This window comes from Ciconia boyciana, chromosome 2 (assembly GCF_034638445.1).
Source record: "Ciconia boyciana chromosome 2, ASM3463844v1, whole genome shotgun sequence".
Taxonomy (NCBI): Eukaryota; Metazoa; Chordata; class Aves; order Ciconiiformes; family Ciconiidae; genus Ciconia; species Ciconia boyciana.
The window spans coordinates 44550403-44622491 of record NC_132935.1 but is presented as its reverse complement, the minus strand read 5'-3'; the positions used below and the strand labels follow the sequence as shown (position 1 = coordinate 44622491).

The window sequence follows — 72089 nt, the reverse complement described above, 5'->3', positions numbered from 1 at the left end:
GCTAGAAACATCAAATTCTGTGTAATTCTGTGAGCTTTACTTACCCACTTAGCCCAAGCAGCCATCGACTATCATTTATTTCCATTTTACCAATTGACCTAGAACACATTGATTCTGTTAGTGCCAACTCTAATCTAGTATAGTGTTGTATTTTGCCAATATCATTATGTGTCAGACATGAATTTTTCACTTAGCAGTTAAGAGTTTTGCCTGGGCACAACTAGTGATTCCTTTTCTGAGTTGTTCACCCAAAAGGATGCATTGAGAGTGCATCTTTACTATAAATGGTGAAACTATCTCCTGTCTTACAGTCTGGCCTCCCAGGTGGGTTCAGCAAGTTCCACGGCCATGGTCCTCTGCTCCTCTTTCCCCCTCCTCACGCTATGCGCTAATCTCATTCCTGTCCCAAACAGTTTCTGCTTGTCCCATCTCCCACCCCTCTGGCAATGCACTCTTTTGACACATTCATCCCATCCTTGCCTGCCTGAAAGCTGCTGTTCCACTCAGGAAAAAACAAACAAACAAAAAAACAAAAACAAAAAAACCCCCATGAATACCGAAATGGAAGATGCCTTACACATACATCCACTGTATCAAATGTCAGGATTAACATAGCCTTCTCTTTACACATGGAAACTATTTGCTCCATTGTTCCATATTTTACATATGATACTGTCCCTTCACTTCCTTCAGTTAGGAGAGAGCTTCCTTCACTTAGGAGGGAGCACTTTCACAGCAACCCACAAAATCCTCTATCCTCCTTCCTCCTCCTTTTTTATCTTCCTCATGATACCAGTAATTTCTCATCTCTTTTTACACATCAACACCAGGATTTATCTATCCAACTTCATCAGTTTGAGAGAATAGTGTTTTCATTGTAAACTCCCTACATATCAATGGAAAGAACAAGGTCCTCCAGTTAGAGTTAGATTGTAGATTTTGGGTTTATGTGGACTCATGGAATGTCTCCACATCTCTCTCTTCTTTTACTATGTAGGGAAATCAGACAAATTTACTCTTAATTTAGATGGGATGCATTCAGCCCTAAACACGTGACCAAATCCCAGGAGTAAACTCAGCTCCAGCAATGCTGCTACTTAGAGAATGTTTATGAGTATCTCAGTGTATAGAATTTGAAGCATTGCTTTTGAAGACAGAAAAATAAACAAAAGAAGTACTACTCAAATTATTTTTCCAGCCTTGCTAATTGATTTTGGGCAAAGCAGCCAATGACAAAAGTAACTAAGTGCTGTCAGAATTGACAGCTTTCTCAAGACAGGCAACAAGTTAGGTGAAAGTTTAACCTGAACCATCTAGGGACTTTGGAAACAGTCATTTTACTGTCTTACAAATCATCATGCATATTCAACAAGTAACACATAAGAGAACAAGAAAAAACACTCAATTACATAAGCTTTTTATTTCTGTAGTGCAGAGCACAGAAAAAATAAGTTGTGATTTCAAAGATTGTCTATAGCTAGAGAACTATCAAACAGATAAAATAAAGGACACAGAGTAGTATAAATACAAGAAACAAATGCTACCACTTCTTTTTCACAAGAATACAAAGAATTTCACAAAGAATTTCACAAGAATACAAAGGATTTTCCTGAAAACCAGTTACAAAATAATTGGCTTCCTTTTGAACACCCACAGCATGGACTACACTGGCAACAATTTCTAGGTACACTGGTAGATTAAAGAAATTTTTGGACCGTGTTCAGGTACCTTTTTGATACTGAACAGTAACTCTCCTACACAGATATAGGTCTCAGCTCTCCTCTACTTAATTAAAGATATCTGGAGACAAAGTGTCAGGGTGTTAAATTCTGTCTACTGTACAAGTTAATTTCCTAAACTTCCTTACCATTTTCAAAGTAGACACTAATCTTTCCATCTCTGCTAAGATATAGCAGGAAAGCACTCTGAGCTGACCAGATAAATCCAGACTACTTTGAAAGACAAATGGTGCCGACGACAGGATTTTATTTGGAAATAGCAGCTAGAACATTTAGCATTGCCTGGTCACACCAGAAGAAGAAAATCCTTCCTATAAAAATAAGGGGAAATAGCTAAGCAAACACAGGACTTCAATTTATGTACTATATATTCTTCCTAGAAGCTCATTAGCATTTTATTGATCTATTCTGAGGAAGTAAACAATTTACATCATAGGAACTGACTGCAGCAAAAGGCCAGTGGTGTTCCTTATATGAGAGTAGCAGTGCGGAGTGTGCTCAAATAGTTCTGGTTGACAACAGCACACAACAAGACACAAGTACAACAGAAAAGCACAGGTTCTGCGCAGCTTACCAGAATAGGTGTATGGAACTACTCATATATTACACACAAGTTTGTTTAATGATATGCTAAAATCCACACTATATTATTGTTTTCAGACTGTCTACCTGTTCTTGCAGTTTTCTGACATGTCAGAATATCCTTCTTAAGGCAATGCAGTCAACCCGGACGATCCAGAGCACTGGAGTAATCTGTGTAACTGGAGAACTGGTTTTCAATTCACATCTGTGATACAGAATAGAGCAATTTCCTAAGTGATGATCTATATAATTATCCTTAAGATCAAAGGGTCAAGATATATGTGTTGCTATTGCAGAACAGGTCTGGCATAGTGAACGTTGTGGACAAGTGCTGCTGAGTGCTAGATGGCATAAATGTAATGCTAATGTGATATTCTTCTGCACATAACCGTAGCTTCACATCCTTTGAAGACACACCCCACTGATGTGAATTAGTGCAAATCTGCCCCCTGCAGTCACAAGATTCTTGCGAACATGACCTTCATGTCTCTCCTCATGTTTTATATCAGCTGATCCTTGTCATGATTCAGATATACAAAGGATATATGGCACAGATCTCTGGCATGCAGGGACTTGGATTTGGCCAAATGGGAAGCAGGCCATGCAGGACACTGAGAGAGGGTTGCTTTCATCACAAGCCAAGGCTGTGGGAACTGTTCTAGACATTAGCAGCCCTTTATGTAGAAGAAGTTCAGCATGGAAGAAGATGCATAACCTATTCCATGACAGCCAAAGTAAACAGTGCTAGCAGGACTCCCTTATTTCTCTATTTTTATACTAGACATCAAAAACATTTGCCCATGTGATGGTGACATATATAAATTCAGTGCATAACATACTACCTTGCTATTCATTGGCAATACTTTAATGTTGCCAGGGATCCTCTCCTGTAGTGACCAGTTAGGACAAAAGCTATTATATGTTTCTTTTTTAGGTATGTCATTTTAGGGGAAGGCAGGCAGAGAAAAAAAAAATAATCAGAAACTTTTTTAAAATACCAGAAGACTTTATTTTTTACATAATTATTAGGTTGGCATTTTTAATCCTAGCCTGGTTTTCATCCTCAGGCAATTTAATGTCACAGTACAGCAAGAATTCCTGGGTGTTTTGTAGTTTGGATCACTCCAGAGAGACATTGCCTTTTCCATTTCTCTCTCCATAGCAATTGTACAGGGCTCACATAGCTTCTCATAGTCAGCCACAAAACACAAACATCAAGTATAGCATTAGAATAATGCTGGGAAAGCATGGAAGTGTTTTAAATATTTTTAAATAAAAAAGAAACATTCACTGTGTTCTGTTGACTTCAGAAAAAGTTAGGTTACACAGAACAGTTGTTTCCTCTATCTGTCACATACACAGCTACTAAGAGGGAAAGCCAAAACTATATGATGTGTCATTACCTATTAGCTCAGTCATATAACAGAGATATTTGGCTTGTTCATGTCTGTTCTGTGCCTAGAACAAAACTGTCAAGAAAGAGCCTTAATTTTAATAGTTTAGGGAATAGGGGAGGAGAAACGTCAATCAAAATAGTTTTTATTCTTCACCCTGGAATAACGAAGTGGTTTCCGATAGAAGTGCCTTTGCATCTGAAATTTCAGATACATCAAGTTTATTTGTATGATATAAGTACAGTATCAATAAAGCTTCATTTTCTTGTGGAAAAGGGAAGGCCTATCATGTTTTACAGGACTACCTAATTATAGAGTATAGCCGTTGCCAGTCTCCTCCTGAAGCCTTATTTAGAAAGAAACAGGCAGAGTGAAAGGCATAGGGTTTAAGGCCAGAAAGGATCATTAGATTATCCAACTTTTTATATGTTGCAGGCCAAGACATCTTAATATGTGTAGCTACTTACTAAGCCTAATAATTTATGAATTAACCTAGTACATTTTTCAGAAAAACCTCAATCTTTAATTCTTTCCTAATGTTTCCAGAGAATCCAACATACCTCGATAGATTAACTTTTTGAACAGTTGATTAGTGAGTTAGGCCGTTCCAAATTTGAATCTGCATAACACCAGCTTCCAGCTTTTGGTCTTTATTGTACCTCTCCATACAAATTTATGAAGTCCCTTTGTGCCTTTCCCTTGGGAAAGTAATTAAACATGGAAATCTATTCATTACTTGGTAGCCTTTAAAAATCAACTAGGCAGACTGAGCCCTTTAATTCTGTCATTCTAATATATACTTTCCAACTCCCAGACATTTGTATTCCTTCCCTGCTCTCTCTCCACTTATGCAACAAATCTACATACTTTGGAGCTGTACAGATAAGACACAGATGTGGAGCTATAAAGATAAGATAAACACTGTGATGCAACTTATTACAAAGGTAGAGCCACTTCTGTCTCTCAGTAAAAAGCTTCTTAGCACACCTAATATGAACGTAGAACTCTTCACAGAGTTTTCAGGATGTAATCCTTTATTCTGTATATATGGTCTATATTCCATATTTCTAGATGTGTAGCTTTAGTTTTGCTAATATTAAGGCAATATTAAAGCAGGCTTGTCTTATAAAACAGTCTGGTCATCAAGTAATCCATATGATTACCACATTTTTGTGGTTACTTAACATGACTGTCACCAGCAATAACTTCATACTTCCAAATCATAAATCAAAAATATTTAATAGGCTTTAAAAGCATTACTTTCTACATAGCCCCTTTTCAACAAGTCTCCCAATTAATAACAAGTTGTCATTGACAATTCCTTTAAGATCAGTCTGTTAGCTATTTGTAATCTGTCTAAATGTGCCTTTGGATTCTACACAGACAAAATACAGAATGTATAGAACATAGAAGACAAAATGTAAGTGATATTATGGAAATGAGAAAGTTTATTAAAATGAGAAAAGAGCACATACTGCCTTCTCCAACAATAGCTGCCTGAATTCACCCAATCTAGCACATACAACTCATATAGATAAATGTGTCTAGAATTTGGCCAAAAAAACCCAGTAAGAGTCCTTGCTTCATGTTGTGCCCCTAATATAGTCATTGTCAGGATCTCATAGCCTGTGAGGCAATGAAGTGAATAGACGTGCTCTCTTCCCACTTCTAATATTCTATTTTTCCAGACTGGCAGCCTATTAAAACAAACTGCACTTCTCTCCTTATTCACATATCTGAGTTTGCACGGGGAGATGGTAAAAAGGTAGAGACCATATATTTTTTAGCAAAGACTACAGCCATAGAAACACAGTGCAGTCTGATACTAGAATGCACTTTCTAAAACATGTGGTGGGATTGGAATATCATGGTTAAAAGCTGTGATGTTACTGATTTTGTTGTGCCTAGGCAAGTCCTATCATTGTGTCCCCATTCTCCAGGTCCTTTCTTCCCTATGATTAGATGCCAGAAGGTAAAATAAATTAATCTAACTTTTATCAGTGAGGGAGAGTGCTAAATCTTGTATAGAGTGAGTCAAGTCTCAAGGTCACCTCCAAGTGTTTTGTTAGCATTGCATTTTCTTTAGTTAACAAGTGACAAGAATTCTGTTTAGGAATAACAGATTTAGCATACAGACAGCTTCTTCTAGTGGAAGTTTTGACTAGATCTCATCTTCCTTGAGATATTTTGCAAATATCATGTTGCAAGCTATTATTAGACCTTATGTTGATTTAAAAAATAAAAATTCCACATGACAAAAATATTATTGTACATGTGCCTCCTCTGGCTCAAAGCTAGCAATCATCACGATAGAGTAGACATAAGTTATGAGATTTCCATGGAGGAAAGAATACTGGACCAGTGAGAGAATGTTATAATCCAGCTGTAGCAATAATTCCATGTAGCTTTCAGGCAGTGAAGTCTTAATAAACTTAAACACTTGTGTAAGCCAGATTTATTGAAGCAGCTTCACACATTGTGGTTCTGGTTTAGGGTTTTCTATTCTGGGCAGAGCACCAACTGGAAAGATGCCTTGAAATATGCACTCCCTAGTCCACCAGAGAGTCTACTGAAAACATCATGTACCTTTTCCTCTGCTCTTCCCTGTCCCCCCACTGCATGTATTACCAACATTAAATAATAATGTGGTTTACTATTTTATGCTGGAAAAGTTAAAATTAAAACAAACCAAAAGGACTGTGTTTGTTTTATTCACTGAAAGAGGATGCATGTTACCAAGCTTACACCTGAGAAAGCAGGTTTCTGACAGCTCCCATGTGAGCTTGCCTTGAACATCTGGAAAAGCTTTTACAGGCCTGTTTATTTCCTTTTTTTTTAATTAGGAAAGAGATAAGTATGCTCTACATTTTGCATCTGCATATTTCATGATACATTTTGTCACTCATTCATGCCATCTTGGACTCCTCTCTTTTTGGTTTAATGCAATTTGCCCTATATTTCTCCCTCCAGAGCTCTAGGATGGCTTCTATTTAGATTTTACATTTTCGTCATCTCCAAGAGCTTTTGTCATTTCCATGATCACTTGTTCTGTCGAGAATTTACATTTCTTTCCTCATCCCTGACTTATTCAGAGAAGTTTTTTCATTGGCATCTTCATTTAATTTCTGTTTTCAAATTTAAAGGCATATAATTAAATTTTAGGAGTTCTAAGCATCGTTCCCTCCTTTCAAACATAAACAGGTCTGGAATTCATCTCTATTCTTTCCAATAATAATTTACACATATGAAAACAAAGCTTACTTCTCTTTCAAAGCACATTAGCCTTCACCATACTGTGAGGTCTCCAGGATCTCTTGAGTCCAGGGAGATTCTAGGTCAGTTCTAGTCTAATAAACTAGAAGCCATGCCTGAAATACACTGCTTCGTCTCATGCTAATAAGACTTCGTGTTCCTTGCTTCTTCTCTAAAAATCAGTATTGTGATGAAAAGATAAAGTGTGACTCAATCAGTGCTTTTTGTTATTATTCAAAGTGGATGATAAATAAAATTGAAAAGAAAATTCTCTCAGATTGTTACTATTAGTGATGCCTTCATGTCTTAATGAAAAATGACTAGAAAAATCTTTCAATCCAAAATGTTCTTTGAGTAAAGCAGTGACAATGACTCTGCCACTCTCCATTAAATTTGCATTGGGCCTGAAGAATTCCTATCCGTCCCGGCCTGAGGATATCAGACAGTGGAGAACAAGCTAGTTCCCTCAGAAGTCTGGCAGTCAGTTTGGTGTCACCCTTCAGCTGTGAGCCTGTGTATGGATTAACTGCAAGAATTCAAGCAATATCATGGTTACACTTATTTTGTTTGGGAAAATACAATGTAACTCCATAAACTAACAAAATCCAGTCTCACCAAGAACACTTCGGCCCCATATAAAATTAAAAACACATTCCTGTTATTCAGGTGACAACTAAATATAAGGCGGTGACTTCTGTGCTGTGTACCTTGGGTCTGTGCGTGATTGGGCATGTTCAAACCTCTAGTGTTCAGAACCAGTGTTTTTATGCTTTGTGCCTGGTTATCACCTGGAAATACACCACGCACCTGCTTCATGTTCCCTGGCAGCTGCACAATTCATGTAAGAGAGGTACAAGTTAATCTCAGGGTGTGAAAAGGCGAAGGAACTCTTCAGGAGCAGGTGAAATTTAAGACCCTTTTCCTCTCATCTTGCAAACCCCAGTCTCTGGTGTCAGTACTTTCATTTATTGCTTTTCTTTGTGGCATAGGAATGGGAGAGACCTCTTGAGACACAGAGTTTAGCTATTATAGGAAGGCATCTGATAATCTTTTCACTCATAAACATAGTGAGTCCCAACATAAAAATGTTAAAAACTGCCATTAGAAGGCTGTTTCAGAATCTGACAGTTAAATTAATTAGGGTCTTAGACTTTCTAAACATCATCCTGAAGTTTGTCCACAGCCGACTCCTACAGAGTACATCCCCATATAGACTTTTCAGACAGTGAATTATGCCAAGGAGTTAGTGATTTACACTGTATGGGAACTGCAATAAAGATGTCGAGATCAGGTGTGATATGATGACAACTGTGAGATATGTTTTAAAAAGTGAAAGTCTAGTCTACTAAACTCATTGCTCTGTCTTTAAAATGTCTTCACCTACTCAGTCCAGAAAACCTCAATAGTTAATATAAGTTCTGGGACTTGCAGGTTCAACTGTACAATGCTATCCATAAGTTAAATAAGCCCTGAAGGACTGTAGAATTAAAGTGCATTTTTGACTGCACATTTTAAAACATGAATGCTAAAATTAAATTCTACTATCTGTAGAAGAAAGGTGCTCAGAGTATGAAGAACTTCTGTGTGGTTGAAAGACAGACTATTATATAGAACCATACCTAAGAAAGAAAAATAACAGTTTTGGAGTATTAAATCTGTTTAAGACAGTGATTACTGAAGAGCTTCCTCATTTTTATAGAACTGGTTTAGCTGCTGTTCTTCATCTTTCTAAGAAAGCAGACAAATTCAGTTCAACGCAATACTTTAAAATTTTCAATGCTATCAAATGACTAGTATGAACACAAGTAAAGTTTAATACATAGCGCAGTCCAAAGCACTCCAGAGAAAGAAGATACATCCTTTTTAGTAAAATGGATTCCATTTCCTTCCCAGTTACACTGAATGGAAAGGGCGGTCTGGTTCTGGTTTTACTAAAAAGATATATAAATGCCAAAACTTCCAATAAATTAGACATGATTGATACAAGTTAGGAAGTTTCCTTTCTGAACGGATTAGTTCATGATGTTCATGACATATTTTCTTATAACTTCCTACAAAATATCCATCAGTCCTGGTGAAAACCTCAGGAAGCAAACTGTGATTTCCTCTAGCTATCTAATATATTTGTCTCCATCTTCTCATCCCCAGAACCTGGTAAAAGAATACTTGGGACATATTTGCATATCCAAGCAAGTTCAAACATTTTGTATTTCACAGGCTAGGGTATAGAAAGCAAGATGACTGGCAATCATGTAAAAGGATTTGAACCTCTTAATTCGGACTGTTTTTACCTGGAAAGAGATCTTTGAATGGGTCACATCTTTCTATGCCAGTCTGGCACATTTAAAAATAAATGGGGTACTTTTGAAAATATATTGTAAGCCACATTTGCAAAACTGAGTAAACTCAGATGTCACTGTATAATTGTGTATGCTTAATTCCAAATGCATTCTTACATGAAATATTTGGGTATAAGAAATACCCATTCTCCCTGCCCTTCAATATGAATTGATTTGTTGGGAAGTAGGACAAATTATCATTCCCATACAAGGTGCTAAATAGCTCAAGTTCACAGAAGTTTAGAGATACAAAAACTTTAAGCAGCATTTTCATATAGCACATTGACTTGCATCATCCACTAACATAAGGAGAGACAAAAAAAAACCTGCTCAGAGTGATTTTATGACAGCACTATAACACAAGTTTATTGTGTCCAATGAAAGATAAGGAGACCATTAAAGACAAACCAATACTGGCTGCTGGTTGGAAAACAGTATCAATAAAACCACAGAATTAACTCACAAAGTAAGAGACAATAATTACATCAGTATAATGATTAAAAAGATAAAGGTAAAAGTTATAGATTGAACAGATCAACAGAATAAGATATAAAGTACACATACATAAGCCAGTAGGTTGTTTGGTAAATGTATATGTTGCGCATGGGAAGAAAGATGAAGACACTTTGATTTGAAAATATTCCTAAGTATACACTACCCTCAAGACTGAGTCAGCTCATATAACCTTATTTGCTCAGTGGGGATTTTACTTTGAAGTGCAGAGAAATTCTCTCCCAGGGAAAGCTCTCCTATGCACTTCTCAGTATTTGGAAACAAGGTATTCAGCTGTACTTAGCAGAGCTATTTGGGAAAAGCAGACAGCTAGCAGATTAAAAAAAACATCTCTGAAATAAGCTGTCTCATTTTTAATTAAAGTGTTATAAAACAGATATTGCCAATTTTGCTGCTAAAGCGCAGTTTCAATGGAAATGACAGCTTTTGTTTTATTATGACTGGAAACATTCTTGACTATGAAGTAATGTTGATGGATACAGACAGAGAGATAGCTGTGTCTGTCTATGTATATCAGACATACAGAAGCTCTGAGAAAGGGTTAACTTCCAGAAAATTTTCGCAGCTTTACTCTTGAGATGATTAGTACAACTGAGAGAGCCACAAAATGGCAGCCAGCCCAGCCTTATGAAGTGCAGTAAAAGTTTTACCCCTACATTTGTTTGCTTCAAATCTTTTGTTTCTTTTGCATCATGAGTGTACAATAAAATGTTTCAATCCTCCAATTAAAAAAAAAAAAAAGTAAATTAAAATTTGCTATTAGGCACTGCCACAGTAGAAAGTTCCACTGGACACATGTATTAGCTTGTTTATGAGTCTCCAGGGCCAGCTCTTGAGAACTTGCAGCTTTAAATATTTAAACCCATAGGAACACAAACTCTTAATTGTGCAAATAGCAGTTGATAATTTAAATGAAGAAAGATGAGATGTGAAAAAAGGATCACAGTAGGAACCCAGTAAAATATAATGATGCACATTCTTCTGCTGGACCTATTATTCTCTTTACAGTATGTGACGCAACGGACAGACATGAGAGCCTACTGCTAGAGTGATATGGCGGAATTACTAATGAGAGGTATTTCTTTTTTATCCTTACAACAGTACGTTATTTAGGTTAGTTCAGGTACTCTTCAATTCATAAGGGCCAAGCTGACCTGTTTAGTGACATAAATTAATGCATCTTTGTATAACAAACAGAGTATGACAGACTGTTTCAAAATCATTCACTTATGGACTCAAATAATTTAAAACAATGGAAATGATATGTTATCCAGAAAAAGTACCTATTCTATACTTTTTCTGAATTCCTGCATTGCAACCTTCAGGATAAAAATCCAGGCATCTCAAAGTGATGATTCTCCATCTTCTTTTTTGAGATTTTTAATGAGAATATGCAACAAAGATTTTTGAAAATCCTCTATCATTACCATCTGCTGAGATTCTCTGCTGAGCCCTTTCCTTTCTAGCCAAAAACCAGCAGAACACCTACGGCTTTATGGGTGTCTTGATCTCCAAAAGGCAAATGTATTAGGAAAAAAAGACTGAAGAGCAGAACTGAATTGCATACTGCTTCCTGCAGGGTATAAAGACTGTCCTCTGGGTAGTGCCCACCATGGTCAAGGAAAGACCACCTGGGGCTCTACTTCTGCCCCTACACTAGTGTTTCTGTATGAGATGCAAATTTCCTGTCTCTTTACAGCTCAGCAGAGTATGACTGCCCAAGCTGGGATGCTGTAGCTCTCAGGAATCCAAATGCTCGGTGCCTGTGTCTCTTTTAGCACCTTGCTTCTCATCCTGTGCTTTATAGCTATCCTCCCTGCACATGCTATACATTAGTGTCATGCCATTTTCAGTAGCAGTTTTGATCTTCCCATAGGAATTTCCCATGCAAGATATTTTCTCCAAACCAGTATTCACATCAAACCTTGCCAGTTCCTGATTTCCATAGGTCATAAAGGATCAGAGAGACAGCATCCATTTCAGTGTGTTGCTACTTTTGTTCTTGCACTGTCTCACTCCAGGTATCAGGAACATTACCAAAGAGCACTGAGTACCATCTCTAAAACATTCCCAGGAAATTAGAACTACAGTAAGAAATACAGAGGTCCAGACCCCCTGACAGAGGGAACGCTGTAGCACTGAGGCAGGTGGCACAAAGGAGCACTATCAGCAGTGTAGACAGAGCTGGGGTATGTCCTGTTGAGTTCCCTATGCAGTCAGCTGCAAGCAGTTGTCACAGCTTATCTTTACACTCCAGTTTTTAGACACTGGTACAGTCCTACCTGTGCACAGAATGAAGGCGAACGGCAAATGTGGCAGCTTGCATGACGGATCTATTAGTTTGGCAAATTCGGGTTGGCAAACATCAGCTTGTCTTATGTAACCAAAAGCATGGCTGGAAGAAATCAATATTTATGTCCCTATCTCTTCATCCGAGCAATCTGCAAAGGAGCTATGGAAGAGGGTAGGCTCACCCATATTTCTACCTAAGCATTCAAGGTGCCATGCAGAAAATGCATGAGTTATATGGCTCTTCATACCTTCTAGTTGGAGCAGGGAAAACACTGTAAGGCGGAGGCATATTTACTGGCAGAAGTAGGCTTCAAAAGGGAGAAGAAAGGAAAGACTGTAGTTTGTTCTTTCTCTTAGCCCTCCCATGACCAAATGCAAAATATACCCCTCTCTTACAAAGCAAGATCAAAAATTGATCAATTTTAAATATTTTTGTTGCTGATAAGAAGTCACTCTGGGTATCAAAGATGAAAGCTGACCTGTAAGAGGTTGCTAACAGACCTTAAGATACTGAGCAACAGGGCAATGTTATGGCTTATTGTTATCCAATGTTATTGGAAAATTAAATTCAGTGTGGATAATCATAAAGCAATGCATATGAGAAAGGTCATATTACTTACTTACGCACACATATAATGACGGGCTTTGAGCCAACATTTTCTACCAAAGAGTGAGATCTGGAAGTGAAATATTTCCATGAAAACGTTCATTGCTTAGCAGTAAGCAAAGTGCATGTTACTAGGAAAGGAATATCAGTTACATAAATTGGAAACATTAAACATTACATAAATTGGAAACATTTAAGTCACAAACAAATAAATGTTAATCTTAAACATTTAACATTGGAAACAAGTATGTACTCTTTAGACAATGTGCTCTAAGAAAGTCAAATGGGATAAATGGAATTCATATTGCAGAGAACAGAAGACTACTGCAAAATGTGCTTTGTAAGTAAGAGTGTATGATCATCAACGAAGGTTTCAAATAAAATATACCAGTTTTGTTTGTAGTAACTGAGGTAGTAATCATTCCTTGAACTTGTTGCTTCATAAAAAAAATGCAAAAATTACCATATTCAGTGTAAAACTGGACAGCAATTTAAATGACAAGAGTATTCTTTGCAGAAATGTCTTTAATAAAAGGGTACAGAAATTTTCTGATACTGCAAGTAAGCAAATGAATCAGATACTAAAGCAAAGGGCAGAATTACAGCACTTCCATAGAATTATGGGAGTGATAAGGACAAATGAGCACCAAGGCTGAATTAATTATACTCATTACATTATGTAATGTAATTACATCAGTAACACCCTACATGGATGGTAAAGTGATGCTGATATGTTTGAAAATAATACACATCCTTGGGTCAAAAAGCAAAATGCATGCTATCAAATGGTATAAACTTGTTTGTCAAAGTATTTAAGTATTATTTTCTTACGGTGAAGCTACATGAAAGCTTCACAAATTTTTTGTACCCTGTTTTTCCTCTGAACTCATTTCTTTTATGCCCGCATAAATCTTGACCTGGTAGATTTTTAATAATGATAGCTTATATCTGATTTTTGAACACCTGTTTGTGAGAAGGTCATAAGGCTTTCATATTCATAGGGACAATGAAGAGATAATGTCCAAAACTGGGTGGTAAGCTCAGCTGTTAAGGCAATTAATGGAGGAGGAAAGAGATGAAATGTAGGCCAGCAGCCAATATTAGCATAGGGAGTTCAATCATACTCCAGTGCAAAAAGTGCTGCTTATCCTTACTGCTTTTATTTGCATGTCTCCTTTATTTTCCCTTAACTTAGCAATCTTTCCCAGCTCAGGTCCAGTGCAGGTAGCACATGGCCATGGGATGGTGAGAGCAGTGGGGCATATGTCAGGCAGATATTTGCCTTCCCAGTATGGCAGCCACTCATCCTAGCCTTCTGCACCAACCTGATGTCACATCTCACAGTCTCTCATGCTAAACCACCCTGTGCTGGGTTGTTCTGGCATGCCTGGGAGCAGTGTCTTTATTTCTGCTGACCAATGCAAGCTTCTGACCCAGGTGAGTTAGGGATCCCATGGCAGGGCAACAGGATCAGGTGGGATACAAAGGGTTGTCTGTGAGGTGCTGGTTTCTTTGGCAGGTGGAAATAACTAGGGTCTCTGCATTAGGGGTCTCCTGTGTCCACTGTATTCATCTAGCTGGTCACCAAGCCTCAACTTTATCCTTCCTCGCCCCCCTCCCCGCCAGCTGATAAACACTATAGCCATTTACGTAAATTTAAGATATGATCTGAGCATATATGCATGTTGTTATTTTACATTTCAGTTATTCCATTGTCGCTTTTACTGGTCTTCACAAAAGGTGACCAGGTGCCTGTGTCCAAGGTGATTCCACAAGTTTTTGCTTTCTGTATTTTTGTTTGTCCTCATTTTCAAGGTCTTTCATGGTTATAATTTTATTTTTAAAACTAATGTCTCATTCCATGTTGAAAGTTCAGTTTCTGACCCTTACAAAGTCTTTATACCATCACTTATTGCCTATGTGGGTTTTGAGTTGTTTTTTTGTTTTTTAGAAAAGCTTCCAAGAATCCCCTCTCTGATCAGAGCCCTCATCATGGGAAGAGTTCCCTATAAAACTCTGCTTGGCTGTCTGTCACGCTGTCAAATCTTTCTTTGAGTGATGCCTTTAGACAGCTCACAATGAAGCCTTTATCCACCTCACCGATCATCACAAGGTCATTGTTTCCATATACACTTTCCTCACACTGTTTTACTCTATGGCTTCAACCTCTTTGAAATGAGAATAGGGTCTTTGTCCTGCATTTGCATAGCACCCAAAACACAGACTAGAACCACTTCTATGGTGTTGTGATATAAAAATAAGATGTTCTCAGCAATAAAGAGTTAAAAATTTAACTTTGCTTTATAGCCTCCATTCACTCAGGTTAAGATACAGGTTAAATTGCTGGTGGCCTTGTGAATCTCTCTGCAATATGCTGGAGGATCAATATTATTCGCCTACAGTGGTTTTCTTTAAAAATGCAGAAGTCTGGAGCAATTAAGTTGTTTGACAAAGGTGATCAGTTAGTTAACTGGAGTGAAAGATCAGGATGAGGCACTACTGTAGCTGCTGGCCCTGTCCCTACCCAATATTCTCCATCAGGATAGAAATTAGAACCTTTTGAACATGCAAGGACAACATGATTATGGGGAAAACTGTAAGCAGACCTTACTTCTGAAGCCAAAATATTACTTAATCATATGGAAAAAATTAAAGGAAAGCTGGAAGAGAAAACAATCATGTGTGAAATCATTTTAACTCGGGAAAAAACACAGCTTACTTAAAATTGTATCATCTCCTCTCAGCTTCTGTGGCACTTGGTTCTTTACTGTGTTTCCAAATAACTACCCTCTAGAATTGATTCCTAAAATGTAGGCCTATTAACAAATATTAGAACAGAAGGAACACACAATATTGTTGACTGGAGATTAGCAAATGTGACACCCACCTATAAGAAGGACCAGAAGGAGGATCCAGGGAACTACAGGCCTGTCAGTCTGCCTTCAGTGCCAGGGAAGGTTATGGAGCAGATCCTCTTGAGTGCCATCACACGGCACATACACGGCAACCAGGTGATCAGGCCTAGTCAGCATGGATTTATGAAAGGCAGGTCCTGCTTGACTAACCTGATCTCCTTCTATGACAAGGTGAACCACTTAGTGGACGAGGGAAAGGCTGTGGATGTTGTCTACCTAGGCTTTAGTAAAGCCTTTGACACTGCTTCCCACAGCATTCTCCTGCTACAGAAACTGTCTGCTCATGGCTTGGGTGGGCGTACTCTTCACTGGGTAAAAAAACTGGCTCCATGGCTAGGCCCAAAGGGTTGTGGTGAATGGAGTTAAATCCAGTTGGTGGCCAGTCACAAGTGGTGTTCCCCAGGGCTCAGTATTGGGGCCAGTTCTGTTAATATCTTTATCAATGATCTGGACAAGGGGATTGAGTGCACCCTCAGTAAGTTTGCAGACAACACCAACTTGGGTGGGAGTGTTGATCTGCTTGAGGGTAGGAAGGCTCTACAGAGGCATCAGGACAGGCTGGATCAATGGGCCAAGGCCAATTGTATGAGGTTCAACAGGGCTAAGTGCTGGGTCCTGCACTTGAGTCACAACAACCGCATGCAACGCTAGAGGCTTGGGGAAGGGGGACTGGAAAGCTGCCTCATGGAAAAGGACCTGGGAGTGTTGGTTGAAGCCGCCTGAATATGAGCCAGCAGTGTGCCCAAGTGGCCAAGAAGGCCAATAACAACCCGGCTTGTATCAGAAATAGTGTGGCCAGCAGGAGTAGGGAAGTGATTGTCCCCCTGTATTCGGCACTGGTGAGGCCGCACCTCGAATACTGTGTTCAGTTTTGGGCCCCTCACTACAAGAAAGACATTGAGGTGCTGGAGCGTGTCCAAAGAAGGGCAATGAAGCTGGTGAAGGGTCTAGAGCAGAAGTCTTATGAGGAGCGGCTGAGGGAACTGGCATTGTTTAGCCTGGAGAAAAGGAGGCTGAGGGGAGACCTTATCGCTCTCTACAACTACCTGAAAGGAGGTTGTAGAGAGGTGGGGGTCAGTCCCTTCTCCCAAGTAACAAGCCATAGGACAAAAGGAAATGGCCTGAAGTTGTGCCAGGGAGGTTTAGATAGGGTATTAGGAAAAATGTCTTCACTGAAAGAGTTGTCAGGCATTGGAACAGGCTGCCCAGTGAAGTGGTTGAGTCACCATCCCTGGAGGTATTTAAAAGACATGTAGATGTGGTGCTTGGGGACATGGTTTAGTGGTGGACTTGGCAGTGCCAAGTTAACGGTTGGACTTGATGATCTTAAAGATCTTTTCCAACCTAAACGATTCTATGATTCTATGATTCTATGTATGTTTCAGGTTAAATAGTAAAGTGACAATGCTATGCTACTTTGTGATTTTTATACTACTAACTTTAGTAGCTTAGTATCTAAAAACTATGATGAAGAATGGTGACAGACGAACTTATAGAGGGAGGGTACAGAAAAGCTGGTTTTAATTCCAGCCATTCAGAGCATACTGAGCTTCAAAAAGTCTCTAGGGCCAAACAGAAAGAAGGAATCCATACCACAGCTGTCTCAAAGAATAACTTGCCTCCTGAAAAAAGTAAGCCATACGACTTCTGGGAAATGAGAAGAACTGGGCTTTCTTAACCTTTTGCTCATTTCACACTTTTTATTTTCTTCACCAACATTTAACTTGCCATACTTATCTCTGCTTAGTATCTTCGTAACATCTATGAATCTTCCCAAAGATGGGGAGTTGACCCCTTATCTACTCAATAGAAAGAGGATGCCTTTATTCTTACAAAGTAAGCTGAAGCTCTTGATTTAGCACATTAGATCTGAGCCTAAAAATTACATTAAATAACCCAAATTAGTTTTTTTCATTGGAATTCACATTTCACAAAAAGTCATTGTCAGAAAAAAACTTTTTTTTTTTTGCTTCTCATTTCATTGTTTTCAGTCCCTTGAAGAAAGGAGGGACTTTTTTTAAAAATTGAGAAGGAAACAAATCAGAGTGGATATACAAAAGCAGGACTAAAGACAGAAGCTTTTCTCAGAGCCTCTGACCTGTATTCTGGGCCACATCCTTTCTCCTCTGGCTGCAGTGCTTCTGTTTTGGCCAATAATCCTCCTATGAATTACGTTGCTCACAAAGAAACAAGGTTATCCATCTTACCATTCAGCCACTAGTATTTCCCATATGCTACTGTATCTTCAGTATGAATACTGCCTCCAACATGGATTAGAATGAGGCTTGAAAACTTTGCTCTTACCAAATGAACATGATGGCAAAAAGTTTGAAAAACAACCGTGTTAAGCATAAATACAAACAGCACAGGACAACCTTCTAGCCAGGACTACAGAGGGAATAACTACTTCAACAGCTGTGACTAAGGAGCTGGTTAGAAACAGCTGCTGTGATAAATTTTTACCCAGACAGAACATGATAGTACCTGCAGAAGTTGTGGGTTGGACTGCCTGCTGCATCATAGAACACTGCACAACTTTGGTGCTGAAACACACTGAACAATGTAGAAAGAAGAAACAGAACTCCTTTGGATAATAAAGCATCTGTTTGCTACTTGACAAGGAATCCCAGGGCAGAGCTTCCCTGCTATTCTGTAGAGGCAAAAGTGCTGGCCAGAGAAGTTAAGGGGCTCATGAAACCCACACTGAGGGAAAGGATAGAGACAACATCTGATCTGAGGGGATTAGTTTGAATGGTCAGTTAATCACAACAACTGTGATTTGGGCACAGTAATCAATGTGTGTTGTCAATTACTGTGGGCTTGACCATAAAAACCTCACTTCATACTAGGTTCTTTGTAAAGCAATTAGATAAGCTTGCAACAAAAGAGCTGAGACAAATGGGTAGCAAATGTTATCATCACAATTTGATTTTAAATAAGAAAGATGCAGCAATTGTGCTTTAGATTCTTCCCAAATAGTTAAGCTTGATGTGTCACCAGCCAAATTCATTCATTATACCCCTTGGTTTTATGATATTACACTTTAAAGTATTCTCTCTTCTACTGGGCTATTTTATCACCCTCTCTTCATCCTCACAGAAGGTTTCTGTCATTCACAGTGGGTGCATGATGCATTTCTGTTTGCACCTCATTCAGCTGAAGAATAAATATCTGAATAAAATTTACCACTTGAAAATGAAATGCTGTAAAAACTCAACCCACAACTTTGAAGTTCTCAGTGGAAAATTATTTCAAGTTCACCAGATAAATTAAATTTATATATTAAATAAGTAACCTCTTAATAAATTTAAATAACCCCTCCTGGAAAATAGTTTATTTTTATGTTCTTTATTCCACCAAAACTGCATTGCAGTTTTCCAGTCTTTATATTTACATTATTTGCAACTCCTTCCGTAAGTGCCAGTACAAATGTAACTGATGAAAATCCAGAATAGTCATACAAATGTTCCTGAAAGCAAGGTGCATTTCTGAGCAAATTTTTTCTGATGCGCAATAATATATATGTATATATTAACAAAGCTTCATAATATAAAATATCTTCCATGGCAAGTAAAACTTCCCCACTTACAGCTTATTCAGATTTCAGTTACACAGACTTCTGCATTTCAAGTTAGTGCAAATAATGAAAGTAAGAGCCTGAGCAGAATGATGTAAATACAATGGAACAAGAGAAACAGCAAAATTTTACCGACTCCCTGCATATGGTTATAACATTTAATCAGTATATCATTAGTATTCTTTATATACAATGTATTTAAATAATTGGCTTGTCTGAACTATAGGCAACAAATTTACAAATTAAAATAAAATAATGTTTCACACAAATATGGAATGTCCAACAAATATAGGAAAATAAAATGTATCTAGTAACAAAACATTGTAAATCAAAAAGGTAAAAGATGTCTTCTCTGTCTTGGAAGATTTCAAGGCACTTTCTTGGCAAATCAGAATTCTCTCCTTAGTAGAAAGTCTGCAAAAGAAAAGGACATGCCTTTTTATAACTAGTTTCAAAGCACAGACGCAGACTGCTTAGTATAATTCTGTTTATAAATCACAGTTTCCTGTGGATTGCATAAACCTCAAGATTAACTCCAGAATACCAGTGGGTCTTGCCCTCCTGTGAACACTAATGCGTTTTGCCGTGGCAAATCCCCAGCCTTGATGCTGAGAGATTTAACACATAGTGGTCCATGCTGCTGCATCTTAACAGGAAGTTTCCCATGCATAGAGTCATTTCTAGATTCTGGGTTTCATCAAATGTTTTACTTTCGTTTGCAAGGATCTGAATTAGGAAAACAAAAACAAAAACAAAACGCTAAAAGCCGTAACGGCGAGTAACCGCTACGAAGTGTGTGCTCTGGTACCCAGCTCCGGAGCCGCGCCGCCGCCCCTGCCAGCATCGCGGCAGCTCCCCGGGGCGCGGCGCCGAGCCCCCTCGGCGGCCCTCTCCATGGTGCTGAAACAGCCCGCGGCCGCTCCGCCTCAGCTCTCGCTACAGCTTGCGCTAGCAGCTCCCGTGGGAAGATTGGCTTTTCCCAGGAAAAACTTCATTTCGAAGAGAAAAAGACCACGTCTCCTTTTAGTAGCCGGGCACTTACAGGAGAGGGAGGAAAATATTCGCATAATAGCACTGCAGTTCTTTTTTATGAGGAAAATGCAGCCTATTTTAGTACACGCGGGAGAAACGCTGAAAAATTGTTGCCAAACCTTCGGTGGGAGAACCTCCTTCTTCAAGGCAACCGAGGATCTCCAAGACTCTCTCAGATGTTAAAGCAAAGGCAAATTCCCTTACAGTAAACACGAACTATGACCCTGTCCTCTCTAAGCTAGTGTGAGATGGTGAGGAAAACTGATCCTCTGTACCAAAAGATGGAGCAGAAGCAACCACAGAATCATGCTAGAAATGCAGTGTTATTGAGGGATGAACAGACATAAGTCCTGTGCTGCCCTGCCTACTTGGAGGGAATAGAGAGCGACTTCTGCCACCCTTCATCCTTCTCAGGAAAATGTTTGCATTCTAAGAAGATATTGGATATGAGTAAACGTGAAGACCTGAGCCTGTCTTATCTCTAGTGGAAACTAACCACTCTATCTACTTGGTGGAGGAAGAGGGTGAGGGAGCACAGAGGCAGCTGGGAAACATGCAGATCATAGCTCTACTTTTTCCTATAATGTTTTCTCTATTTTTAACAAAGTAGAGAGAAAGTCAGCCTAGATACAACTTTAAGTGAACACAGTGCACACGAGCTGCTAACATTGCTTACCATTTAGACCCTCCCTTCCCTAGATGTCATCTCTTTGAGTCTATTTTTGGCAGGCAAATTAGAACACCTGGATTTGCAAATCATAGCAACTTTTGATCCTTTTGTATTTTAAAGATGGAAATAGGATGAGACAGATGCTTCTGTACTGTGGATATGGAGGCAGATCTTTGACTCATCCTCTTGAAAGAAAAGGAAAAAAAAAAGTATTGGAACACCCAGAAATCTTTCTGGAAGCCCTGAGCCATGAACCCAGAGGTGTAAAGGGATACAGATGAGGGAAAAACACAGACTAAATAGGTGAAAGTGCAGAAAATGAGAGTGCCGAGATGTTTTAGAAAGCTGAAATTTGAAAGAAAACACTAACAAACAAACAGGAATTTAGGTACCTGAAAAAAAAAATTATTAAAAAAAAAGGGGGCATTCAGAAAAGGATTCCTGCCCTTAGTCATGAAAAGGAGATCCTGGCAAAGTAATGGGATCCCTAGTCAGTCTCTGGTTCAGTGCCCCTGATGTATTCAAAACCATCTGCAAGACCTGGAAGGCAAGAGGCCAAACAGACTGCAAATAGTTAAGAAAAGAAAAGAAAAAGAGAAAGAAATGTTGCATTTCTTCTCAGCACTGAAATATTGCCATATTCTTCAAAGCATTTTCTCACAGCCACCAAAATAAATCCCACCTCCACTTGGAAATCGAATCAGCTAACACTGACTCACATCCTACTCTTCCTTTCTTATTCTTGATTAGTATGAATTGAAGTCTTGATGCAGGAAGAAGTGACAAACGCAACTCCCCCAAACTCCAAGCTTGCAGTATTTGTCAGGAGGAGGTGGTGAAAGGAAACCATCTTTGAAGAAATTTAAATAAATTAAGTTCACTGATTTTATATATTTTATTGGTCAATAATAACCAGTGCAGTTTTTCAAATTACTGTTGGAAGTGTAACCATCTTACTGATATTCAAACAACTGGAGAAAACAGCTCACTTGAAGATGTTCCTTTTATCAGTGACAATGCTGTTTAACTAACACATTTAACATAATTAACACATTTAACATGCTATTCATAAACAAGAATGGACTGGTTCCTTCCACAGCCTGTTACTTGAAGCCTTTAGCTTTGTTACATCTTTAGGGTCAGTTTACTTCCATCACCTAACTTTAGAGAAATTCTCAGGAGACAATCTGGGAATGAAAAGTGGTCACAAAGATTAATAAAGTGACAGGGTATCTATGCAAATTTCATTGGCAGACCTGAGACCAAGACATTCTGCTTCTTCCATGGATTAACAACAAAGCCCTCTTCTGAAAGGCCTGAAATGAATGTGTTGATGAAGTCCTCATGTTCTTCTTTCACCGGCCAGACTCCTTCTTAAAATTTTGAACAATAAGAGGTCACCCAGTGCATAATTATGGACTATGGTGCCACAAGTGACTTGTAGGAAATTACAGTGGGGCCTATCAGAGCTATCTGTGCTTCTCTGTATTTCCATGAGGAACCAGTCAGTCCTTACAGCAATGACAGAGCTGCATGTTGATGTACTCTGTTAATACTACATTTCTGTATGCACACCTGATAACAAGGTGCAAATGTGAAGTGAATCACTAGACCATTCAACAAATAAGAAAATGAGTGGGAAAAATGATACTTACATAGCAAACATCCTAGGACTGTGTACACAAAGGGCTCATTGCTAATCTCGTTAGCAACCTTGCACACCTTTTATAATCTATAAAACAAAATTACCCATAGCAATAATGAATCTCAGTTGGCAGATACTCTCAAAAAACTGCATAAAATTAAATGTAGAATTTGTACTAGAATTTCAGACACTCTACACAGTCAAACCATTCTCTGATGAAAATTCATGAAATTATGTGTGCAAGATGCAAAATTAGATTGTACCTTATCCTACCCAGGGTTCCAGAGGAAATGTAGTGATGGTAGCAACTAATTTTCTACCAGGTAGTTTCCTCCTGAGATGTAGAAGACCAGGTTCAACTCCCAACTTGACTTGAAGGAATTTAACTCATTAACTGGGAGACTATTCTAACCAGCAGACTATGAGGTAGTTTGAGGTCAGGCTCTTTCAAACTTTTTATTGTTCCACTTAGTATTAACATTGATGGAAATCCATATTTTCCATGTCTAAGTACATCTCCTAATCATCAGACTAGAGATACTAGTGTCCCACTTGCTCTCTTTCTCTCTGGTGTCCTTGGTTCAAATGACCACTTGGTTCAAGTGGCCCCTGCCACCCTTTCTGATTGAAAGACCTAACTATTTGGTAACAAGAAATACGTAGGTGTAATTTTCTTCTCTTGCTTGATAAGTATTTTAATAAAACTTAATAGAAATTGTGCCAAACAGCAAGAGACTGAATCCTAACCTGGGTTCAGTTCTTCAGGGAATGTCTGTACAGAATATAACCATGTCAGCAGGAGAGGAAGTAACTCAACCTCAGACATCCTATGGTAGCTAAGGTGCCCCAGAAAGAAAATATCAAACCCCGCTAAAGAGATAGGAAAAGATCCTGGCTATGATCAGCCTTGATAGCTATTCTAAACCCTGAGTGCTGGATAAGGCGGAGACAGTTCTGAGGATTTAGCTCTCCTTTTTAGATCAACAGAACATTTCAGTTTGAATGAAACCCATTGTCTGCTTTGGGTTTGGTTGACGTAAAGGAGAAAAAAAAACCTGCTTTGGTTTTAATCGCATTTTTTATTTTACATTTTGTTTTGATAGTTGAACTTAAAAAACAGTACTTCACACAGTCCTAACCATAATCTTGTTTTTAAATTTAGAGAAAAGCTGTTTAATTAGAAGAGAAATATTATGACTGTGTTTCTTCATAAAGTGAAGCACTCAGGCAATACAGGGGGGTCCAAATAATATTCATATACTCTGGATCCATGTATCAAGGCATGCAATATGCAACATGCATGGTATGCAGCATGTAATAGATATATGTCTAGCCTACTCATATGTCTACTTACAAAGCTATATGTACATCTTTTGGGGATCAGCCATGGATTTCTATATTCCAACTTCTGATCAGTGTAAGGGTGGATGGAGATGAGGGCTGCTCCAACCCCTTTCGAAAGCCAGATCCTCTGAGGTGCTGAGCTTTGGTGAGAGAGCATCTCAGCTGCTCACAAAAAGTGCTTATCATCTTTCTAAGTGATGCAGACAAGAAGTGTCATTTTTTCATGTCAAATCCTGAAAAATTTCCAAAGCACCCCGGTCCATAGTTTGTGCTTACACATCACTAATGAAATTCACCTTTTCTAATTAAATGGTATTGCTTATTTTCCACTCACTTTATTTGAATTTTCCATTGCACTAGAGAATGCTGAGGTAACTTATTTTTAAGGAATTTCCATTTTGATTGGGATTTTTTGTTTGTTTGTTTTGTTTGTTTTATCCATTTAATAAAATCTTAGGACAGTTTTATTTTTCAATCTCTGACAATTACATTCAGGCTGTGTTAAAGCAAAACTTCTGTGGATCTCATACTGGAATATTTTTTGATAAGAACTGCACGTACCAATAACAGAAATGATGAATTAATTGATTTTATGTTCTTTAACAATGGGCATATAATAGAAAATTATCATCATAAAATGAAATATATTAAAAAACCAAGATATAACCATACTATTGAGTGTTAAGAGAACATAGAGAATGATTCAGGTTTTATCTTATTGCACAAGTGAATAAGCAAAGGTAAAGGGAGCAGTAAGGAGAATATGGCTTCATATCTGCCCTCCGCATAGGCATGCTGACTGGTTTTTCAGAGTGTAGTTTTCATTTATTTTAGTCTCACTTTGAAGGAACTCCATTATACACAGCTGACTGCAAGTGAATTAATAGAAAGTCTTTGTATATATTAGAAGACTTTGGGTATATTTTGTAGTATAGTGCTAAAATAAAGAGCAACAGTTACAAAAGGACCAGCCCATCAAACACTTAGTAGGAAAAGTAGGTTGCTTTTAAACAAGTATCACAGCTAGCATTATAAGGTACTATAATTACTACTTACAGGCTGGCGTTGAGCAGTCCCTTGTGTTGTGATATAGTCGATGAAAGTGCTTGCTACACTCTGATGAAAATGTGACTGGCCCTGTTTGAAAGTAAGCAGGAGTTAACCGCATGCTTTCAATGTCACTGCTTTGCAGCTTCAATGAATAACAGCAACACATAGAATTAAGTTCAATTTTTTTTGGCTAAAATTACATTTAGTCTTTTACTACACTTTAAACAATTTTGATGCAACACAAGTACAACAATGCTACTGAAATAACAGAAAGAATTACTATTGCTACATTATTACGCTCACAATCTGAATAACAGAAAAATGGCTCTTGGAAATGACAGACTGGCTTAGCCTTGAAATTCCAGTAATTCAAAATTAACAGTAAAATTTCTTATATGGTGAAAATAGAATGGTGCAACTGCAACAGAATTTAGTTTGCTCAGTAGTCGTCAGTAGTCTAATGTAGAAGGAATAGTGTAGATGGAATGCGGACATAATATTTCTAAAGATAAATAAAAGCAACATTTTAAGCAATTATGAGTTTCTAAGCCCTGGAAAGATGAAGTAATTTCATGTACTAATGCTTCTAATTTGCACATAGATGGTTTATGAATTTCTTAATATACAATGTGGGTGTTGAGGAAAAAAATGACAGCTGAATAACATCTAGGAACCTGATATCCTGTTAAATTAGTTCTAGCACGAAAGGGTGAAGACATGCAGAGGGCAGCATGTTTTTCAACATCTGGGCGAGGCAAATCGCTCTGTGCCCAGGGTGTGGTGTGCTGTGTCTTTGTTCTTCCAGCCTGTGCTCCCTTCTCTGGATATACAGTGTCATCTGCCTGCATTAATGTTTGATAAGAATATATAGCTACTGGTCTCGAAAACATGGCTCAAAGGTAACAAGTTGCCGAAGAGACCTTCCATAATTGCTGATGGCCCCGAGAAGGTATTAGTGATGGCATCCAAGTTGAAAAGGAGAGCAAAAATGTAATATTTGCATCATGTAACCTGCTTAGCAATATTACCACTGACAGCTGGGGACAAGTTTCCTGTGATTTGGACAGAAAACAGTGACATAAATTGACACTGACTGAACAAGACTAAATTTAACTTGCACCCTCTAAATTCAGTACAAATAGGAACGCTGAATAAGAATAGCTTGTTTCAAGCAATGCTACAAAAGGATCCATATGAAGCATGCTGTGTTGACTAACTTTCCTATCAGAGGAAGATAGCAAGCATTTAAGGGCAAAAATTATTTATTTCACAACCTGAAAGGTAGTTTATCAGCCTGGTAAAACATACCAAGCCAATTCTTTCTAGACAGTGGAGCCAAACTACCAAAAGCTTGAGAGAAGATTTCTCTCTATGACAGTTAACATGCTTGAACATTAGATATATTTTACAGTAATATGTGGATTTCACGAGATTTTTCAGCCACAAATAAGCTTTCCAACAAACCAATAAAGCAGCCTTTGCCACTTGGAACTGGAAGATTGTTGCCATTTCTTATCTGAGTGAGTAATTAGGCTCAAGAGAAAGTAAGTAATTTGAAATTATCCAAGATATATGGCGATAACATCAGTTTTTGTCACTAAATAAATTCCATGTGCCTTCAGTTAATATATGGTTTTCTAGCACTCCTCCTTGCCATCAAAAATAGGCCGTTAATTTTATTTGTGCCTTACAGAGCACTCTGTGTCAGCTGGCTTTTCAAGCTGAATTGATAGATAACTTCATGACTCACAAGATTATTTATGATTTTTCCTGTAGTCGAGGACTGTTACATATGGTTCTTATTTGGCTTTAAAATGTGTCTACTGTTCTTGGCATACTAGAAGTGTACAATAATTTTCTTAACCCTGAAACTGTAAAGATAATGGACTGCAAAGATAATGTTGATTTCTCCTTCTCTTTTTCACAACTTCATTAGTTTAGGATGTTCTAACTCTTAAACTGGTAAGGACTATATCTGAACAGTTTACTTAACTAAGTTGACAGAAAAAGGATTATGATTTGAACAGAATCAAGAAAAAGTTAGGCTATATTTTAAGAAAACACCTACCAATTACAGGACCTAATAAAGCTGTGGAAAAGAAAAAAACAGGCAGAAAAACCCATCACTGAAGATCTTAAGAGCATAATTTAGAAAAAAAAGAAAAAAGATGTAGGCAGAAATTCTGAGCCAACAAAGAAATAAACTTCAACTTGCTTTCCTTATTCATTCCAGCTAATGTTAGTCAAATAAGTTCAGCAATTTTGATGGCAACTACTCATGCAGAAAAGGAATATTAATTTAATGAATGGCTCCAGAAATAGGCCTTCAAGTATTTTTTGCTCTTTTTCTTTTCTATGATTTAGTATTCTAAAAATACCTTCTGTAAAACTCATGGTTGTTCTTCACTCTTGTTTTATTTCCATTTCTCTTTTTCATGCTCCAACTGCCAACTATTTGTCTACTTTTTAGTTTCGCTAATCCCAATAACATTGAAAATCACCAACAGATTTGCAGTGTCATATTCTGAGACTTTCACTTTTCTGAATTACAGAACATTTGGAACTGGACAGTAAAGAATCAGTGCAAGCATCTTGCTGTTGGCAACTCTTTTTGCATATATTCAGAGGGTACAGTATTTTTCCCAGTAGTTACAAAACAGAGTCCCAAAGGTAAGTGCATTATATAACTCCACCTCAGCTTTCAAGTAAGTACTTGACTGTAATCATAATAAACTTTCATATTTGAAATAGCAAATTATTTTTCAGTTTCATTTACACTGATTTAATTCTTCCTTGTTCTATTTGTTTCCCTTGTTAAAATAAGCATCCATATGTATACAACATAAGACAGAAGACAAAAAGTCTTTCCCTGATATAGTGAAAACTTACATGGCCACATAGGTCTGTTTCTGAAAGATATGTGCAGTCCAATGAGAAGTTTTTAAATTAGTGAACTGGAAAATAAATATGGCAAGCAACAACAAGATGATAAAAATTAAACAATAAGTTTTAAATAATGTTTTAACTTACCATGTTTTGAAAGTTATTTTAGGCTAGATTATTAGCCTAACAAAGAGAGACTTAAACCTCAACACAGAGTTCTTTAAAAATTTCTAGTCCTAAAAAAATACAAATTTAATTTCACAAATGTTAAACTTGGTGCAGAACCTCAAAAAAGCTAATGGTGTGACTTTTGTGGCTACTTAGAATATGCATATGTAGGAAAATTAAGAGCAAGCAGCTGCCTTACCTGTAAAATGTTTTATGAACTTGTCTTTTAGACTGGAATCTCTTGGAAAAATTTCTAAGGAGAAAAGAAAAAAAATTTATCTATGTAGTACAGGAATTACAATAAAAGCTCTGAAAGCATAATATGCCAAGATGTCTGCTGTAAAGAGACCAGATAGCTTCCCAAATTAACTATGAAATTAATTTTCATAGTTTTGTGTGTGTGTGTGTGAGTGTATGTGTGTGTGTAAACAACATTGTGAAATGTTTCAGGTAATTCACAGGTGAATACCAATTGGTCATCCTACAACACACGCTATCAGATTTTCTGACAATCATTTCTGCACATCTTAGGTCTGAGTTGGGCTATAATTTTAGAAAGACTATAAATAATATAAATATGTTATCACGTTATGACAAGTATTTGAGTACCTGAACAAATTATGTAAAATACCTAGATAAATACAAACCAAATACCTGTTTGAAATAACAAGGATTTGAAAAAACAAGTACCTGAAGAAAAAAGTCTCCTACAGATCACCTAAGACAGATAAGGGCCATGCATATTTGCATGGGCCATTGCACTATTAGTCAAAAATAGCACTCCTCTCCTGTGAAAACTGCTGTGAATTTTAAAATATTCCCTTTCCATATACGGTATTTTTTCCAAAAAGTACAAGAGAAAGTAGAAGTCTCAGAACAGCCAAAGGAATCAGGCAGAACAGAAATTGGAGCTAACACAAAAACTATACTCGCTATTTTTTTTTGCAGTGGGATACTGCCTCTGGCTTATAGCAGAAACTTTTAATGCAAGTAAATATTCTCAGAACTAGTACCCTTCCCCTCAGTCTCATCAATTTTCCACAGAAAAACTGTATTAAAAAATTCTTAGGTATCTGCAGTTATTACTGCAGACAGTAACTATATAACAGCTGCATGGTATGTTAAATTCAAAAGAAATACCTTTCTTAGCACTAATAGAAGGAACATGATTAATTCTCAGCATTAGGACCTGCAGCTAAGCATGCTTATTCACTAAAAATATTTCCTTACAACTTAGGTCATTTTAAATCTTTGTATTCTCCTACATTTTTTTTCTCAATTCCTAGTCTGAATTAGCATTTCACTCAGAAGAGAGCAAGTTTCCTTTCATACTATAGGAAAATGTTGGTTATCTGCCAAAATAAATTCTTACCACTGGCTTTAGGCAGTTTCTCAGAGGTCACATGAGTGTATTTTTAGGCTGGGATTTTAAGCTAAAATGCCCAAGTCTTACTGCAACTCAGCAATATTAGGGGACCTAATTTACTTAAGATTCCTCAAAAATCTCTGTTTTAACTGATATAAACTTAATTTGTTTCCTTGTTGCAAATGAAATATCACCCCTTCTACATTAAACTTAGAATTTTACTGACATGAAATGTCAGGTAGTTTAAAATTACACAGAATGAAGCACATGAAAAGGCAAAATAGTGAAACACTGTGGGTGACTTTTCAATGGGATGCCTCAAGTGGACCCGTACTGACAAATAACCAAAGCCTGGTGAAAGTTGGGCTAGGAACAGGCCATTCTTGCTCTGACAAAGAACATTTAGACCCAAGTCCTTTTGAAGTCTCTAGTATTTGTTATGGGAACAGTAACTGCCTTTTGCCCCAGAAAATTATTTAGGAAAAGTCTGTAATACAGTATACAGCCAAAACCCCACCCCTAAATGCACAGAAGGTAAAACAGGATAAAGGATTTAATGCTCAGGCAAGGAGCTAGGCATTGCAAGCATAAAATTGCAGCTGTAGCTGTGTCGGTAAGCCTGAGAAGGAACGCTGCAGGGTCTGCTTCCCACGAGTAACGTACATCAGCCCAAGGTTCACACCAGCCCAGCTATGCCTGTCCCAATAGGGAAAACTAGGTCAGTCGTGTGTTGGAAAGTGGCTGAATGATATTGACTGCGTGCCTGCTCCTCCCCTGCTGCGGCTGCCATCCCTCCAGGCAGCAATCAGCTTTTCAACATGTGCCCATGTTTCAGCTTTCTTCGAGTGTTCGTTTTCTTAATAGTACAGTACATTTGCTTGGTAAAACACAATCAGTGAGCCCCTAGCCCTCCACAAAGACATCCTAAGCTCATTTGTATAAAAATCACGGGCAGCACAGGTTACTGGAACACTTCTGTCCGCTGGCTCTAATGGCAGGGGCAACTCTGCCTGAACTATGAATTGCCCAACACACACACAGTCATTTTCTTCCATCTTCCAGCAGCATACCCAAGCCCTCCTATCTGTACACAACTGAGGCTGAGGTCTCAAAGGACTTAGTATTTCAATCAAACTGATGAAAATCTTTTTTGAATAGAATATGTATCACTGACTCCCAACCAGATCACACTGCAGCCAGAAGCAGGATCCCAACTCCATATAGGATGCTTTTATAAGGCAGTGAAAAATCATCATGACAAAACCTTTATGCTAGCTTTTCCTGGCTTCTAACAAGCTCTTAGTTGCTCCAGTCATATTTCACGTGGCATCTATCACCTATTAAGACAGAGCTTGATATCCATTCCCACAATGTACACTCACAATCTCACCATGCAAGTTAAATTCCTTTGACATATTAATTTCACAAAAGAAAAGCAGAAACACGAATATAATAAGATAGATTGGCAAAGCATTACTAAAATCAAAACACTTGAAAGTCACACTGGGCAAAAATAAAAAAGACACAGGAAAATGAATGAATAAAATGCTTTAAGTGTGAAATCCACATGAACAGGAAATATTGAGTGGAGAGAGTTTACTCAATCCATTCTTGCCTCAAGACAATGTTACTCAATCTAGTACAATACAGCCAGTATATATCCCATGGGATATAGTAACTGATTGTTTTTAATCAGATGGGAGAATATTCGGACTGTGGCATTCTTGTGCCCAGGCTTACAAAACCTGCACTCCAGAGATTACCTCTGAGTTATAAGGCACTTGTGCTATTGACCCTGGCTTCATCCCGGGTATACTCGCAGTTTATAATCATAAATAATCTTAATTCAAGGATTTATTTCTTATTTACATTAGGACCTCTATGGGTGTCCTTAGATAATTACTTATCTGGGGCAAAATGCTGCCCATCCTACACCCCTTCCACAGACAGCAATGGCCATGGACAACTATTAAATGGTGCTAGGACAGATCTGCTACTGGATCTGCTGTCTAAAATACTAAGAATATTTATGGCAAAAATCTAGGGACAAGACAAATTTAGAGGGTTTTCCAGCTCTGCTTCACAGGTTAAGTTTGGTTAAGTTTGAATGGTTAAGTTTATACTGCAAATGTGGTTCTAAACCATCCATACTGTTAATTTTCTCAAGTTGTGACACTTCACAGAAGGTCTCATGGCTTCAGGTAAAAGATGACTACATCTGCCTGAGTTTTATCCCATGCTGGGATAAATGGGATGATGGGGGAGAGCTAGCAAGGTCTGAGCTAAGAAGCAGTGAGCAACAAGCTGCTCCAGCTCCCCACTCTTTCATTTTGTTGTAAACTTTCCAAAGTTGATTTAAACCACTGTTGTTAAGCTAATTCCCTAGAAAACTATTCTGTGCAATTTTCAGTTGTTATTCAGCACCTGGTAGCTGACATCACTGTTTAATTTTTCACTAATTGGAACATGATTACAGGGAGGTAGAAAACTAAATAAGCCACAGCCCTGGGCTCAAGCATATGCTTAACCTGCAACATAAGACAGTTTCTTCACCTTGGATCAGGCTTTTCACCTTTCTGTGCCTTCGGTCTCTCTGTGTTTTGTCGGTTCAGACTGCAAAGCTGTGACAGCAGGTGCTGATTTTTACCCTGTGTTTGCACTGTCTCCAGCAGCATGTCACCATAATCATGCCTGGAAAATTCAGGTCCTGCTGTAGTAGAAATAACAAGAAGAGCTGTGCTCACAGCACTGAAATAAGCCAAATCCATGCAACAGTTTGTTGGCTTGGGGCACAAAAACTCCACATCCTCAGGTGGTATCACCTTGGCAGAAAAAATCAAGATCTCAATTTGTTTATGCTCCCCACAGGCAGCCTTTGCTTATTTTTAGCTTATTAAGAGAAGCAGTGTAAATCAGACAGCAAAAATTACTCCAGATCTTGCCCTAGTCCAGGTCTACACCAGGAGGATCTACAGTGTCTCACTGCAGGCTGTACTATAGGCAAGCGCAGAAAATGTGAAGTAGCAAAGCTCAGGCTCTGCTTCATTGGCCAAGTCCTTTAATCTTTCTATGTAAGAAAAAAGGTCTTCATCAAGAATGATAATATTCTCCTATTGTAAGAATATTCATGCATTAAAAAAAAAAAAAAACAAAAGAATAAAATCCAAAGCAATTTTTCCTCAATTACTAAAAAAAAAAGAAAAAAATCAACTCTTAAACCATTTATGAAAAACTTCTCCATGGCAGGTAAATGTTTTAGGAAAACATAAGCATATCCAACAGAACATAAAACCAGAAATTACGTTAGCTATCACTATACCTTTGTCTGCCACCTAAATTATATTTGTCAGATTACATGCAGGTGCTAAAGTGCTCTCCACAACACACTTCAAGTACAGTATTTAAAGCTTGGCATCTTTATCCAGGTTTAATAATTATCTGTTTTCCAGAATATCCATTGTTAATTCAGAATATGCACTGTTATTTTGTACAACATTCCTTGAAATGACATGTCACATGATGGAATAACAGGCTTTTCTCATTTTTGTGTTGTTCTGCATTTCAAGAAGTTACTTAACAGAGTTAGGCAGTTGAAATGGTTATGACCTTACAGAAATTTTTTTCCAACATAATACATAGCCCAAGATATAGTCAATAGCTATGGTAATGCATCTTATTATATCATATAATGGTTTTATGACCCTGATCTGGTTTTTATTCATTCTGGTAAAGCCATTTTGAGTTAATGTAATTGTCTGTTCTTCAGAAAGGGCAATGCTTTAGAATTACCCTTCTTTCTTTGCTTTTTATTTGTTTTTCCTAGTCATATTTTCTTTTACTTTAGAATCCTTTTCAAGCCAAATTTATTTTAATACAAAGCAATACATTTCAGAAGATCTTGCATTACCAACCTTATAATCAATTTTTCCTAGTCTAATATAGATTAATCTAGATTTTGCACAACTATCACAATCATACAATCTTATGAAAAACTTAATTCCCACATATTTTGTTTAAAGTTGTAACTATGGCATTTAGAAAGCAAATATTTTATTTTGTATCTTCTTCTTTCTGTCCGTAAAATGTCAGAAGAAAACTGTCAGCAGTGAGATGCAGCTGACTCTTCTATTATAAACCCAGATGCAGGCTTCTAAAGGTGTTGTTTTTGCATGAAAATAGCATGTGATTATTTATTTATTTTTTTTAAAGATCATTTCGTGTTATGAACCTGCTTACAACACAGTATGTGTTAATAAAGTTTTAATTAAAAGTGACATTTAGAAGGACAAGACTCTCCAAAGCTTCAACTTAAACAAAGGCTGTATTTGTTCATAGTAGAGGAATAAATCTTGCAGTGGTTGAAATATCATGCTTCTACAAATATTGGAACACTGTCAGCAAAACTGTCTCGAGTACTTGTTAAAATAGACAAGTGCAATTTATTTGGAACTCCCCATTTATTAGAAACTCCCCATAGTGCCTAAAGATGGCAACCCTTGTCTACTGTGACAATACTACAAGGTGAAACACCAGTAGTAGTAGGTTTGCATATGTTCAGCAATGTCAAGATGGATTTAGTTCATGGAAAAATAAAATGTATGGTGATAAAAGTGATAGTAAAATCTTTCAAATGTAAATTCATCAAGAAATTGATAAGGTGTCAGAAGAATTTAAACAACAGAGATTAAAAGAGACAGGAAGAGAAAAATACCCAAGTAAAGTGATATACTAGAAACATGAGTGAATGGAATGACATTGCAATGCCAGGATGCAAGTACCCTCAGCATGATTGTCTTAAAAATACATTAAATGTTTACAAAAGCAGTGCTTTAAAAAAAAAACACAAAAAAGATATTCAGAAGCCTTAATGACCCAAACCATCCTTCCTCCATATGCCTTAATTTACATATGTAATGATTTCTACAAATGTTAGGAAGAGACGTACAGCCTCAGTTTTTTTTAACTGAGTTTTTTTTTTTAACTTAAAAAAAACCCATAACAAAACAAAAAAACCCCCAGGTTTTGCTCAAAATCAACAAATAAAATAGAAAACAGTGCAAAGATAAGGCATCCTAGTGGAGAAAAAAATGTTAACACTTGTATTGATAAGAGTACAGTGTGGTGTTGAGTAAAGCATACGTGTTTGACTACAGTGTCATACATGGGAATCACATGGTACCTTGTGAATATATGGATATGTATGGAAATACCTTGTGAATAAATGGAGCTTGAAGCATGCACCTAGAGATCTGACCCAGATATTCCTGCTAGACATAGACAGAAATATGTGGTCACCACTTTGGGCAGCTGTCACAGGGAGTCAATCCCGCTCCCTGGCTAGGGCATTTGCCACATGGCGGTTTCACGGTGCTCGGGAAAATGGCTCCTAACACAGCCCTCAGCAGCAGATAACATTAAGCAGAGTTGAATCAATTAACATCTACTTCTTTCTTCAGTACCCTGACCAATTAAAAGGTTTTAATTTCCTACTTTCATTATTATACTTTGGCTGTGACCAGATTGCGCAAAACTCTTACTTCTGGGCCCATGGCTGGACAAAGTTCTTACCTGCAAAACTGAGGATTTCCAGCAGCTTTGGCTATGCTGGAAATGCTATTTTTTTTCATGCTGCTATTCCATTGCTATCAGAATGGTATTACTTCTTGTTCTGCAAACAATAGCTATATTAATATAGATTGAAATGTTTCTCTGGCTACTCTGTCAGATACAAAAGAGAAACAGAGTATGCAGTTCTATGCTGAAAATGTGTGACATTTGTATTCCCTACTCAGGGACCACCAATTGATTCTGGGGTCTGTCCAAGAGTGCTCGAAATCCTTAGGACAAATTTGTGGTTGTGTTACAACTCAGTTCACAGACTGATATATTTAATGCATTTTCTATTGCAGTTTCCCATAGGGAGGCAAGAAAAAACATTGCTTTGTGCAACAGAGAGCAACTCCTTCCATCATTACCAATCATAAATCATTAAACATTTTCTATTATTTGTGTTAGAAATAACTGCCATATGAGAAAATATCTACTTAAATGATGTAATTTAATTCTCTTAGCCTCCTCATCTGTGGTTTCTACCACACAAACTATATTTCTGCTTTTGTTTTGTTCTTTTTCTTCCAGTTTTCCATAATTAAAAGCTTTATAATAATTTCTAATCATCTTAGTAATTTGTTTGCTTACACACACACACACCCGCTTTCCCCCAACAGATCTGCAATTCATTCCTTTAGACAAGGGAAAATATCTATTTCTGTGCACAGTATTCCGAGACGTCACTGTGTTACTACTTCTGTTAAGTAACACACACAGTTCCCACTTACTGAATACTTTTATTTTGAGACTTTGATGTGTACATACTAAGTTCCACGGGGCATAGATGGAAAATGAGTCAATGCTCCAGACAGATGCATTCCTTTCTTTATGTAATATCACTGTTTGAAACTCAAAACTTACCAGATTCTTCCAAGTGCTGTGTAATGAAGATTACAATAAATTAGCAAAATTTTTTGCATTTTCTATCAATGTCTACTCTAGCAGGTGAAAAATTATCTGGTATCTTATTCTTTTCTGAAAAACAGAGCCTCAAATAAACCCACAAAACAACACTGCTTGGATTCACAGAGTGTCTGCTCAAGAGAAAATCCTGAATCAATCTACAACTGCATACCACTGCCATCTACTGAATGTAGAATATGCCGAATGTACTTATGCACACCTTTCTGCTCTGAGAGCGGAGTTTACTAGGCTTCACATTTACTCCATCTAACAGGAGCCCTTTCAGTCTCACAATACAAAGTGTACTCTAGAACTTAAGAGATACAAATAGAGTGCAATTAAGAATTCATAATGAATAACTTGGTCAATTTATCTTCTGCTTCTCCAAGAGCAGACATAAACAGTATTTTAATCTCTTTAGATTTACTTGCTGTCCATAAAATCTTTGTTTGGTATTTCAACTTTATTTATAGAGAATATTTGGCATGCACATTGTGATATATGATTGTACCTCATTAGTCAAGTCCTAAAATGCTAGTTCTGCTCCCACATCAAATAAATGCTTCCATGCTTATTTACTTGTCCAGGTTTGAAACGGTGCTTCTAAGGATACTTAAACTAGTGACTGAATGTTTACTTTCCCTGATATTCATTCCAGTAATATTTTTCTGATGTGAGCATGGCAAATAATACTCCTTTGAAATGCTGAGTAATTGATATATCCTCAAATTCTCCCAACTTTAGTTATGAATACAGTATCTGGTGTTACATATATAAAATTAAAAGTCTCTACTCTGTAACATTCATCAGGAACTTGAGCAATAAAGTGGGCTGTGACATCAGTCAGTTTAGAAGTACTATGGTATGACCACAAAGAGAAAGCCTAACAGGGTCTGCTTTCGTTACAGCTGATAAAGTTTACCATGTCAGTCACCACTGGCAAGAGCACTACATTTAAAAAATCAGTGTAATTCTTAAATGTGCTAAAGATGAGCACAAAAGGAAGCACCAGCTTGTAAAATCTCAGTCTGGCATTTAGTCACAATTTCTATTTTTTTCCTCTCTTCCCTCTGCCAATCCATCACATGTAGTGCCAACCATTCATTCTTATCCCAGAGTCTCTACTCACCTATGTCATATCTCTCTTACTCACCCTTGTAAGCCTTATCTTCATCAGTTGTTCCCTTAAACCCAGGGAGATTAATATTCACAGGGCATTCACAAGGGACTAACTGCAATCTATTTTGCAATCTATTTTGGTTCCACCAAAATTGCAGTACTGCAAATGCTGAACATTTTAAAAAATACACAAAGTATTGTACAAAGGCATTCCTAAAACTGATGATAAAAACAGATAAGGACACCTTCTACAAACTGTAGTAAAGTGAGAAAATTAACACATTAAAAAACATATAAAGAGCAAAGGCATACTGCTTTCCTAATCCAGAATGCCTTGGTTTTGTCTGTAGAACTATATGTTTATATGTCCTCATAACATGTTTGATGGATTGACATCTGTGCACTACAGTTTGGTGTAGATTTGAAGTATTTCAAATTTCTAGTTTTTCCCCCTTTGTTTGGAATGGAATATTTTTTAAAAAAATTTTAAGATTTCTAAAAGTAGTCTTGAAATAGTTTGAAGTGCTGCCGTTTTAGAGTGACCAGGATCAAATTCCACTCTCGCTGGTGGCTGCATAGTCCCCCTCACTCATCAACACACCATTAATATAATTGCAAGGGAATTATGGAAGGGATTTTGGACTCAAATATTTTTCAGCTGTATTGTTATTACAGAGACCTTCAGGTGGATACCAAGAAAACAGATGACTAACTTTAGACACTTGATTTCAGTTGGATGTATAGCCTTTATTTGAGCAATGGGGCAGTAAGCTTTAGTGACACTGTTATAAACAGTATGGAAGATTCTGTACATACTATAATATAATATAAATAGTAACTCAAAAAAGCAAGGCTAAGTTGACTCAGAACTTTCTTCAAGAAGAAAGGGATATGTATTTATCTCTGCCAACTGATAAACGCGCAAGACAAGTCTTACATTAGCTAGGCACATTCCAGTTCTTCGAAAAGGTTATGAACAAGATTCTAGGACACATTGCCTGAAATAGCAGATGGCTGGATTTAATAAATCCAATAGATTCCAGCCATATGATTCTAAGTGTGAAATACTAGCTTTAATTCAACAAATAACTATCTATCTCATTTATGTTCTAAGTGCTATTATCCCCATTAGGTCATGGGCTATGCGCACCTAAGAGGGAGGAATTTCTCCTGGAATCCCTACTACTCCCACCCCCACAGAGTCCTTTTGATTAAATGCCAAGTCGTACATAAACACTATGCAAGTTTGTAAATATATGACAACGAGCCATGCAAAACATGCTCTTTTACCCCAAGAAGAAATACATTTGTTTACTGTAGTGTTTTATTGCTAACTCCCTCATTCTTTGTTTACTGCAAATCATTAAATGGAGTTAGTTTCTAAATTAATTCAATTTATTTATTACTACAATACAAAGGAGTACATGGGATTTGAAATTAAATGTCTCAAGCTCCTTGCCACATTTCTAGCACAGGGTAAATCCGTAAGTACCACCCTACTGATTCAGCTAGTTTTTATGAAAATGGCCATTATCTAGCTCCTTTTTGGATGTTTCAGATTGTAAAACACTGCTGTTTTCATGAAAAGTAATTAAACTTTGGTGTACATCATTAGACAGATAACTTTAAAAACAGCTCGCTTTTTTTCAAGTTTCTCTTTCCAAAAGGCCAGGAGCACAACTGTGATGCTGCCTCAGAAGGCATTATGTGCTCATTTGTGTGTGAAACTGCACCTTGTACTGCATTCTAAAAAGGAAAATAAAAATTCTAAATTTTCTTCACTGCTGCAGTTTCCTCTCCATTCATCTGTGGTAGAAAGTTAATGAAAGTGAGGTTTGTCCTCTTTTTTAAGAAAGTGAGAACTTTAGTCCCATAGTCCTTGTACCTCCCTACAGGATCTCACAGGACATAATGAAAGCAGAGTGCCCAGGTCAAAGCTCCTGTGCTATTACAGCTAGTATCATGGCACTCTTGCCAACACAGTCCCTCCCAAGCACAATCTGGGGGACACCTGCCTTCTTTCATGCAAATGAAGGGAGGTGAAGTGACACAAAGGCCTCTGAGACAAACTTTTGTCTCTAGGTTTTTTTTATGCTTCAGGTGAAATCAGTCCTTCAACAGAAACTTTCAGAAAATCAAAACAGTAAGAGAAAAAAAAGCAAATACATACAAATTTTACTTAAGTTTGCTCATTTTGATTTTATTATGCTACTACTTGGGAAAGATACAGAAATTCTTTCCTTTGTAACCCAACTTTCAAACTTGAACATGCAAGACCATCTTTGAGACACCACAACTGCTCATGTTGTCTCAGTTTCCCACCCCCTGCGATCCGTATTACCGTACCCTACAAAAGTGAAAGCACCTGTGACAGTACAAGGGAGGAGGCTGGAAAACACATCCAGAAGCAAGAGAACAAAAGTAGGAGAAACAGGCATGGAAGCATTTGGTGTTCATCCTATATCACTTGGAGCACCTCCACAGGATACAAGGAACAGGAGAAGGACACCTAGGTCAATTCTTCAAAAGCTATGGAGGAAAACTATTTTTAACTAAGTCCCTCCAGTAGTCTTAGCAGCAGAAAAGGTTGACTAGCAGTCATGGGAGGGTGATAAAGACCTGTTCACATCCACGGAAAGGACCCAGCCAGCCACTGCCCCCACTCTTCCCTGCCCATGCCCTACTCTTGCCCAGCCATTGCACTTTGCCTTCTCCCCTCCCTGCGCTCCCCTTGGCTGGTCTCTGCCAAGCTGCAAGTGGGAACAGGGAGTGACAGGAATAGTTAGCAGCAATCGTTGCTATGAAGGCAACTAACGGCATGAACAGTAATTCCAGGGAGGCCTTCCTACCTCAGCAGAGCAATGACTATTTACAGCCTGAAAGGGGTTGCCAGCCTCCAGTTCAACATTCTCTTATGGGCAATGGATTACCCCTAGAGCTGGCTTCTCTGAGCCTGGGCACTGAACTGTGGGAAGGACATAACATGAGGCTGGAGAGAGCTAACTCACTCGAGTTACAGAAGAAGCATTTAATCATGTCTGAAATGTCAGGATAGGTAGACAGGGGATGGGGAAGATAGATTTTGCCTGCTGTAAACTATTCTGGGTTTTCAACACTGGTAATATTATGTTCCGCCCCACCCCCCCAACTTTGATTTTTCTTTGCTTAACTCATCATTTCTGAAAGGAAAGTAATTGCTCATTAAGTGCTCAGACACAGTGCTTTCATTTCTCAGAAAAAGAAATCACACCTTGTTGCTGGTTAAAAGACTGCAGTAATGGTATTATTATCATCATGAGCTTGGAGAGGCGGAACCTTGGCTAGCCAGGGGACGCAGGTGCTTGCCACCCTCTGATGCCCTCTGCGGTGTGAATGCAGAAACCAGCACCTAAAAATCATCCTATCTAAATCAGAATATTTCCCACAGTATCTTCAGAGTATGTCCAGAAATATGATACTAAGTAATTTCTCTGTGCTCCATTCATTTATAATGTCATCAGTTACATGCTGTACCAACAGTCATAAATCATCCAGCCAGAACTTGTGGAAATACATGTCAGTCTGCAAATTGGCTGTAGATCTTTCCAAACATTTTTCTTTCTGTCACCTGTCTACTAATATTTCACTCTGTCAGTAGAACTATGTGAAGGTTCTTAGCCAGGTAATGGAAATGTACTTTCAATTGCACATGTGAAGCCTTCTCCCAAAATCTTTCCCTTCTTCCTGAATGTAAGATTGTCAGTCAGCTCCAGGTAATTTAATTTTGGTTATAACTAAACAATCCTTTCAAGTTTTCAGCTGCCACTGTCTTTCTTCTGATAGTTTCCTCACTCCTGCAAAGCTTTCATGATTAAACATGGGGTTTTTTTAATTTAATACAGAATTTTAAAATGCTAAAGGAAACATGCAATAGTGAAAAAATAAGAGAAAAAATGTTTCATTTCCCTTTATTCATAAAGGTAACAAACATCTCTTATATATTCATTAAGGAAGAAAAAAATATTTTTTTGCTATAAAGTTATAGAACTTTATAGCAAAAACATTATAGCAAGAACTTTATAGGCTTTCAGAACTACAGTTTCTCAAGGAGATATTTACAAGCTCATGTCTTTGAGTTGGGGCATAGGTCTAATTCTGAGACTGTCAGATCTGTAATCTGAGACTGCATTAAAAGGAGGAAAATACATGTATATCTCAATGGATCTCTTTGAAATTGTCTGAACCCGGAGTTCCAATTTCCATGGTTAGAGTCGCAGAAGTCATTGTTTGAATGTTAAATTTTGAAATAAAAACCAACAGCAGATAAGGAAATGCATTCTGCTTAAGAGTCTTAGCTTATGCCTACAGTAATAAAACACAAAGCAGTTGTGTACTAGCAGCTCTCTGTATTCCCGACTGGTACAAGAAATGATTCTAGGAGCTGTCGTACTCTCAAGTAACAGAGTTTTGAGGGCTGAAAGACACTGGAAGGAGAGTATGGCCTGATTCTGTTCTCTTTGATGTCAATAGAAGCAAAACCAGGTCCTCAATCTGTGTGTAATTCACATGATCTACTTAGCTAAACAATTAAGTCACAGCTCTGACATCCGATATTTATTTTAAGTTCTTTGAGCCAGATTCTCTTCTGTGAGCCAACCCTTTTTTCTATTCTGGTGGCACAAAGGCTATAACAACCGTGGATTTTCCCAGCTGGAGATTCTCCCAGCATGAATAAGTCTTTACCTGTCTGGCAAAACCAGCTTTCATGTTATTTCCTCCTCCTTTGCACCCTCTGAACCTTCACCATCTTCTTATGTGAAAGAGTAAGAGGCTTGGCTACAGCCCTCATTACCATGTTTCAAATATTCTCAGCCTGCATACTTGCCTCTTCAAATTAAAGCTATCTAGTTAATTTTAAACTATCCAAAGGCTATTATAACCAAAGTGAAAACATAGTCTGCTATGATGCTCCTTCTGCAGTATTTCAGAAGACATACAATTGAGGATCTGTCCAAGGCACCTTACCAATGAGACACCTCAAAAACTCTGAACCCTTAAACTATAGGTCACTCCTATCTGTGCAGGCCATGCTTAAGAATTTAATCATATTGCAAGGTCATCCTTAAAGAAAAGACCTTCAATCCAAGCAAGCCAACTTTATAAACCCCCCTCTCCACCCTAAGAGAGCAGAGGCTGTGTTAAGGTGTATCCCAAAGACAAGTTCAACTGAAAAAACCACACAGTTTGATTAGAGTGTTTGTCGACCATTGCCTGAATGGGGAACCTTGTGGTTAACAGCTGCTCCTTTTACATTATTTTAGGTGATGTACCCAATGAAAAGATTTTTAAATGAGACTAGTTTAATGGAGATGAAAAAATCAGGATGTAGTTTATCACTGCTCTTATTTGAGTTTACTTTAGGCAACGTCCCAGCATGTAACTGATCTGCTGGGAAATGTGAATCCTCACAGAGGGACTGCCCCGTAAGTATGCTGTGCGAAGCAGTGGAACAACGCTAAGCCACTGTGAAGACAGCACCAATTACTCGAACTTCATCCACCTCTTTAAATATGTTTACATTGTCAAGGAATTAGTCAAGGATCTGACTCCAGTCTCAAGATAAGATGCACTCACATCCTAATCCCTTATGCCTCTGGTCGTGTTCATTACCTAAAATCTGGAGCTCCCGGAAGAGAAAGCTCAAGTATATGCTGATACATAGTGTAGGCCCAAGCCCTTACCCACCAGTGTGCAGTGGCCCGAGTGTCACTAACAGATATTTTCACATTACAGTGTAGACTCTGCCTTGGACAGCCAAAGAGTCATTGAGTTCAGAAGCAACTGGAAGTAGGAAGCAAGCAGATCCACCAAATAGAAAAAAAAGTAAGGGAGTAAGTATGGAAAGTGTGTCTAGTCTGAGAAACTAAACTTCTACTTGGGCTTCCACTTCTTTCATTGTATCCCCTTTAGCTACAGTACAGTTGGGCCCCACTGCTGGGCAGAATCCTATTCTAAGGTGTGAGCTTCAATGAACACTTACAACGTTCAGTAACTAGGTAGCTACCTACCACATTTGACTTCCAGACATGCTCAGCAAAGTAGGCTCACAGCTTCGTGTACCAAGATTTTTGGCCAAGGAAATGAGTCAACTTGGGAGGTAAACAATATCAAAGAGAGTAACATTCAGAATGCATCGGCCCCTTCTGATTCAATGCTTTCTAATCAGTCACTTTCCAATAATTCATTAAGACTTGAACAAAGAGGTTGAAACATTGGCTTCTCCTGGGGCTTCAGCCAACTGTAATGAAATTATAACAGGATATATTTACAAGGTTGAATATCTTGAACTCAGCTATAATGATGTTTATTAGTAATTCTTCAATAGCTGCTCAGAAAGCATATTTGTATTAGTTAATCCTTGCCTGTGGAGACCTTTATATTTGTTTGGCAAAAGAACATTAAGAAGCATGGATTTCTTTTTTTTCCTCTCTGTAAATCCCTGTTTCCATCAGAAAATGCTGTGGGATCAAGAAATAAGCCAAACATAGCGTATACGATTACTTTTCTGCTATTACTATTAGTGATCACTCTAGAAAACAATTAGAACTGGAATGGATATAGATCTAGATTAACATATTCTGACAAGTTTTACATTTGAAAAAGAAACATAAAAAAGAATTTAGCAATTATATTTTGCCTTGCAAGCCTCTTGAACAGCACCACACACATACAGATGAGCACTACAGCATAATTCAAAAGCACCCTTTTTCCCTTTTTCTTCTTTTCTCCTCTGTCAGAGATGTGAACCCGGAAAACACTGAAATACATATCTATTTTGAAAAGTAAAAGAAAAAACCTCAAAATTATTACAGACCTGATGTATGAGTTTATGCAAAAGAGCTCTCTTTCTTCCTAAGAGATACTAATAAACAGGTTAGGATATCCCTCGACCAATTCAAATGGGAAAATGTATGGCATTATGAAACCTTCGCGATTTTGAATACTAAGCTGTGAATATGTACTTCACTCTTTCCAAGAGGAAAGATATATTACAATACTAATTGTTCATTAAGCTATAAAAGGATAATTCATTGAAAATAATGAGACATATAGGTAAGACTGGTCAAACTACTCAAGACATTAATTTACTGAAGCTATCTTGTCCTACTCATATTTTTTTTTCTGTAACAGATAACAATTTCCATTCATTCATCTGTGAGCTATTTGAAATCACTAAACTATCAAGGCAGACATTTCAGCTGAATCCAGAGACTCCAAATTATGCCTGGAAAGTTATTGGAGAGCTCTTGACCGAAGGCAGAACCACTCTTAGAATGAGATATAGAGACTACACATTGACAAATATGAACAGGAAATTCACTTCTTGAAATTCTGCAGTACTCCATGCAAGTATTCTGTTTCAGCTATCATGGCTGCTAATAAATGTAGATTCTAGAATATTTGCATAAATTAAACACAAGAACAGCTGCAATACATCAAAAGCAATATATGAACTAGTTGAATCATCTGAATGAAAGCTGATGACATGTGCTTAACTGCATACAAGCCAAACTCAGCACTGACAAACAGGCAAACTCTATCGGAGTGAAAGGAAATAGAACTGAGTTTGCCAAAGCTTAATTAGACCCTGCTCTTTTTGAAATATGAATAGGCTCCAGGTTGATTGCTGTGCAAATGGTAATGTTTAACTGTACTTTATATTTCCTGTGCTTATTTTAGAAATGTTTCTATTTCTTTCTGAATTAGAACAGATTCAGAACTATCATAACAGATTAATAACCACGGTTTCTCCCTTAAAAAGTACTTTATTCTAAACTGCTATCTTAAATGTGTTCCCAGTGAACATATGCCATGTTTATACTCAGGCTAAGGTAATTTCACCCTATCACCGTTACATAAGGACACATCTTACAAATGATAACTGGGATCAAACTATTTATTTGAGTGTTACATATAAATGCATCAAATGTAGTGAGCTATTTAGACATACTGATATTGTAGGTCTTATCTTAAAGGATCATAAGCAGGTGTAAAATACATGCAAACCATACATTTCAGTGGGTCAAAATGTGCTGCGCAGAAAGTGCTGGCCTTAAATAAAAACCAGAAAACACTTTCCGTATCCTGGGACTGAGCAAGTTTAATGTTTCTCTGTTTTTTAATACTGCTCTCACTGTTATAATAATATTCTGGTACTCTGAGATGGAGAGTGTAACTGCAGAGAAAAGGAACTGTTACCCTCAATATTCAAGAGGTTTTCTACCTATTCTAAGATAACACTTATCTTGTTAGTATTATTTAATCTCCAGATTTACTCCTTGTTTCACTCCTTGCTCTGACAGGAAAGGAATAGCTATCCCAGACAAAAGTAAAGGAGAAGCAAGGCTTTTCTGGAGGTGCTGCTCAGTTCTAGGTCAGTGGACTTAAGTATAAATGTGCAGTTTGGATCTGTTTTAAGGATTTTGAAAGCCCTGACTGCAGCTTAGATAAGGGATCCTCTATAGTCCCATGCAGCTGAATCACATATGTACACATGGATTGACGCCACCATGCAGGTGATGTAGAGTTACTATGTTCATGAGCAGTACATCTGGGTGTTAAATTTGCTGTACCTGTGCACGTGTTATCCACACAAATGATTTATTTTGTAGTAATCACTTTTCTGAAAGTCTGAAAATTGCCTGACATCTGGAAAAGCAGCTTGTTACTGAATAAAGGGGGGAAATCTGTGTATGTTAACTTTACACGCAAACTTGGGATTTGATCATATAATAATGGGAAGCACAAATTGTATGGGGTATCTTGCTAAATTAGTACTGACCACAGGTCCACTCAAACTTTAGGCCCACAGCATAAAATGAAAGCAATTAGCCTGCTCTAGATTGTCTTCTGACCCAGAAGATTTCTCAGAAACCACAAGAAATCCTCATATTGGTATGTTTTGGCCATAAGTCTTTGTCCACTGTGTAAAAGATGAGTTCCGAAAATATTTTTCATAAATTTCCTAAATTAAAATTTCAGTGACAAAATAGAAGTCTCTCACATGTTAGGCATGCTATGCCATTAACAGACAAGGAATAAGTAATTACTCTATCACGATTACAGTAATAACAACACAGCTATCTCCTCAGCTGTTTTAATCCAATGGGATTTAAGGGTTTTATTAATTTAGTGCATATATCCAGTACTGCCATATATACTGATGAGGATGCATTTCTTAATATTTCATTTCAAAGGTTCCTTCTACTGAAACACATCACATGCAGCTTGATATCATAAACAGTAAGGGTTAAGGAAAAAAAGGTGTCTGACTGCCAGTAGGGTTTTATTTTGCTTTTCACCTCTATTTTACAGGCTCAAGTAAAAAGGAGAACATAATTTAAGTAGCAAAGCCTTAATTAGATTTGTGCCATGTTACTCCTGAAGTTGTCCAAAATCTGCAAGGAGCATGACAATAGTTGCTTTACTGATGCAACTTGAAATGTTTTTCTTCAAGCCAAAGACACAGATTTCAAATCATGTAGTAAGAGAACATGTACTACAATGCAATCTAACCGATTTACTTGAATTGACAAAGACAGACCTAATAGTCTTAAAAAAAAAAAACTTACAAAAAGAGTTTAAATATTCTTAGTATGCAAAGTTGTGCCTTTACCATAAGTGGTTTTGGTTTGATTACATAACCATTTAAATTGTATTTTTTAAACCAAAATACTAGGATTAAAAAGTAGCCACAATTTGTAACTCCAAACAGTATTTTCCATTTGTGTTAAAGCCTATATTAAACAAACACATTTTTATGCACTGTTTTAGTAAAATCAGTGGAGCATTGCACTTCAATGTTTTTTTGCCCAGCAGACATAATAAAACATAGGCTAACATAAAAATGGCCACTAACCAATCAAATGCTTGGGCCCTTCATGTGTTAAATCTTGTTTATAACCTAGAGATAGAGTTGCACCCTCAGTATGTAATCAATATTCAATCAATTCCCTCACTGGAGCAACTGTTTTCCAATTGACCGACATTAAAAATGCCCAAAACACAAATGAATAGCCTGTAGGACTTCCACTAAACTAGTAACCTCTAATTCACAAGTGACAAAACGAAGCATTCATCTTTAAATTGAATAGAAAAGCCTAATCATCAACTGAGGCTAACACAGGAGATCAGCTGCACTTTTTCTAGCAAAATGCTTTCCATCGTGTATCTTCATCTGATTTCTAGCCATTTTGCAAGTTTTGTTTTGACATATTTTCTTCACCAGAGATAAGTTTTGGTTGTGGTCTCATGGGCAGGGTGTATATGCAAGTGCTTAAGTGTCAAAACAAACAAAAAAATGTCCCAGAGAACACATTTTTTCCAACTAAAAAAATGTATCTTTCTGTGTAACACTGCTCATGTGTGCATACATTCACAAACCATTATATTCTTTTCTAACAGTCTGTTTTAATATTCTCCCTCATCATCAAAGCCAAATGTAAGCAACAAATTATCAAAAAATATTATTTTTCAGTACAACATCAGTTGAATGCTTTTACTGAAAAAAGCTGAATGCTTTTAATGGGTATTACAGTGCACTAACTTGGTATGTTTTAGAACAAGTCTCACAAAATAAGATTTGCTCACCTTTCACTTTAGTGAAAAGTTACTAGATAAACACCACTGAAAAATTTAATTCTCTAGAAAACAGGCAAGTATTAATAAGGGGGATATTTCTCCCCTTCTACAAACTACTTTCAGGTCACTTGGAGACATCTTCTTTAAGAATAAACCAATCCCAAAGCGGACAGTGGCACTATGTATGCTTTAGATATGGAACCAGCCTCCCCTTTCTCTCTGCAGCCTTCCAGTGGCTATTTTCCTAGTTGGTGCATCTTTCTTGGGTTTCTCATTGATTTTTGCTTATAGCTTTGCACAGTGACTACTATAGCAATGATTTTTATGCTGTTTTAAGCACTTTGGAAAATACAGTCTACATTTATAAACCACCTTTGTGATTTTCAAATCACATGCAGGTCTGAAACACCGCATCGTTCTCCCTCAAATTGTCCCCAAACCCCATTTTAATTAATGTGTGCATACATATGTTTGTATATATAGTTACACTTCTCATCTTTTTTACATCTTTCTCCCTGTATACATACATATTTAAAAATCAAAATCATCTCCAGCCATGAAGCAGTATATCTTCAAGACTAAAGCCTATCTACCAAACAATAAATGTATTACAAAGCCTTACACCTGTGCACTACCATTCTCCCACCTCTCAGAGGCTTTCCCTAGCAGATTAACACCTGAAATAACAAAGCAGTAAAACATTCTTTCTTGATTGAAAAATCATGTCTACAGTAAAGAAAAAAATACAAAATATATTGACTCTTCAGTTTGCTTACAGGCTCAGGGCCAAGCTAGACTAATTCAAAATACATGCTATAGTTCCTGAGTTACAGACAGTTATGCACTTGGATCTAATTTGAAGTTAAACTTGTCTTTGTTATTCACTTCCCTGCATATTGGAGGAGTCTTGGTGTACTTCAGGCCCAATCCTGGCGTAATTCAGTGAAAATTCTGACATTCACTTTTCTGGGGCTAGGACTGTAAACATTAGTAATTGTGTCTCTTGTCATGATAAAAACAATTTTTATAAAAATATGAAATAGAGCTAAAACAAAAACCAGAAGATCTCCTCATATTGAATAAAGAAAAAGTCGCTGACTTTTTGTACACAATAGCTCAACCAAAAAAAGCTTTTCCATATGCTGACATCCTACCTTGCTCCTGGCACAGTATACTGCCATCCAAAATGTTTGCTGCCCAGCATATTGCAGTTCCGCAAGGTTTCTCGTTTCACATGCCAGGAGACCATGCAACATCAGGTCGATACTGTAAGGTATCAAGCACCCTTGGTCTGCACTGTGATTAATGAAGTAAGAACAGAGCCCCTTGGAGAACCAGTGTCATAATTTTATTTGAAGGACTACTCTGATGGACTTAATTATATTTTAAACCTCCATGTACATAACAACTATGTTTTGTCTTTGCTAACAACTGTTTTGTCATCAGTTGTCAGGGGTGGTCCATGACATTCTTGACATTCTCCGTCCGCTTGACATTCTCCACTGTGATACGGAAGATTTCTGGCTTATCCTAGATTTCAGATGCCTTCTGTGGCCTAGCTCTATTGCCTGGCAGTCATGTTTGCCAAACACACAATATTGCTATTACAAGGCACAATACACCTAAAAACCCAAGCAGTCAAGGAAAGAAATGTAGCAGCAGGGTTATAGGTTGTAAAGGCATCGTATCCATGAAGGACCTGGACACAATAATAGATCTGAGTACTTAAATGGAACTGAAGGTTGAAGGAATATGCATTCTCTGCAGCATTTGGGACTTATTTGAATTAGAAACTAAGAAAGCTGGCAGGCAAACTAGAGGCACTGCGATCACGGACATCTTGCAGTTTGGGGAACTAATATAAAGGTAACACTTTCTGGAATGAAATGCTGGTGATAAATAACAGCAGACTTGAATGAAAGGCAGTAAAGTTAAGGCTCATTCTGTTAAAAATAGAAAAAAAAGTGGAAAAAACAAAATATACTTACGAATACAAATACAGTTACAAATATGCACTTGTCAGAATTAAACCTATCAGTGTGTGGAACTATATATTTATTACAGGAAACAGTAAGTAATGGGTCATTAAAAAGTGGCCAATATCAACTTGTTTAGGAGAATTTATCAAGGAAAATTTGAGGATGGCTTTGAGATCAGAATGCTATCAATACATTTAATGAAAAGTAATTCTTTCTCCTCACCCAAATGAACACTATGTAACAAAAATATATCCTGCCTACTTGTATTTTGGGGGTAGAATTGACACCTAATCTTGGTACGAGCAGAGATAATGTTTTTTTTCCACTGAATTCATTGGGACTGTTCATATTTCTGCACCATGGTGTGGTGAGATCCTTGCAGCCCCTCTGATCCTGCCTCAGTAACCACTGGCCTGGGCAGCATATTGTCCTATGGCATCTATACTTCTCCCAGTACCCAGGCTAGTTGCACTCCCCCATGGAGCCCACCATATAGATGTTCTGCTGAGACGAATAATATCTGATGATTCATTAAGTTTGTTAATTTATGAGAATATACTTTCTTTTAACCACTGGATCTTGAATATGCAGAGTTATAATTTATTTGCCTATCATGTCCATCTCAATTAAAATAAAGAAAAGTAAGTCCCTTACCCATTTGGAATATGGATTATATTAAGCCTCTGAAAGCAGAATATACTTGCCTGGTTCTGTTCTGGAAAATACTACTCACCAACTTCATTGTAAAAATAAGTTATTAAAAACTTCATATGAGGAATCAGGAATAATTACTGTAAGCCAACAAAATTTAGTTTGATTTTTTAATGTAACAGCTATTCTTCTTTTAAATCAGTTTCATCCACTATTTTGCTAATTTCTAAGGTAATGTCTGTTTTGGTCTGCTTTGGTAAATGTGATTTTGGAGATCGTCATTTTTATTAACTCTCATCTTTTAAGCCTCCTGAATGCCCAGCAGTTCCTATTAACACAATATACTAAAAAAAAAAAAAAAAAAAAAAAGCTATTTTATTAATAGGAATAATAATTGGACATGACATAAGTATTAAAAAGAACTCTGTGTTACACCGTACCATACATTTTAACTTCCTAGAGACAAGGTTTACATTCCTCAATGGTCTCCTTTTTTCATTCCAGATCTGTAATTACACTCACTGAAGTAGTTTAGTATTAGGCACAGCACGTCTTGCAGAATTAGGGACTTCCAGCTGTAACTATCACTACACTTAGAAGAGATTTTTTAAGTGAGTAAAAAGAACAAAACTTTTCTTATGCCTTACATAAGGTTACAGGGTTTTGATTCAACCATAAACTAAAATAAACCTCAAACATATCTTTCAAATCTAGCTCATTATGAACAATGATTAAATTAGCACCATGTCATGGGACAACTTACAGTTTTCTTCCGCTGATGTGTAAGAAATTTTGGCATAAAACTGAACTCTTAAGTTTAACCTCCAAGTTTAAATAGTTGGAGGGCCAAATTCTCTTCTCTGATATGTTATTCTAAATCTGAAGTAGATATGCTCAGGAGGCTAGTTTGAACATACTGGTAAATTGAGAGCAATATTTATCTTCATTCCTTCATGCTTGAAAAATAACTAATCAAAATGTTTTAAAATGTCTTGCTGGTCTCCCAGCACAAAGACAAATTTCAGCCCCCTACCCCTTGTAAATTTAGATAGCTCATTTCTCCACTATCGTGGGGAATATGTAAGGAAAGAACAGTTAATGTAGACTTTTTTTTCCCAAGACTTCTTTTAATCTAATTACATGGAAGCTATTTTGGTTCTGTGGAAAGTGTTTCGATAAAGGTAACAAAGAAAATCTGAAAAGAATGATGAACTATTCTAGTTCCCTCAACGTGACATTCAAAAATAACCTGACGCTGAATCCTCTCTTTGTGAAAATACATATCTTGGTTCTTCATAAAAAAACTGACCACAGTTAAGCATCAGAAACAGGGAATAGTTATGAAAAAGACTGCCCATTGAGGAGCTTTCATAACTAAGCTTAAAAACTTTATGAGACACTTAGTGCCAAAAAAACCCACACTTAAAAACAGAAACTTCATGGAAATCAGGCAAGTAAAGGATGCTACGACAGAAAATTTAATCCCACTAGATATAATAATTCAAAGGAACAACTTGTATTTTTAGTAACATCCTACCAGAAATCCCAGGAAAAGATGAAGGTTGCTTTTTGGTTAGTCGGAATACATTATGTCTTCTGGATATACTCTTCAGAGTAAATGCTCACTCTCATTAATCAGGTCACCAAGAAAAACAGGTCTGTGTGAGATAAGACTTTTGAACATGTAGGGATAAAAGAGATAAGATGCTAAGACAGCTAGAGTGATGGTGAAACGGGTATCTTTATTGCATATGTGGGTGTCCTTCTGGGTCCTACGAGATAGATGCTACCAATCTTCATATGGCCAAGAAGCACACGATATGGAATATATCCCTGATTATTAAGGGGAAAAAAAGACCTAAAGAGTCATTTCCAGGCAGGTCACAGCAGCTCACTGGCCCAACACAGCAGGGCAAGTTTGAGTGTCCATCCTATTTCAGTGCTGTTGTGCCCCTTTGCCGCCCAACGAACCCGCATGAAGTAGAGCACAGCTGTTATTCCCATGACATAGCTCTAGCCCAGGATCTGCCCTTGAATCACCTGCAAGCCACATTCAGACAGGGCACCACAGAGCAACCAGTCTTGCTTTTAAATCTTACTGACACATCTATAACTGAGTGGTACATGTAGGATGTCTGACAGTTAGTGTCTCACCTTTCTTTTTCCAGCCTCACTGAAGTCACCCTATGATGCTGTGCTTTTCCGTTATGGCCTGAGCTAAATGAGCAGGTCCCCATCGAAGTAAGGAGGAGGTCTCATCTCCTCTCAAACCTCGCCCCTGATCATGTGCTCCAGCCATTTGCCTTGTGCTGCTCCTAAAATTCACCCGGTGGCACTCCAGGCCAGCTCTCCTCACTATGCAAACGGCTAACCAAGCCCCCAAATGAAATAAAATAAAATAAAGGTGTGTGTGGAGGTGCTGCTCAGTGAGTTTAATTAGCTCATCGTGTGATTAGACTAAAGCTGGAACCAGTTCTGAGAGTGAGGGAGAGAAGAACAGGAGGGGAAGCACATTTCATCTCTCCTGCTATTCATCTCATTGATAATACAGAGTAGCATCCTCAGAAAATAAAAGAAAAAAAGAGAAAACACAGAGAAATTATGCTTCTTGCACGCTCTGTTCTGTGCACAGCACTGTTCTGGATGGTTTTTGTTTCAAACAAAAGCAATTGGGCTGCTCAATTTTCTTTTAAATCAGACACTTGGGTTTGATTTTCAGCAATAACAGACAATCCAAATATATAACTCCAGTTTTAAATGCTTGGCTGAGTAGTCAGCTGAATGCAACAACTTTCCTGACTGATGGGATCCTGACTGACTTTCGGCCGACACTCAGGTACTACCAGCCAAAGCAAAAAGCTGCTGTTCATGTGTTGGTGACAGGAGTTATAAGAAAAGGGTTGATGACTTGTAAGAAAAGCTTTGTCACAGTTCTCTATCCCAAAAAACAAATACACACCATCACAACAAGTACTAATTTGTATCCTTGCTGTTTGTTCTTAAAAAATTTAATTAATATGAAAACTTGACTATTATTTAAACTGTAGATCTGCCCTTTCTAGGCTGGAGAGAAAGCTACCTTTGTGGCTGCCCATAGGACACTGCACCTACACCAGGGACAAGTGGAGAACATCTCTAAGGATGTTCAGCAGTTTCATCCCTTCTGTATACAATATAGTTACTAAAACTAAGAATTATTAGAAAACAAAGCCTTATTATTTTTAATACTGATGAATTCAAGAAAATTCCCCTTCATAGTTATATAAATATTATGAAATATTTATGCTTTATATTTTACAGCTCAATACAATTATTTAGTTAGCAGTGAACATCTCAAATGGGAGATATTGTTGTCCACAATAGACTTTCTCCTCAAGCCACCTGATACTAGTAACTATTACCCTCAAGTTTATACTTTTCTTTCCTTCATTCTCTTGAAAAGAAGACATATGTAAGGCTTCATGTATTCTGCCTTAAAAAGACCCTCTCACATTTTTCCTGGAAAAGCGTACACTGAGGGTTTGCTCACAGCACATAAAGAATTCAAGCCACATTAAGTAATCACTCATGACCAGTCATGTTGATAACCAGCAGCATCTTTTCCTGTCAGCAAACAAATCTGTTGCAATCTGGTTTGGGCTTAACTACCAGAGACTTAATGCTCTGAAAAAGCAAGAATATCTGGAAGTTCACTGGGACACTACAACCCCTTACTGATGGACCGCTCAGTACTGGGGGCAGATCACACTCAGCAGAAGCTTCCAAGGCCAGAACATTAATTACTTTTTGCTTGATTTGTCTTTTTTTAGTCCAGTTTCCTTAGACTGTGCAGTGATCTCACTGTGCAAGTGCCTGCCCTACCAATTAGTTACTCACCTACTAACTTCTGAACTTGTCACCTAACTTCAAGTTTTTCCAAAATGGGGTTTAATTTCCTTTAAAATAGACCACTGGACAGAGAAGAGCAACTCTACCAGTGCTACTTGGGGAGGGCTGTACCTCGACTTCACCTATTCCCAGCCAGCAGCCACAAAGGCGCTCTCCAGGGACACAAATCTCTAAGAAACCAAACTTCCCTATTTTCCCTCATCTTGGTTTCTCTCCAGTAGGGTCTCTGGCAGGCAACAAGAGAAAAATGTTAGTGGGCTACAGACAAGACACAGTCACTATAATGTTCCTGCTGAATTGCACCATCCTAACTAACCCACACAAACCCCTCGGGAAGCTCCACTCCAGTAAGAAATGTTCTGTGTGGCTCTGCCTCAAAACTAGCTGCGGCAGAGGTGACCCGCTGCCTGGTCTCCTGGCCAAGCAGAGTCTGTGAACATCACCAGGCAGCTGGGCTTGGCCCTGAACTGCCCCTGCTTGTCACGGCCAGGCCTGACCTGTGCCAGTGCCAGAGAGACAGCTCCCTGTCCCAGCCCGAGCATCCTCCAGAAGGTGAAACAAGCCCCCATGCCCAGCACAGCCCGGATCTCCCGCACCTGCCCCAGCAAACCTAGAAAAATGCATTACAGGGGAATCAGTCAAGTTGAAGCGGAAGTTTAAAGGAGTAAGTCCAGACATCTGTCTCTCAGATCAGTCATTTCTCCTTTGTGCAAATCAGAGGAGCACTCCTAAGTTTGGGAGAAACCGGGCTTCCTCAGAGCTGGCTGCGCTGTAACGCAGGGAAGTTGTGAGGCTTGCTCAGAGGGGCTGTGTATCAACTGTGGCCACAACTGACCTCCCAGCAGAAGGTGCTGAAGCCCGAGTGACCCTCTCCTCCCTTGTGTCCCGGGTACCCCCCACAGCTGAACTCCTGCCGGGGAGCAGGGCCCGGGCATCACGCTGCTCCCCCTCCACGTCCCCCGCGATGCCGGGTCCCGCACGGGCGCGGCGCTGGGCTGCGCTGCCCTCAGCGGGGCTCGACCCCAGCAAAGGCAGAAACCTCCCCCGGGGCCGCCGCCTCGGAGACGGGGAGAGCACCCCCCGCTCCGCTCGCCGCTCGCCCCCTCCCGCCTGCAGCGGCCTGCCCCGCCGAGGCGCCGTCGGGCTTGGCCGCTGGAGGAGGCGGCAGGGACGGGACCCGGCGGGGGCTGCATCCCCGGGCTCCCTGCGCGGGGCAGCGCGGTGGCTCTTACCTCCGTGGCGGGCGGCGGCGAAGAGCCGGGGCGGCGGCGGGGCGGCGGCGGCGGCGATGGCGCGGGGGTCAGGCGGCGGGGCGCCGCCGCCGCTGTACCGCCGGGAGATCACCCGGTCCCGCCGCGGCGGGCGGGCTGGCAGCGGGCGGCCGCCGTCGCCCAGGGCTTGGAGGAGGAGGTCGAGGAGCGCGCCCCGCTCGGCTCCGGCGGCGGGCACGTCCCTGCCCTCGGCGCCCGGCGGCGGCGGGGCCGAAGCCAGCAGCAGGAGCACGATGGCGGGCAGCGCCTGGCGTTTCTTCGCCCCTCGCATCTCTGCGGCGCTGGGAGGAGGCAGAGAGCGAAGGCGGTCAGCGCCAGGCCCGGCCCGCACCCCGCCCGCCCGCCCCCCATGCCGCGCCCGGGAGCACCCCCGCGGGCGCGGAGGCGGTGCGCGCCCGCCCGCCGCTCCCGCACGCCCGGGCCGGGCGCAGCCCCGCGGAGCGCCCGCGGAGGCGGCGCGGTGCGAGACCCGACGGGCCGTCACCGGCTCGCCCCGCCGCGCCTCCCCGCCAGCCCCCGAGCAGCCCCGCCGCGCTCGCCCGGCGCCCCGGAGGGCGCATTTATAGACACGGATTAGGGGAAGGGTATTAACCCCGCCGCACGTATTTGCGGTCCAGGGCTTGGCGGGGGATTTTCTCGGCTCCCCTTGCCCCCGACGTTCCCGCACCTGCGGTTGCCTCCTTCCTCCGCCGGCGGAGCGGGGCGGCGGGGGAGCCCCCGGGGGCCAGCCTGCCCGCCCGCCCGCCCGCCACCCGCCCGGGGAGTGCCGCACGGCGGTTTTCGGGCGACAGCGTACGGACGGGCAACTGGACGGAGCTCAGTCAGGGGCGAGCTACATCGGGAACTGCTGCAAATCAGGGTGTAAAGGGCAAAAACAATTACAACAGGCTGAGGCTTCGAGAGCGGTGCTTAATGCCCCTAAGTAAGCTATTCTAATTATAGCAAACGGTTAGGATTAAGGGGGAGGGAGGAAAACTCTGTTATTTACTAACTGTTTTATACTTGGCCTCCCCTGCAAATCCTCTCGGGCGAAAGAGTGAATGGGAGCCGCAAGGGAGCCCGCTCTCCCCGACGGCTCCGGGCTGTCCCTCCCTCCGCCGCCGCCGGGGCGCACGGCAAACCCGGGGAGTAAGCGCGGAACGACTCGGGCTTCGCTCCACGCCAAAGGCCCCCTCCGGAGAGCCGGCGGGCGGCTGCTTACCTTCAAGCGGAGGCAAGTCTCGCTGGGTGCGTGCGGGCTGGGGAGAGCTGTCCTCTGCCGTCGCCGCAGAGCCCGTGTCCCCGCGGAGGCTCCGCCGGGCGCGGAGCGGGGCGGTCGGTGCTGCGCCCGGAGAGGGGGGATGCGCCCTCCAGGGCCATGCGCTTCTCTTATATAGTCCGCACCGGCGTACTCAGTTGAGTACTATCGACTTTAGGTGGGTGGCAGTCGATGGAGACACCTCTGGTAATCACTCTTGGGCTCAGAGAAGGTCTTTTCTGACAAACTTCCTCCTCCCCGTTTGTCCCCCGGTGGATGGCAACTGAAAGCTGCGTTTGAAGTGGCTCTGATCTATTTGTGAAATTAGATTTCCCTGAAGATTGGGAAACGCTTACTAATAAAGCTGCCGGCTCAAGAGATTAAAATGTGCTTTAACTTAGTGGGACTCCCTTGAGAATACAGCAAGAGAACTATTTTTTCCCCCCTTACAGAACAAAGAAGCTGTGAGCGAAGTCTGAAGTGTGTATAAATTTGGTTCTCTTCTGATGGTAGACTGTCTTTGGCAGGTGAATTCACAAACTAGGGACCTTGTAAAAGTTTGTTTCTCCAAAGCAGTTTTTTTAATTCTTTACTGTGAGACTTAATGAAAAGCTAGCAAAGAAGGTACTGGCCTAATGAAACCATTAATTCCACAGGTTAAAAAACTTGCCTCCTAGAGCCATAAATATGTAAGCAAATAATTAGTGAATGAGATCTCAACTTTCAGAGAGCAGTGCATGCAGGTGGTCTGGGTGTAGGTTGAAAAGCAATACAATTTTTTAAAATTATATCAGACAATAGTTCACATTATGACAGAATTTGCAAGTATAACTCTTTGTCAGAAAGTACAACTTAGTTATTTACTTAATAAGAGTGGGAGAAAAAGAAAAAAAATTGAGATATCCTTGGGTATGTGAAAATGGGGAATTCAGATTTGAAAGAGATTTAAACTATCCTGCATCCGTTTGACATATGACATTTCACTACAAACTCTGTCTCTTTCCCAAAACTCTGTCATTCATACCCTTTTCTTGTTTGAGGCAGAGCATGCTCAGGGCTGTATCTCACAGGGGCTGCATCATCGCTGGTGATGGGAAGCCAGCTTCTTCCCCACATCCTCCTACTCTTATGCCATCCTCACTCACCTTTGGGGGGTGATGCCAGAGAGATCAGGGATCAAACCAAATTTAACTAATGAAGGGTTACAAAGGGTTTTATCACAATTTTTTTAGAGGTCGGTGTACTGCACTAGATAAACTGGTCTGAACTGTGGATTCTCAGGGTAACAGAAGGGAAGTGTCAATCTCTTTCTCACTACATGATTTCCTGCTTTTACCTCTTTATTGGGGGCATATAAGGAGTTTTCCTTGGTCAAGCTGATGGTTAGGTTGAGTGAAGAGGAAAAAGGAGAGCAGTGATAAGCTGAGAAATAAAGCAGCATATTAATTTACTAGGTCCAAAACAAATCCCAAAGCTTCTCTCCATTTGCGTTTTGTTTGCTTGCTTTTATTTTGTCCTCAGAGACGCATATTGCCACCACAGAATGGGACTGAATTCTCCTCTAGAAATGACCAAAGTAGTACCTTCACTCAAGCTCCTCTGCCCACCTTCATAACTACTCATGGGTTAGATTTACATCTTCTTCTAGCCCTGGGAGCAGGTCACACAAAAAGGAAATCTATGTGGCACTGTTAAGACAGAATAATTTTTCTGCTCATAAAAAACCCAAACTCTTTATTGGGTGTCTGTTTGAGGCAGATAGCAGAATACCTATAAGAATTAAAAGCAGTATTGCAAAAGGCAAGTGAATAGCCCCTTTTCTCTCCCCCACATCCCCAAGAAAGATCTGAGGTCTACAAACTGCTAAAGCTGACTATGCAATCTTGATAGACAACAGCCTGGAGCTGCTAGTTTGGGAAAGTTTGTGACTACGTGAGCAAAGTTTATCAAATATGTCACCCACATTCAGTGGGTTTCCAAGATACAAATACTGTTACAAATACTAAGGCCACTAAATTTTGTTCTTTAACTTACATGTAATGTACATGTTGAGGATTTAGAGTTTTAAAGCTTTGTATCAGAACCCAGCTAGGCCCTTTACCATTATGAGTCACCCAGTTTTACCCTTCTCCTTTACCTCTGCTGTCACTTGTTTCTCTCCTTTGGAAGAGCTACCTCCTTCTTTCCTTGGATTGACATTATACCCATCTAGAGGGCAATAAACTGTTTTTTAATTACTGTTTTAAATTAAACCAAACTGCCATGCTGGTTGCTTCATTTGTTACCAGGACTATTTTTTTTTCCTTTTTTTAAATGTTATCCTTTGTGTACTTTTGAAAGAATAAACAAGTCAAGGAAACAAGAGAGTGGGTGTCCCTGCAGAGCAGCTTGAGAGGCAGATCTATCAGGCCCTGAAGTTACTGCAGTGATTCCCATTCACTGCTGTGGGAGTTGGAGGAAGCCTTAAAATTAAAAGAACCAATTAGAGCCACAGCACATCTAAATCACAAGTTTTAAGTAGCTTTTTCAGATTCTTTCTATGCCCAAGAACCTTAAAGACTTATTTAAAAACAAAACAAAACAAAAGATTTCTTTTCTATTATTGCGCAAAGCCTTGTCTCTTTTTAAATTGTTTTGATATTTGAGTTCTTCAGAGAGCACTTGAAAGAATGGCAACCAGAGTGCAACCAGAGGAATATGACCGCTTTACTAATCCCAGGCAATCCTGGCAGGTTGAAAACCCATTCTCAGGTCACAGTTACATTGGCCCTTTTGTTAGTAGCTCTAATGTGCCTCCTCATCATTATATGGAGAAAGAATCTCAGCATGAGTTTTACATCAAAGAGAGCATCTTAAGACTGCACTCAGTAGCTTATTTAGGAACTGAAAACCTGTTTATAGTGAGCCTAAATAAGTCTGCTTATTTGCTTCTTGTAGCCAATGGATTTAAACAAGTACATCACATTTGTTTCCTGTGGCATGTTCTTTTTATTTTCTGATCTGTCTTAGCCACAAGTCTATGTCTGATTGAAGTTAAAAGCAAACTAGTTAAATCAAAGTATCATAGGTCTGACAGGGACTTGGAGAGATGATCTAGTGCTTTCCATTGCCCAAGGCAGAGACAACTGTACCTATGTCATCAGGGCTCAGTAAGAAACCTAACTTTTAATTTCTCCCGTCAAGCTGAACACTTCAACCCAAATCCGTTAAATGAACAATTGGTAAATGTTGGTTTAGTAGTGACATTTTACCTCGGGATTTACACTGAAATATAAAAATTATCTAAATGTATTCCCAAAGCACACACTCAAATAAAAGACAGGCTAAAGCAAAGATTTAAAATTTAGGTGTCTCACTGTTTCTAAATAAATCTGTCAGCCAAAGATTTCCATGGCCACTCAGCTAAATCAAGAAGAAAACCAGAGAAAACCTGGTTCTGTTGAAGTCCATGGGAATTTTCCTGTTGACTTCATTGAGCTGGGATTTAATGCAGGGTTGGTACTAAAGGAGAGGTGAGGAAGTGAAAAATGACCTCAAAAATATGAATGTATTAGCCAAGGCAGTAATTTATAGATGGCTGCTGTAATTTCTGATAAGTAACAGAGGATTCCAGCTGGTTTTCAGATCACACTATTTCCTTAAAATCAGAGTTTTTAAACAGCCATATATTTATATATATGCCTGTTGAGGCTGATATAAATATACTAGATCCTCCCTCAATGCAGAGGACTTGATCCGATGATCTCTTGAATATCTTTTGCAGTCCTTTATTTCTATGAATCTACAGATATTTTGCAAGCAGCTTTTAAGGTACACAACATGGTAATGACAGTGGAAGGCCATACAGTTAGTTAAAGAAGTAAAACAGTATTACTAAAAGAGATGTGAGAATCAATGTGCCATATATTTCATAACTTAGAACTTAGTTCATCTCGTAACTTGATGACGTTTTTTCAGCATTTTTTTTTTAGAAATAGCACAGCATGTGGCATGTTCGTAACTGAATTTTAGGTAGCAGCTTCAAATATTTATTCCATAAAATAACAATCATTGTCTTTCCAATTAAAAAATAGGAAATTAGTTTTATTATTACAAACATATCTGAATTTCTTTTTACTACAGAGCTATAATGATCTTTACTGGCTTTATCATGAAGAAATTCTAGCCTGGAGTCACCACCATTTGGGTTTGGGGAGCATTTTGCAGCTGCAATTAAGACATAAGGAGTCATTTCTGGAGGACCTTTGGCTCCCCTGTGCTCTGGAAGGCTCAGCTGGAAACATGAAGCAGCTTCTGACTGAGATATTTCAAGGAAAAACCCAAAAACTAACTTACAAGTTGTTCAGCAGGAAAAAAAATAGGGGACAGGGGAGAAAGTCAGGAGAAGGAGAGTCTGGTAGAAGTGTGAAGTAAGTCCTTCTTCCTCCTTTTATTTCTCCTGAAACAGTTTCAGTAGTGAAGGTTTTGTTCCTGCACCATCTGACTGACTGTCTGCAGCTGGGACTGTTTAGCTGAGGGAGGCATTGGGGAGAAACTACCAATTTCAAAAGTAGAGTCTGGGTCTATAGATGTTATTTCACAAGAATCTAACCCAAATATTTTATTTCTTAGGCCAATTGGTATTGGGAACTTAAGAGCAAGAAATGAGCATTGCTTGCCTTTTAAATTGTTTTCTGGACGAGATCTTCTGCAAGGTTTCCAAAAAAGAAAAATGAGAAGACGGTAAAACCCCGACAGATTTTGCAGGAGCCAAGAGTGGTGTACTGAGGAGAACAGGTCTCAAGGGCCAAGCAATAACCAGTGTGACCAAAGGACCCTTTTGAACCGCTTGCAGTCCTTCACAAACGTTGTGACATGGATGATTTGAAAGCAATTATTTGTATTACCATGACTCTGAAGACTAACAGTTTATCTTAGAAAATCTCCAATAGTTGCTTGCTTTCTTGTCAGCTTCTGATTTTGACCAGAATTACATTTAAGAAGGAAGTAGCAGACCCCCTCAAGAGCCCTGCAGCAGGCACCTGCTGTTATCTTACTCCATCATCAAATCAAAAACAGGTACCAAATATTCCCACTGGTTTGAGTCTTTCTCTTTTGAACCCAATCCTGGATTCTCAGCTGTGTTGGATGTACCACAGAAGACGAAGTCCTGTTTCTAAGGTAATGACAGCTTATTACACTTGTCATTATAGCTGTTAAAAGAATTAATTTACAGATGCAGTGGGTTAAAAATAAATCTCTTGCCTGACACAGAAGACATCTTTACCATGTGCCCTTCATGACAGCAGACAGGAACTTACTGAAACCACCAAAAAGCTGACTGGAGACCAGAATAACTGTGCATGTGACGTGGGTTCCTTGAAGAGCTCTGTCTGGCCAGCATGAGGACCATCATCTAAACAGACAGATCCGTTTCCTTTCAACCAAAAACTGAGTGGCATTTTCAGGGCTTGGCAGCTAGGGCACTATCAAGTAGAAGACCTTACATTCAAATCCTGGAGTCTCTGATTCAGAAAAAAATGTTTAATTTCCTCTCACAATGAGAGCCTTCAATCAGGGAAACCTGGACCTAGGGATTTTTGGAGGGAAAGGTTCAATGGCAGCCTTCACTGCAGATGGAGAGTCACTGCAGGTGTGCTGCATCAGAGTGGCCTGAGTCTAGAGCTCACTGACCCCCTCTGCTGAGGTAGTCATCTTTAAAAGAAAGAAAATTTTGATGGAAATGTCCTGTCAGTGATGAAAGAGGAGGCTTGAAAAGTTTTAGAAAAAGTGGACTATAGGGATCACCCCAAATGAGAAAGTCAGCCAGAGGTTCATGCTATCTCCAGAGCAGAAGTTCAGACATTCAATGTCATTCCCTACAGCAAAGACATTTCCTGATGATGTATTACATCAAGGATAGATTTCCACAGTGGTCTCTTCTGGATGACCTCTGCTTTCTTGTCTGATTTCTCAGTAGGCTGGCAAAGTTTCCAAACCGGCTGCAGGCTGATGGCGTCAATGCAAGAGATTTCTAAGAAGCATTTGACTTTGCGCCACACAACAGTTTAGTCAAGAACTTCGAAAGTTAACATGGCCTGAATTCAGTGGATTAACAACTGGTGTGCTGAGAAGTTTCATAATAAAAATGTTAGTGGGGTATCCTCATTTAGTTGAATAGCACGCACATCAGTGTTGATTTGGGAAGAGATTTTCAGCAGGAATCGATTTTTAGACTGGCAAGTGATAAAGAAAACTGGTCTCTGTTGCAGGCCAATATGGTCGCTGGGACCAAGAGGGCACAATCAATCAGAATGCAGCCAGATGCAGAGAGTGCAGCCATCTGAGTGTGGATTCCTACCTGAAAAAATGTTGTTCTGAAAAAAAAAAGTAATAATTGGCCAAAGCAATGCTGTTCATGTCCAGAAAGAAGCATCTCAACTAATACTGTTTCTCACTGATGAGACTGCTGCTCAAGTCTTGTACTTGAATCACCAATTCACACCTCAGGAAGAATAACAAAAACTGGAGACAAATACAGAATATGCTTTTAAGTTTGGAAAAAATACGTTAAAGCAAAAGACTCAAGCTTATCAGAAAGAACCTTGAGTTTAGCCTAAAAATATCTACTCAGAAAACAGAAAATTGATTTTAGGGAACTCTTTGATTTAGGAGCATGAATTTGGAAAATACTATTATGGTCATTCAGTCTGTAAACATGAAATTACCAGTAAGACTGCAATAGAGACCTACTTCAAACCAAGTACAAAACATGCACTCCACGTGACCTTACAGACTTTGGGAATAATGACACAACATTTTTAAATAGTCTAGAGCAAATTTAAAATGCCTGCAACAGGCCAAAAGAGAAATCTATAATGTCTGAAGGAATATCAGGGAAAAAATAAATAACAATGCCAAAGCCTTAAGGCCTTGCAGGAGTAGGGAATTTTTAAAATAAACCGACCCAAGGAAGCAGGTCATCCCCTTGCTGTGAATGTCAGAATGCTTCTGCCTACCTGACCTGGAGGAAAAGATGACTCCAGCCCTCATGACTGATTTATACCTGAGCCTGTGATTATGATACACTAGCCAAGCAACTGAGAATTTAATTACTAATGGATCTTTTCGACATACTGTCTCCAGCTATGAAAGTCTCCAGTGACTCAAAGGAAGGGAAAAAATACCAATCCTTTCCTTCTCTTCCCCTCCTGAAGCAAACGAGGCATCGAAGGGATGCCTAAGGAATGGTCCCTATTTTCATCAGGTGACTAAAGAAAACATGGGGTTAGAGCAATGGAAATGGAACAGGTGAGCAATGATCCTATAACTTCCAAATTCACTTGGATACAGCTGCTGGTTATTTCTAACAGGCTAGTTCTAGGTGCGGCATGGTTCTGTTAACAGAGGCAGTGAGACTAACGACTTTATCTTTTTTTTCCCCCCAGCTTTCTTATTAATTCTCCAAAATTAAATAACAGTTTGAAGGAATATTTAATAGTAGATTTTGTCTATTTTTTAAGATGTCCATCCTTTAATAAAAGTTAATTTGTAAAAGTCTATAGCCAATGACAGAGAAAATCACCTTATAACAAATTATATCAATGCCTTATAAAGAAAAGAAATAAACTGTTTAATTTGTTAACATCAGGTTTGAAATCCTTTTAAAGAACTTGCTATGTCCTTAGTCCCCACTGAAGCTTTTGATGAACATGAGTGGCACTAATAGATTACACATTGTGTAAACGTGTTTTTTCTGATAAGTTTGAAAAGAACAAGCATTTCATTTTGCTTTCCCTTCTCCTATATTGCAAGATTGGATTGTTGCAGAATCCAGCTCCAAAATCATACCAAAAAAAAGAACTGGATCTTCCTAACTCTTTGCAATTGTGTCTCTTTTTGTCCTCTTATTCCCTTTCTGCCATGATACTCTGAAATCTGAATATTCACCTTACCTATTCTTTCAACTGCCTCAGTTTCTCTTTGGTACACATTGGTTGATCCTACCTTCCTCTTTTCAGCCATCCATCCCCCATGCTGTTCTTTCTCTTTTCATTTAAAATGACACATGACACTACTGCTGTTCACTCATGCAGTTTTTTGCTCATCCCTTGTATTTTTAACAAACAGAAAGCCATTCACTAAGTTCTTTGTTACCGAGGAAAAGAAGAAGAAACCATACTAAACACACACAAAATTTCTGCTAAACATTTGTTTCTTGGTTCCTCAGCTATAACAATTTAATAAACAGGCTAAGTAACACTTTTTATATTTTTTTATGTTTCAGTTTTAATAATGGTTGTTTTTTAATTGTTGTTGTTGGTATTTTTTCTTTTTTCTGTGAGGTTCTTTTTTCAAATCGACTTCGACATTTTTAAGGGAATAAAGATTGCCTGACAGAAAATCAAGCTGTGTTAATTCCATGCTGTATTGTTGTTAGAGATTATTTTCAGTTCAGTTGAAACCAATATTAAAACTGGAAGTTGTGCTGAGGTTGTACATTCCTTGTTCTGAATTACTGCATCTTTTGCCGCAAATCCTGGCGGTGTGACCCTATGGGAGCTAAGCTGTGCCTATCTAATAGCTTCCACTGGATCCCTTTCTGTGCATCACTGAAGCAGCTCCTCAGTTCAGGTAACCTGCTTTACATCAGCATCATCTCTCTGCTAAAACTGGGGATCCTGTAACAAAAAGAGAACTCTGCTGGCATAGAAAGGACCAAAAGGAGCAGAAAAAAAGAAAAAAAGAAAGATGTATCAACCTTTCCCAATCACTGGCAGGATTACTACAAGGCACACCATGATGCTGCCTTGTAGTACAATCTCTAATGAGATTGTTAAGACAGCCCTGAAGATGCTTGCTCAGCTGCTTGGAAGCAGGGTTGCCTGTCACAGTGCGTATGGCCCCTTCCCAGACCCAGGGAAGCTGCTGACCCTGCTCTGACAGACAGGAAAATGCAGGTGCTGGCAAGTGGCCAGGGCATCTGATTCCCAGATGGTGAATCAAAGGCACAGAGGTACGGGAGGCTTGCTTTGTCTAAGGGAACATTCCAAGGCACTGGGTAAAGATATTTATTGGTTTTGGTTGGTGACTGCTTTTTGGGTGATAAATGCCTATTTGGAGAGGCTTTTTTACCAGAATGGCCATGGCAATTATGTGCCTGACCTGAAGGACGGAGAGGACAGTTTACAAAGTCTGCCTGCAGTGATTTACCCACTGTTTTGCCTCTCAACACTATTCCACTCTTCATAACTGGAAAGTAACATGAACATTTATTATACCTTGTTAAAATCTTTCTTTGTTTGGCCTGTTGTCCTGAGGCAGTGAATTCTCACCCAATTACATTATTTGTCTGTGGCTTCATGCACAATTTAAACCAATATAATTTTGAATGGCTGCCAAAAAGATCAATGCCATACAATGCATGCCTCTGGCCACCAAATTTCTGCCCTTGAGCTGCTGCCTCCTTTATGCTGGCACAATAGTTTAGGTAGTTGCCTGCTGAGCTGGGTCAGGATACTTATTTAAGCTAAAATTGGTTCCAAAAGGCTAGTTTTCCCATGCAGCCCAATATGTAGCTCACAACTCCTCTTGTAGATGTGAAGAAGCAGATACCATGGAGATGTCAGTGAAGAGCCGGTAGCAGGGGAGAGGCAGGACTGCATCTTCCAGAAGCAATGTTGACTTACAGATATGTGGATGCAGATGAGACCATGATGCCCTCTGCCCATCCTGACAGTATTTGAGTGTGCTGGCCATTTCAACCATGTTGACAGATGTGTAATAACAGATAAATATATACCCATATTTCTCTAAACATAAAAGTCAAAGGCAGAGGGAGCAATTCATTAGTGCATGGAGAGTGAAAGGAACTAAAAATCTTTACAAGGGATGCCCTGCTCTTCTGCCCTCCTTCCCAGGAGGTTGAGAGAGAATTGACTCAGCAGGAGGTGGGCCCAGTATTGCGTTTGCTTCTGCTCCATCTCTCTTGTCTCATCTCCTGTTTTCCCTCCTCCACAATTCTCATTTCATTATCATCACAGGAATTTGAATATGTTGCTGAGCAAACGGCACAAGGCTTCTGCAGCAGCTGTGCTAGCACTCACCTGCTAGGCAGCACCAAGACACGCAAAACCCAACTGAAGGCTAGGCAAAGGCTATATTTCCCAAGCCCTTTCTTCCCTCCCCTTCTAAATAAAAAACTATAGAATAGATTTTAGCTACCACACGTGATCCTTTAGAGAGTTTATAAAACACTGTGAAAAAATGCCTACTAAAGCTAGTGGATCTAAGATAAGCAGATCTTCTTGGCCCAGACAAAGACCCTTAGCTGTTTGAGGATGAAGACTAAGAGTAGGGATAGCCTCTCACACTGCCTGCCTGCAACATATGGACCTTTACTAAATCTGATTTGAACAGGTTTAACTTATTTGGATGTAAGCCCTATTAAATATTTGGAGAGTAATTCAGATTAAAAAAAAAAAAGACCCCCCCTTTTTCTTCTGTATGACACAGTGTCAGCTCTGTAGGACAGAAGAATAAATACTGCAGATAATGCTGGAAAAGAAAGAAGAATATAGATGTCTGACAAATGGCTCCAGTGACACAGTCAAAGCACTCCCACTCAGTTATCTGAAGCAGCTACCTATCTAAAATGAGCTTCGTAGGTACTTTAATCCCTAGCTCAATTTTCCTCTAGTAGAAGATTACTTAAACAACAAAATCATGGAGAACTAAACAACAAGGACTTCATTGTCCCATTAGGGGCCATTGCCTTTTTCAGTCCTATTCACCTCACCTTTCTCTCTATAATCTCTTTTTATATTGTCAAGTTCATTGGCAGAGATCTCTTGCTCTCTGTGGAAAGTTTCTTTTCTGCTATTATTATTAACAATAATAATACTAAATGAGTCAAGTAGAAAATTTAAGTAGGAAAGATAACAACCTGAGTGGAGGAGGTAGAAAAATTGTTGAAAGGACTGTTGAATGAGTGCAGAAGCAGTGATGCAGGGAGGAGGAAAGATGCAAGGCACGTAAGGGTTAAGAGAGGAGGAAAAGAAAGTCTGAGTCAATGTAGAGTAGGAGGAGGTGATTAAGAAGAAATCAAAAAGTTGAATGTTAAAAGGAAGGAAGAATTTTGTTACAGCGAAATCAGAAGGGCAAGGAGAAAGAAATGGAAAGACAGAGAAAATCCTGAATAGGCTGACGGAAGGAAGTTGTACTCCACACCTTTTCTATAATGTGAAGAAACTGAAGCAAATGAAGAAGAAATGAAGGAATTGGAATAGACTAGGTAGAGAAGAAGAAAAGGATAGTGAGCTGGGGGAGGAGAGGAAATGAGAAAAAGTAAAAAATATGTGTTTGATATATGGAGGGGAAGAAGCTGAGGGATATAGGTATTGGTCTAAATACTATATTCACCTTATTTTCTTAGAAAATGAACGGGTCTTTTCACAGGAAGAGTTAAGTTGGAGTTGAACAACAGAAAAGGGAAGTAAAAAAAAACCCCAAACTTTTCTAAACTGGGGGAGGGGAATTTACAACAGAAATACTGCTTTAAATATAATAATTTATGGAGAAAAACCATCGTCAAAATGTCACCAAATACCTAGCTGTGACACATGCAGATAAGTCAGATACATTTCATACACTCTTCTCAAACATGAATTGTCTTAAATAGATTTTGTTTGGTACGTTAGTTGGATTTTATGCTATTTACTAGCTGACAAAATCCCAAAGAAAAACATTTTCTCTGGATAGGGCATTATATTGGCATTTGGCTTGCTACTGAGTTAAGTGAAAGATGATGAACTTGGCTTTGCTGTTGCATAACCACAGATGATGTTCTTTAGCTATTACTACTCATGCAACAATCCCAAGCTTTTATAAATTGACTCTAAGCATTTCTGAAACATGACACATTCATAGCTTTCTAATGTCTAAAAGCTAAAACATTAGCTCGTCAGAAATTCCAAAAAAATTCCCCCATTCTCTTAGATCATTCCTATCCTTCTGAAATGCCCTGCTTGCTCCTTTTTTGTAATACCTGAGTGCCTTTCACTGTCATCAGCTCCCAGTACCTCCATGGTTCTCTTTTCATTTTTCTTGAGTCCTATTTGAATACTGTTCTGATACATCTGTACATCTTGAAAGTGTGTTGAGCATGCATTAGTGCAGTCGTAAAGCTAAAGGACACATTTGAGAACAGCACTTCTACACACCACAGAAACACCAAAGCTTGTTAGTTTTCGTCCCTGAAGGAATACTGCTCCATCACAGACTACTGATTAAACAGGACATATGGATCCTGCAGGAGCCCATCAAAAAATTCAACAGAAATAATACAGGTTTCCAAGCAGCTTGCCTTGACAAGGCACTAGCCAGTTGGCTGGCAGCAGGGTGGGCATGTTGCCGGCTCCCCGGGATCCTCCACTTCCCTGTTGGAGCAGGTGGCTCCTCAGGCAGCCAACAAGCCAGCGTGGCAGCTGGGCAGCTGAGCATCCAGGAAAGCAGTCAGAGAGTGGGAAGCAAAGGCCTTTGGCAGCTGGCAAATCAGGAGAGGCATCAGAGGGATCTCGTTCCCATGAAAAGTGTCGAGTTTCTGACATCCTGATCCAGGAGGAAATATATACACATGTGTGTGTATGTGTGCCTATATATATGTAAAAAAAGGTAATATGTCTGTATGCCTATGTATATGTACACCTATTTTAAAATGCTATTTCTTGTGAGAAACTAAATCGTTATTCCAGCTGGCTGTAATGAATTGTTGCTGTCCTCTGCCATGAAGTTTCTAAGTAGGCAAATAGAGGCCAAAATTAGGGAAACTAATTTCAGGGAGCCCAGCTGATTAAAGGAAATGTCATGACATTGTCATTGCACATTATTACAATTAAATATGATCCAGGGGATGTGGTTAAACTGAGAGAGTGTAGCTTTTTTAGTCCTGATTAAACAATCACCACTAAATGCTTTCTAAAGCTTTCTTAAGTATGAGGAAAATAGAAAGGCAAGAGGAAATAAATATAAATAATATATTTATATTTACAAATATATATGTATGTGAGGCAGGGCTTCTGTGTCAGCAATATTTGTTCTTACATTTCTCCTGCTCTTACTCTTTGGGGGAAAAAAATTCCTCAGTTTGGCAGTCTTCAGAAAAAAGATAAAACATGAGCTGAGTGGATCTTGAGCTCTTTCTGAGGACTTTCTGATCCTGGTTCTTTAAATGAAAGGGCAAATTAAGGGAAAGATTAAAAAAAAGAATAGAAAAGGCAGGAAACGCTGTGGTCTGTCTCTAGTATGGACATCATCACTTCAGAGATGGAGCAAGCTCTCTTTCTTGGCAGCTGCTGAAGAAGGCGGCCAGCGGAGCCACATGAATATGCTGAGGATGTTGCTTTCAGCTGGTCAAAAGCTCAAGTAGTGTTCTGAGGGATGCAGTCCTGGCTGGCTGGACCAACCTTCTCGGTTTTATGTAGCCAATGTACAGAGTAGGGAAGGGAGGCAAGACTGCGGCGGACACACACAGGTGTCTTGAAGGCACAGGTGACTGACCAGAAGGACAAATAATACAAAGCCACAGTTAACACTTTTTAAAAACTGTTTTACTCTCCTTGTATGTATGACAAGGATAAATTATTACAAGAAAGAAGTGAAGTATAAAAGAAGCAGAAAACCTCCTCATTTCAAGATTTGGTTGTCTTGGATGTGGAAACTACTCCTTCTCCTAAGCCTTAAACAAGTACAGAAAAACATAACATTTTGTTTTCTTTTAAAGAAATAATTTTTCAAATATTATTCATTAGATAATTTCAAATTAAAGACACTCTCCTCAAAAAAGAAATAAGTCTAAACTAAAGTTAGCAATATAGTATTTCTTGTATTGATAGTGAAATGTTTCTTCTCTTCTGAAGTACCTAAATAATTTAATACAGTAAACCTGCAACATAAATATAGCTATCTATGCCAGCATGCTTTCATCTTCTTAATACTGCAAGGCCTCTGTTGCCTCCCGTTCTTGATTTTGTTAACAGTAATTTAAGAAGCAATCCTTTCAAGATAAAAGGATTACAACTTTATGAAAATATTCTCTTACAAAATTCAAACAAACATTCATAAAGCTTGTCAGGCACCTTGTACTTCCACAGTGCATGACTCTGAAGTCCTTGTTCTGTGCTGAGCGGTTTCCTGATGCAAGTGAGTAGCAGTTCCTGGGGACAGTAGAGGCTGCTTGCAAGATGATGCCAAAATCTCTTGCTCTGCTAAACTGCAAGTATGACATCACCTCCCACGCTCATTTTGCCTCTGTGGATGCGCAAGTCCTGCTCAGTCCGTGGGTCTAACAAACGGCTCCAATCCCATCCCCTACCCCATTGGGGTAGGAGCTTAGCATGCTTCTGCCTGGATACAAAAAAGAGAAAAACATGCCCCAAACACATGGAAGTAGCCTGTTAGTTTTTTTGGAAGAGACTTGCCTCTATAAAAAAGAATACAATAAATATTCCCTAATAATTTCCCATATGTTCCTATGACATATAGCTGCTTAATACTGCCAGAAACAATTTTTTTAATCCATTTAGTTTTTTGAACTGTAAATCAGCACATTTTATTTCTCATGATTGGTCTTAGCTTTTTTTGGGGGGGTTCAGGTTTCCAAAATTTTGTTTACTGCTCCAAGGACATGGGAAACATTCATTTTAATGAATGAAAAATGAAATTTTAGGTTGTCTAGTTGAATCAATGTTCTGCTTTTACACAGAATATCAGTTTTGATCTTACTCAGTGAATCTAGATTATACAGCGATTATTTACAGAAAAAAGATGTCAGTTGAAGTCATTCAAATCCCTATCTATAATTGGCAACACAAATATCATGGATGAAATCTGAGGCTTCTGAAAAAATACATCAGTTAATTTGTAACAGGACCTAACTTCTCTCAATGTGTTTAGGAAGGTCTATAAGCCATTTACTAAAAAATGGAATAAAAATAATTTCTTCTTTCCAAATTTGTTATGCCTAATTCCCTAATCTAGAGTCCAAATAATGTAATTGAATTATCAAGCTGCACACAGCAAAAACCTTTATTTTTGTGTTAGTTATAACACAGCTGCAATTATGGCATCACTCATGGTTCATTTATGCTATCATCTTTCTAGCATAAATAGCTACAACTTCTAATAAAGTTAGTGTCATCGAGCCATTGAAGACGTGCTTAAAATTAGTTTTCAATTATTTATTTGTAGGTACGCAGATCTTCTGAATGCTGAAAAATCAAAATAAAAATGTTGAAGAAAATTACTTAGTTCATTATTACATTTGTTAGTTCTGTACACTTAGTACCCTCATTAAAGGCTATTCAGACATTGGAGATAAATGTTTTAGATAGCAATAAGAGGTTAGTCACTTATTTTGCTTTGCCTTTGATTAATTTCATAGGTGCTGGTAGGGACAGTTATCCTCT

At 38.9% G+C, this 72089-nt stretch overlaps 1 protein-coding gene across 1 annotated transcript; it reads right to left on the bottom strand.

The window, feature by feature from the left end:
• Positions 1-19470: 19470 nt before the first annotated feature.
• Positions 19471-55680, bottom strand: ALKAL1 (ALK and LTK ligand 1). Its single transcript, XM_072851272.1, has 5 exons — positions 55371-55680; positions 28202-28255; positions 24958-25038; positions 22568-22644; positions 19471-19624 (listed from the first exon to the last, which is right to left on the bottom strand). Exons 1-4 carry the CDS (start codon positions 55678-55680, stop codon positions 22580-22582), a joined length of 510 nt encoding a protein of 169 aa, XP_072707373.1. The 3' UTR covers positions 19471-19624; positions 22568-22579.
• Between the last annotated feature and the right edge of the window lie 16409 nt (positions 55681-72089).

Coding starts and splice junctions, on each gene's coding strand:
- ALKAL1 (XM_072851272.1), bottom strand. CDS start 55,680: ATGCGAGGGGCGAAGAAACGCCAGGCGCTGCCCGCCATCGTGCTCCTG. Junction 25,039..28,201: donor GTTCATAAAACATTTTACAG/GTAAGGCAGCTG, acceptor ACTTTCAAACAG/GGCCAGTCACATTTTCATCA. Junction 22,645..24,957: donor GGACTGCTCAACGCCAGCCT/GTAAGTAGTAAT, acceptor TTTGTTTTATAG/ATTATAAAAGGTGTGCAAGG.